Genomic DNA, 71,848 nt, shown 5'->3' with positions numbered 1-71,848 from the left:
CACCTTCTGCAACTACAAATGTTCTTGAGAATATCAACAACATATTCATTTTCCCGACTAATTACCTTGAATGCACCTTTGCCAACCGGACGTTCATGGCGGCATTTTGCCCATTCAATGTTCTTGTAAAGTTTTTTCCTTGATCTTTGGACATATTGGTAGTTGAGACCAATCATTCTCACATTGCTTTCTATTTGTATACCATCTTGTCATCATGTGTCCCTTGATCTTCCTCAACATGCTTCAAATTGGTAACTCCCTCACATCAAGTATCCATGTGCATATGATTTGTTGTTCACACATCACATGCATATATGGGGTGTATGTAAAGTAGAGAGGGACAAAATAGTTAAAACATAGATGAACAAGAGAACATAGACCTCACAAATGTTGTTGAGGAGTAGATCACATTTAGGACATTCTTCAAAAAAGGCCCTACACCATGTGTTAGGAGCGATGCCATCCAAATATGTACATGCTTCTACGTTCATCTCCTTCATCTTCTCCATGTTCTTTTTCCATGCAGCCGTGTTGTTGCTTCATCTGTCCTAACCTTCTCAACATATTTATTAGCCATGTAACTAGCAGTGAATTGCTTCACCTCCCACTCCCTACTGCATGTGTGCTCATCTTTGTATTTTTCAGCATTATGCACCTTGACCTGCTGTCCTTTGAGGCAAAAAACTCCCAAGGGCAACCTTTGACACGGGCGCCTCGGTTTCACCCATCCTTAGACCAATCACAATGGCCTCAGTATCATGGCACCCATATTAAGCCAGCCCCTGCCTTGAAGGTGGAGACAAAGGGTAGAAGGAGAACTAAGAGGTTCAGGGGTGATATGGATGACCTTGCTGGATACACTGACATGAATCAATTTGGTAGCGGTCATTTGATGGAGGCTCCGAATAATATCAATTGTGGTGTTTGCGATGAAGGGCGACATAGTACACGTACATGCAAGAAAAGGAGAACGTCGGAGGGGGGGTGGTGGTGGTGGTACAGGAAGCACAAGTGCTACAGGTGGTGGTGACGGTGGTGGTGGTCGTACAAGAAGCACAAGTGCTAGAGGAGGTGGTGTTGCTGCTGGTGGTGGTCGTACAGGAAGCACAAGTGCTAGAGGTGGTGGTGGTCGTACAGGAAGCACAAGTGGTAGAGGTGGTGGTGGTGGTGGTGGTGGTAGAGGAGGCACAAGTGTTCGAGGTGGTGGTGGTGGTCGTAGAGGAAGCACGAGTGCTAGAGGTGGTGGTGGTCGTCGTAGAGGTAGCTCAAGCGCTAGAGGTGGTGTTCGTCGTGGAGGATATGTTGATAATGGATCAGGATTTGGTTATTTGGTTAATCCAAATGGTTGATAAAAGAAGAATGGTATATGCCTTGTTTATTTTGTTATATTGAAATATTTTGTTGATTTCTTGTTTTATTTTGTTGTATTTAAATATTTTGTTTTTGTATTTTGCTAACAAGTTCTTATTCTTTTTGTAGGCATGTCTTCATCCGATTCCATGACGAGGCTGTCATGCGCCGACCAATGGGACATGCCAAAAAGTGGATGGCGGCCGAGTTGAACAAGATCAAGGAGAAGGATGTGCCCACACTATCATGTTGGTGCGGTGATGTTTGCAAGGTGAAGGTGTCCAATGACCTAAAAAGAATGGACAGAAGACCGAAGATTTTTCGTGTGTCCCAACTACGCACATGATAAACCGAGGCCAACTAACGCATATGACTTACCACCGGTATGTTAGATGTGACATCCAAATATTTTTAATTTGGTAGAACTCATATTACTAATATAAACATGTCTTTTATGTAGTCGCCTCCGCCTCTTTGCAAGTACTTCAGTTGGATAGATCATGAAGTACCCCAACGTATCCAAGAGGCCCAATATCGAGATGCCATGTGGAGGCAACACCTTTTCAATGAATCTTTGGCACGTGAGGAGGAGAGGGAGTGTCGTGAGAAGGAGAAGAAGGAGAAGAAGTGTGAGGAAGATAAGAAGCACAAAGAGAAGGAGGCTCGCCAAGAAGAGAAGGCAAGAAAGCTTGCAAGGGCTCGTGATGCACAAGCAGAAGATGAGGCACGCGATAGGAAGGGAAAATGGCCACGTACTACTCAGTAGAAAATGAGCACCGCGTCGATGAACTAGTCGTGAACTTATGTGTGTCGAGACTATGCATGTGAACTTACCGTTGTCGAGACTATGTACGTGAACTTATGTGTGTCGAGACTATGTATGTGAACCTAGTTATTGGAACTTATTGATGTTAGCAAAAAGTTGGACATATAATGGTTTAGTAGGTTTCTGCGCAAAACTATTGGTTTAGTAGGTTTCTGTGTGCACACACCCAGACGCGAGGGTCCGTGGCGTCTCATATGTCCAATTTAGTGCAAACATGTTGGTGTCTGTGCACACGCCCAGACGCCCGGGTCCCTGACGTCTGGCCCTCACCATGAGACGTGAGGGTCCCTGACGTCTCATTTGCCCAATTTAGTGTAAACCTGCTGGTGTTTGTGCACACACCCAGACGCCATGGGCTGTGGCGTCTGCCCCTGATGTCCAAACGCCAGCATCAGTGGCGTCTGGCCCCCTCCACCCCACTCATTTAGTGACCATGTTTGCAAGCAGTGCAGTGAGTGCAAGTTAAAGTTTAACTAGTTTTGCAAACTACAGAAATTTCAGAAATAGTCTCGACAACCATAAACTCACATACATAGTTTCGACAACAATAAGTTCACATATAGTTCGATACTACTGAATAATTGAATACAAATTGTAGTACAGGATAGTTCAACTTAAAATTCATCACAATTTTCCTTCAACTTCTTGACCTTGTCCTTATAGCCATTGTTCTGTTTCATCATATCTGAAAAAGACCTCGATGACGCCTAGAGGGGGGTGAATAGGCTATTTAAAAACTTCTTCGGATTTGGCTTGAACCTAATGCGGAAATAAACTAAGAGGGTACTTGTCAAGCACAAATCCTAAATGCACTAGGCACTGCAACGTGTATCAACAACATGATCTACCAAGACGGACACAATACAGTTACTAACAAGCACAAGTAAGTTACACAAACTTACTTGAGCTATATCACACGACAAGTAGGTGAACAACACAAGATACTAGATCACACTATATCAACACGATGTATCAAGGGCTGCAAGTATGAACGTGTGGATATAGAGGGTATGCTTGAATGATTAATCTTGTACAAGAAATGGCCAACACAATATAATGAGCACAAGCAATATGCAATGTATGTATGCTCAAATAACACAAGTAAACCACAAGTAAGGAGTTAGGGTTAAGGATAACCAAGGTCACTGAGACGAAGATGTATCCCGATGTTCACTTCCTTGGAGGGAAGCTAGTCACCGTTAGAGAGGTGGATGTTACCACGAAGGCACACCAACTCCACGAAGGCTCACCCTATTCTCCCTTTGAGATAACACCACGAAGGCGTTTCTCAACCACTAGTGGTAAGCCTTTGAGGTGGCTTCCAAACCCTCACAAACTTTTCGGGGGGAAAATCACACGGAGGGAGGGGGTATTTATAGTGGGGAGAGAAAAAGAGTCGTTGGGGACACTTTAAGTCACACAAGGTCCGGACGTCCGACAGTTGTCGGAAGTCCGGGCGTCCGCGAGGGGTCGGACGTCCGACAGGGGTCGGTCGTCCGAGGCCTGTAGGTACGACTGAAACTATTTTGAATTAAACAACGACCGGACGTCCGACAGGGGTCGGTCGTCCGAGGCCTGTAGATACGACTGAACCTATGTTGAATTTATCAGCCACCGGACGTCCGGAGAGGACCGGAAATCCAAGTTATACAACTCAACTTCTACTGGTGGTAGGTTTCGGATTTCCGGCGGGTGTCGGACGTCCGGAGGGAGCCGGATTTCCGAGATACAGAACTCAACTTCTACTCGTGCAGGCTTCCGGATTTCTAAAGCTGGTCGGATATCCGGGCCTCGGACGTCCAGAGGAGGCCGAATGTCCGGGCCTCGGACGTCCGGAGGAGGCCGGATGTCCGAGGCACTGGTCCTGTTTTCTGATAACAACAGAGCAGTGGAGATGTGGTATGAGCAGAACAATGGAGATGTAGTTTGAGCAAGTTCATCGCAAAACCTGTGATCCCCTCTTAATAGTGCGGGATCCCTAAAGACTCAAGAATCATAAAAGGGGTACTGATGATCCTGTGACGCCCTCGGTTTAATCGTACGCTAAACATACACGCAAATGCATACGATCAAACCCAAGGACTCACGGGAAGATATCACAACACAACTCTAGACACAAATAAAATAACATCAGCTTCATATTACAAGCCAGGTGCCTCGAGGGCTAGAATACGGAAGCTCGATAAACACACGAGTCAGCGGAAGCAACAAATATCTGAGTACAAACATAAAACATGGGGTGCCTTAGAGAAGGCTAGCACAAAAGATACAACGATCGAACGAGGCGAGGCCTCCTGCCTCGGAACCTCCTAACTACTCCTGGGCTTCAGCGGCCTCCACGAAGAAGACACCATCGGGACGGCAGGCGTCGGCAGAAAAACTCCATCTCCTGGGCTCCATCATCTGGTCGCATCAACGGATCAAGGGGACAAGGGGGGAGCAAAGCAGCGGTGAGTACTCATCCAAAGTACTCGCAAGTCTTACATCAGAACTATTCTAAGTATGCATCAGTATCAAAGAAGGGGGGGTGTTATATGTGGACTGACTGTAGCAATGCGAATAGAGAGAGAAGGCCTAGTCCTATCGAAGACTAGCATCTTCAGGGTCTTGCAGCAATAGACGAGAGTAGAACAGGGGTAAAACAACAATAGTCATATTGTTGCAGCTATATTAAAGAGAGGTCACGCCTAAAGATCCTCCCTCGACTCCCTACGAGGAAGCAATCCCGAGGCAAACTAATTCCAGTTAAGTAACCATTGTAGTTGTATAAGATCGGGGCACAACTCCAAGTCGTCCTGTAACCGTGGACACGGCTATCCGAATAGTTAATTTTCATCCCTGTAGGGATGCACCACAAGTCCCGTCACGCTCGATAACACTCTGGCCGGACATACTTTTCTGGGTCCTGCCCGACCTCGGAATATCGACACGTCGCAGCCCCACCTAAGACTAATCAGAGAGGCCAGCCCGCCGGTCTAACTCCTAAGCACAAAGGGTTCGTGGGCCCAGTTCCCCTTCGCGCTCCTGCACGTGGCGTGGGCGGCCGACGTCAGTCCTAGCATCCCTTAATCACAAGAGCGATGCATCTCGGGACCACTCGGGCGCGCGCCGCTACATTGCTGGCATCTGAAAAGCTTCGGCTGATACCGCGACGCCGAGTACCCATAATTCTTCCCGCGTAGCCGGTTAGTGCGAAAAGGTCTCCGACCAACCCAGATCAAATACCCAAATCCATTAACATTTTAATTAGGCCAACAACACAGTCTCACGGGAATCCACCCGTCTTACAAATAATCACCAAAGATCCCAGTAACATGGTCGAGTAACTGTGTGGTTGTAACAGCGGGGGGGGGGGGGGAACCCGAGGTATCAGCCTCGTTGGATTCCGAATGATGTACCCGTCAAGGTGGGCTTAGAGGAATCACCTTCGGGGGTCCCACACTTGAGGGGTTGCACGACAGAGGCGTCATCGGGAATGGTGAAAGAGGAATCACCCTCGATAACCACGACCGACTAGCTATACTACAGAAACATCATCAGGAGTACTTAGCGAGGTGTCACCCTCGGTACCCGATAGTATCTCTGTAGCGTCGTACAACGAAGGGGGTGTAAGTGATGTGTCGGGTCTGGCTCATCGATCAGGGATCGAGATTGAAAACAAGCGGGGCAACTGGACTACGGGGTCAGAGGGGATGACTGCTCCACCTATACTAAGCATATTAAAGGTACAGGACTGAAAGTAGCAGTTCATCAAAAATAGGCTATGCATCAGATATAGGAGCTAACTACAATAGTAGCAAAAATACTAATGCAAGCAGTAGGAAGAAAGACATAGGCGATATAGGAATGATCAAGGGGGTTTTGCTTGCCTTGCTGCTCTGCGGCAAAGGACTGATCGGCAGGGTCGTAGATGTACCCGGCAGCAGCGTCAGTCTCGGAGTCTACCGGTAAGAAGAGGGGGAAGAAACAATCAATAATAGCAATGATGCAACACAAAGCATGACATGGCAAGATGCGGGCTAGACATGAGCTAACGCAGCAACATCCGTCATAGACGGGTCGGAAGAATATCTGATGATATTTTCCGGGTCTCGGGCTACTACCGGTCAGACTGGAAACGATGAAAATGTTCCATGTTTGCTATGCTAGGGACGCGTGACAGACGAACGGGCTGTGTATGCGGGTTCGTCTCGTTCTGCTGATCAACTTTCATGTTGAAAATATTTTGATCTAACTTACGGATTATTTAATATTAATTTTTAAAGTTTTAATCAATTATTTAAGAATAAAAAACAGATTTAGTTATTTTAATAAAATCCTATTATGACATCAGCATGATGTCATGCTGACATCAACAGTTGACTGGTCAACTGACCAGCGGGTCCCGAACGTCATATGCACAAGTTTTAATTAAGATTAAATATTAATTAATCAGATTAATTTATTGGGGGACCCACGTGACATACTCTAATTATTCTAATTATCCAATTAATTAATTTAACTAATATATATCTATTTATTTATTTAATAAAAACATTAACATTATCTTTATTTTTATTTTAACTATCGCGTGGGGCCTCCCTGTCATAGACAGCGGGTGCGTTGGCCCCACCGGTAGGTGACCTTAGGCCAAAATACTCGATTTTATTCATAGATATAAACATGCAAATATCGTATTCCTCCAAATATCTATATACGCAAATACATACATCGCATCTCATACATACATACATACATATGTACGGAATACATCATTTGTTTTTATTTTCATTTAACCCTTAGCACTCTCATCTCTCTGTTAACACAGAGACACAGAACAACTCTCTGCTCTAACTCAACATAGAAGAACACCTTCTTCAAATCCTACTATCGGTCACTACCGTCGACGGATCAGGGTCCCGTTTGCCGGAACGGAACCGGGACGGTGAGGGGAATGCGACGGTGGGAGGAGCCCGAGGAGGGGCTCACCAACGTTGATGAGACGGTCCGGTGAAGCCGGAGTTCGCGGGAAGGTGGAGGTGACGGCAGTGATGGCGCGGTGATGACGGTGGTGCCGGTGGTGAAGGTGATGGTGAGGTCGCGCCGGCGAGGGGGAGCCGGCCGGAGGGTCGCCGAGAGGGGCCCCGGTGAGGAGGGGCCCCCGGGGATGGAGCCGTCGACGGGGAGGGGCTCAGCCGGCGGGGCGTTCCTCTCGGCTCGAGGTGAGAGGAGCCGAGTGGAGGAGGGGCAGGGGGGCCGCCGGCGGGAGGGGAGTCGGGCGAGGTGGGGCTTGGTCCCTCCGGTGGGAGGTTGTTTTTCTTTTCTCTTTTTTTTTCCCTTTTCTATTATTTCTTATTTTTAATTTCTTTTCTTTCTTTTATCATTATTATTTTTAATACTTTCTTTCTTTAATAGTTAATAGTAATTTATAAATATAATTATCTTTTGTTTTCAATCTCTGAATCCAGATAGAAATTCAATGCGGGTCATCGACGGTAATTCTCGATGATGTGGCATCATTTGCGGGTGATCACTGTAGCTTAATTACAATCACTACTATAGCAAAAGTCGAGGATGTCACAATTCTCCCCTACTAACAAGAATTCTCGTCCCGAGAATTAAGAGGTAGAGGGAAAGAGCCCGGGGTATTCATCACGAAGATGATCCTCGCGTTCCCAAGTGGCTTCATCTTCAGAGTGATTTGACCACTGCACCTTAAGGAACTTGGTGACCTTGCGACGAGTCTTACATTCAGCTTGGTCGAGAATGCGGACCGGATGCTCTTTATAAGAGAGGTCTTGTTGTAGCTCAAGCATATCGTGATCCACTGCTCGAATAGGGTCCTTGAAGCAGCGACGGAGCTGAGGAACATGGAAGACATCGTGAACCTGAGAAAGGTTCGCCGGCAGTTCCAATTGATAAGCCACTCTTCCACGCCTTTCGCGAACAGTGAAAGGACCAATATAACGAGGAGCTAACTTGCCCTTGATTCCGAAACGGTGTGCACCTCTCATTGGTGTGACACGAAGATAAGCCTTTTCGCCAGGTTGATAGACCATATCTTGATGATGACAGTCATACTGACTCTTCTGACAAGACTGAGCAGCCTTCAGATTCTCATGAATAATGCGGACTTGATCTTCGGCATGTTGAATAATATCCGGACCGAAGAGTGATCGTTCCCCAGTTTCTGACCAATTCAGAGGAGTTCGACACCTTCGCCCATACAATACTTCGAAAGGGGCCATCTTCGGACTAGCTTGATAGCTATTGTTGTAAGAGAACTCGGCATACGGGAGAGATTCCTCCCATTTCTTACCGAAAGAAATGACACAAGCTCGAAGCATGTCCTCGAGAATTTGGTTGACTCGTTCAACTTGTCCCTGGGATTGAGGATGAAATGCAGTGCTGAAGGACAGATGAGTCCCCATAGCCTTCTGAAAACTTTCCCAGAATTTTGAAGTGAACAAGCTGCCACGGTCCGAACTGATTACCAACGGAATACCGTGAAGTGAAACAACTCTTGTCATATAAAGATCTGCCAGCTGACTAGCATTAATCGTTTCTTTGACGGCCAGGAAATGTGCAACTTTGGACAGTCGATCAATGACGACAAGAATAGCATCATTACCTTTCTGAGATCTGGGAAAACCAATGACAAAGTCCATTTCAACATGGTCCCATTTCCACTCGGGAATAGAGATAGGTTGCAGAGTTCCAGCAGGCTTTTGGTGTTCTGCTTTGATACGCCGGCATATATCACATTCTGCCACATAGCGTGCAATGTCTTGTTTCATATTGGGCCACCAGAATCTTTGCCAGATGTCTTGGTACATCTTGGTACTACCCGGGTGAATAGACAATGGTGTGTCATGAGCTTCTCCCATCACCTTCCCAATCATCCTGAGATTTTCCTTCTTATTTGGGACGAACAGGCGACCCTTGAAATACAAGGCGCCACCTTCATCAACAGTGAAAAAGGAGGGTTTACCCTTAGCAATATAGCTCTTAATCCTGTCGACATCATCGTCAAAGTTTTGTATATTCTTTATGGAGCTCACAAGATCTGGTTCAACCACTAGGTTACTGAGGGATCCCTGATTAACAACACGAAGGTTCATCTTTTGATACTCTTCAGGAGGCGGAACAAGGTAACCCTGAGGAACAATGTGAAGGTTCAGCTTACGGAATTCCTCTTGCAGACGATCGTGAACCTGATGAACTTGGAGGTGGTTGCAGTATGACTTGCGACTTAAGACATCAGCCATTACGTTAGCCTTGCCAGGGGTATATGATATACTACCGTCAAAATCTGCTATACGCTCCATCCATCTTTGTTGACGCAGGTTCAGCTCCGGTTGAGTGAACAAGTACTTCAGACTTTGATGGTCGGTGTAGATTTCACATCGATTACCGACAAGGTATTGTCGCCATTCCTTCAATGCATGAATGACTGCGGCAAGCTCGAGATCATGAACTGGGTAGTTCTCTTCATGAGCACGCAGTTGACGTGAAGCATAAGCGATCACCTTGCGATCCTGCATTAGGACACAACCTATTCCTTGACGAGAAGCATCATAGTATATGACGAAGTCCCTTTTTGTATCTGGAGGAGCAAGTACTGGAGCGGACGTCAGTTTGTCCTTGAGCGCCTCGAAACTTTTCTGACATTTATCAGTCCATTCATACTTAACACCTTTGTGAAGCAGGTTGGTTAAGGGCTTTGCAATCTTGGAGAAGTTCTCGACGAATCGACGGCAATAGCTGGCGAGTCCGAGAAAACTTCTGACTTGCTTGACATTCTTCGGGGGAGTCCAGTCAAGAATAGCTTGAATTCGTTCGGGGTTGACCGCAATACCATCCTTGGAAATCACATGACCAAGGTAAGTCACTTCGTCTAGCCAGAACTCACATTTGGAATACTTCGCATAGAGTTTATGCTCCCGAAGCTTATCCAGTACAAGACGAAGATGCTCAGCATGCTCTTCTTTGTTCTTCGAAAATACCAGAATATCATCCAGATATACCACGACAAATTTGTCGAGGTAGTCCATGAATATATAATTCATCAATCGAGAGAAGGTTGCCAGCGCATTGGTTAAGCCGAAGGACATGACGGTGTACTCGTATGATCCATATCGAGTAACAAAGGCGGTCTTTGGAATATCCTCCTTGCGAACACGGATTTGGTGGTATCCCAATCTCAAGTCGAGCTTAGAGAGGACGGTGGAACCAGCAAGTTGATCATACAAATCATTTATCCGAGGGAGAGGATATTTGTTCTGAATAGTGGCCTGGTTGATGGGACGATAGTCTTGAACCAATCGATTTGTCCCATCCTTCTTCTTAACAAAGAGAGAAGGTGCTCCCCAAGCAGAGGAACTCGGACGGATGAAACCCAGACGGAGCGAGTTGTCAATTTCTTGCTTAAGTTCAAGGAGTTCATGTGGTGGCATTTTATAAGGACGCTTGGCAATAGGAGTGGTACCGGGTACCAATTCAATGACAAACTCGACAGCTCGAGCAGGGGGAATCCCCGGAAGTTCTTCTGGAAAGACATCTTGGAATTCTCGGACCACTGGAATGTTTTCAATCCCTTCAAGAGGCGACACATTTAATGCATTCAAAGCATACAGACGTGCCTCAGCATTACGGACGAGATGAGCATGGTAGCTTATTAATTCATCTGAAGGGTGTAGGAGGTGGACGGTCTTGGTGGCACAAACGACCGATGCCGTATGAGCTTTCAACCAGTCCATACCCAGTATGAGATCAATGTTGGAAGAACTCAATAACATGGGAGAGGCAAAGAATTCCAATCCTTCAATTTCAATGGGGACATTGGAGCAGACCATGGAGGGTCGGCATTGGCCCGAGGGGGTGTTTACCACTATTGGGACGTTCATCTCTTCGTACTTAATGCCATGCATGAATGCAAAACTTTCCGACATAAAGGAATGCGATGCTCCTGTATCAAACAATACAGAAGCAGGTACTGAGTTAACGAGAAGTGTACCCATCACGGTAGCAGGCTGGTCTTGAGCTTGACCCATATCAATGTTGTTGGCCTGACCACGAACATAAGCAGGCTTAGCGTTGAAGTTGCGGTTCTGGTTGTTGCCACTGCCAGTTGCGGGAAGTGTCAGCTGATTCGGATTCTGCCTGCAGTCTCTAGCACGGTGACCTGGACGGCCACACTTGAAGCACAGCCCGTCCTCAGGACGGGAAGGAGGAACTCGAGGCGGTGGAGCTGGAAGCCTCAGCTGCCTAGGTGGTGGAGGAGGCAAGCGAGGTGCAGCATAGGACGGCCTCGGAGTAGGAGCAGGAGCATGGTACATGTTGTTGGGAATCCAGATCTTCCGCTTCTGTGCAGATGAGCTCGAAGATGAGCCCATGTCACGGTTGCGCTTGCTGCTATTTTTGTATTCCTGCAGACCAGTCTCAACCTGAATAGCCTTGTTCACCAGGGTGGCGAAATCAGCATAGTCCTGAACGAGGAGTGTCAGCTTGATATCAGGGTGGAGGCCTTCATGAAACTTCTCCTGCCTGCGTGCATCAGTCGCAATGTCTTCTTCATCATAGCGAGATAATTCCAGAAATTCCCGCTGATAAGCATCCACAGTCTTGTAGCCCTGGACCAAGTTGCGGAACTCACGCTTCTTCCGGTCCATGATTCCCTAGGGAATGTATCGAGCACGGAAAGCAGCCTTGAACTCTGCCCAAGTGATGATAGTGTTGGGGAACGTAGCATAAATTCAAAAAATTTCCTACGCATGATCAGATCTTCCTATGGAGAGACCAGCAACGAGAGAGGGGTAAGAGCATCTTCGTACCTTTGAAGATCGCTAAGCGGAAGCGTTGCTAGAACGCGGTTGATGGAGTCGTACTCGCAGCGATTCCGATCTAGTGCCGAACAACGGCACCTCCGCGTTCAACACACGTGCAGCCCGGTGACGTCTCCCGCACCTTGATCCAGCAAGGAGGAGGGAGAGGTTGGGGAAGAAGACCAGCAACACGACGGCGTGGTGTTGGTGGAGAGACGAGGTCTCCCGGCAGGGCTTCGCCAAGCGCCGGCAGAGAGAAGGAGGAAGAAGTGCACGGCTGCGCCGAGGGAGAGGGAAAACTGTGTCCTCCAAAGGCCAAAAGTGCCCACTATATATAGGGGAAGGGGAAAGGGGGTGCCACCCCTAGGGTTCCCACCCTAGGGGGTGCGGCAGCCCTCCCAGATGGGGGGTGTGGCGGCCAGATGGGGAGGAGGGGGTGGCGCACCCCTCTGGTGGGCCTAAGGCCCACCTAAGTTAGGGTTCCCCCCCTCTTTTTCTTTCCCCTGCGCCATGGGCTGAGTGGGGAGGCGCACCAGCCCAACTAGGGGCTGGTTCCCACCCCCACTTAGCCCATCTTACCTCTTGGGGTCGCAGCCCCCCTTCGGTGGTCCCCCGGGACCACCTCCGGTGGTCCCGGTACGTTACCGGTGATGCCCGAAACACTTCCGGTCTCCGAAACCATCCGTCCTATATATCAATCTTTACCTCCAGACCATTCCGGAGCTCCTCGTGACGTCCTGGATCTCATCCGGGACTCCGAACAACTTTCGGTAATCTCGTATAACAATTCCCTATAACCCTAGCGTCATCGAACCTTAAGTGTGTAGACCCTACGGGTTCGGGAGACAGGCACACATGACCGAGACACCTCTCTGGCCAATAACCATCAGCGGGGTCTGGATACCCATGGTGGCTCCCACTAGCTCCACGATGATCTCATCGGATGAACCACGATGTCAAGGATTCAATCAATCTTGTATACGATTCCCTTTGTCTGTCGGTATAGAACTTGCCCGAGATTCGATCGTCGGTATACCTATACCTTGTTCAATCTCGTTACCGGTAAGTCTCTTTACTCGTTCCGTAGCACGTCATCGTGTGACTAACTCCTTAGTCACATTGAGCTCATGATGATGTTCTACCGAGTGGGCCCAGAGATACCTCTCCGTCACACGGAGTGACAAATCCCGATCTCGATTCGTGCCAACCCAACAGACACTTTCGGAGGTACCCGTAGTGCACCTTTATAATCACCCAGTTACGTTGTGACGTTTGATACACCCAAAGCACTCCTACGGTATCCGGGAGTTGCACAATCTCACGGTCGAAGGAAAAGATACTTGACATTAGAAAAGCATTAGCATACGAACAATACGATCTAGTGCTAGGCTTAGGATTGGGTCTTGTCCACCACATCATTCTCCCAATGATGTGATCCCGTTATCAATGACATCCAATGTCCATGATCAGGAAACCATGATCATCTATTGACTAACGAACTAGCCAACTAGAGGCTTGCTAGGGACACATTGTGATCTACTCATTCACACATGTATTACTGTTTCCTGTTAATACAATTATAGCATGAATGATAGACGATTATCATGAACTAGGAAATATGATAGTAACCATTTTATTATTGCCTCTAGGGCATATTTCCAACAGTCTCCCACTTGCACTAGAGTCAATAATCTAGTTACATTGTGATGTATCGAACACCCATAGCATTATGGTGTTGATCATGTTTTGCTCGTGGAAGAGGTTTAGTCAACGGGTCTGCAATATTCAGATCCGTGTGTACTTTACAAATATCTATCACTCCAGTTTGGACATGGTCCTGGATGGAGTTGTAGCGGCGCTTGATGTGCTTCGTCTTCCGGTGAAACCTGGGCTCCTTGGCTATGGCAATGGCTCCAGTGTTATCATAGAAGAGCGTCATAGGACCCGACGCGCTTGGAACCACTCCAAGGTCGGTGATGAGCTCCTTCATCCAAATTCCTTCATTAGCCGCTTCTGAAGCAGTTATGTACTCCGCTTCACATGTAGATGATGCCACGACTTCTTGCTTGCTGCTGCACCAGCTCACTGCCCCACCATTCAACACATATACGTATCCGGTTTGTGACTTAGAGTCATCCGGATATGTGTCGAAGCTAGCATCGATGTAACCCTTTACGACGAGCTCTTCGTCACCTCCATAAACGAGAAACATTTCCTTAGTCCTTTTCAGGTACTTAAGGATATTCTTGACCACTGTCCAGTGTTCTGCACCAGGATTACTTTGGTACCTCCCTACCAAGCTTATCGCAAGGTTTATATCAGGTCTGGTACACAGCATGGCATACATTAGAGAGCCCACGGCTGAAGCGTAGGGGACAGAACTCATCTTCTCTCTATCTGCTGCCGTGGTCGGCGACTGAGTCTTACTCAATCTCATACCTTGCAAAACTGGCAAGAACCCTTTCTTTGAGTTTTCCTTATTGAACTTCTTCAGTATCTTGTCAAGGTATGTACTTTGCGAAAGACCTATGAGGCGTATCGATCTATCTCTATAGATCTTGATGCCTAATATGTATGCAGCTTCTCCAAGGTCCTTCATTGAAAAACTCTTGTTCAAATAGGCCTTTATGCTCTCCAACATCTCTATATCATTCCCCATCAATAATATGTCATCCACATATAGTACGAGGAAAGCTACAGAGCTCCCACTCACTTTCTTGTACAGACAGGCTTCTCCGTAAACCTGTATGAACCCAAACGCTTTAATCACCTCATTAAAGCGAATGTTCCAACTCCGAGATGCTTGCACCAGCCCATAGATGGAGCGCTGGAGCTTGCATACTTTGTTAGCACCTTTAGGATCGACAAAACCTTCTGGTTGCATCATATACAACTCTTCCTTAAAATTCCCGTTAAGGAACGCTGTTTTGACGTCCATTTGCCAAACTTCATAATCATAAAAGGCGGCAATTGCTAACATGATTCGGACTGATTTCAGCTTCGCTACGGGAGAGAAAGTCTCTTCGTAGTCAACTCCTTGAATTTGTCGAAAACCCTTTGCGACAAGTCGAGCTTTGTAAATGGTTACATTACCGTTTGCATCAGTCTTCTTCTTGAAGATCCATTTATTTTCTATGGCTCGCCGTTCATCGGGCAAGTCCACCAAAGTCCATACTTTGTTCTCATACATGGATCCTATCTCGGATTTCATGGCCTCAAGCCATTTCTTGGAATCCGGGCCCGCCATCGCTTCTTCATAGTTCGAAGGTTCACCGTTGTCTAACAACATGATTTCCATCACTGGGTTGCCATACCACTCTGGTGCGGAGCGTACCCTTGTGGACCTTCGCGGTTCAGTAGTAACTTGATCCGAAGCTTCATGATCATCATCATTAACTTCCTCTTGAGTCGGTGTAGGCACCACAGGAACAACTTCTTGCGCTGCGCTACTTTCCTGTTCGAGAGGGGGTGTAATTACCTCATCAAGTTCTACCTTCCTCCCACTTACTTCTTTCGAGAGAAACTCTTTCTCTAGAAAGGATCCGTTCTTGGCAACAAAGGTTTTACCTTCGAATCTAAGATAGAAGGTATACCCAATAGTTTCCTTAGGGTATCCTATGAATACGCATTTCTCCGCTTTGGGTTCGAGCTTTTCTGGTTGAAGTTTCTTCACATAAGCATCGCAGCCCCAAACTTTAAGAAACGACAACTTAGGTTTCTTGCCAAACCACGGTTCATACGGTGTCGTCTCAACGGATTTAGACGGTGCCCTATTTAAAGTGAATGCTGCAGTTTCTAAATGCGTATCCCCAAAATGATAGCGGTAAGTCGGTGAGAGACATCATAGATCGTACCATATCTAATAAGGTGCGATTACGACGTTCAGACAATCCGTTGCGTTGCGGTGTGCCAGGCGGCGTTAGTTGTGAAACGATTCCACACTTTCTTAGGTGTGTGCCAAACTCGTGACTCAAATATTCTCCTCCACGATCAGATCGTAGACATTTTATTTTTTTGTCACGTTGATTCTCAACCTCACTCTGAAATTCCTTGAACTTTTCAAACGTCTCAGATTTGTGCTTCATCAAGTAGATATACCCATACCTACTCAAATCATCGGTGAGAGTGAGAACATAACGATAACCACCGCGAGCTTCAACGTTCATTGGGCCACACACATCAGTATGTATTATTTCCAATAAGTCGGAGGCTCTCTCCATTATTCCTGAGAATGGAGTCTTAGTCATCTTGCCCATGAGGCACGGTTCGCATGTGTCAAATGATTCAAAGTCAAGAGACTCTAGCAGTCCATCAGTATGGAGCTTCTTCATGCGCTTAACGCCGATATGACCAAGGCGGCAGTGCCACAAGTATGTGGGACTATCATTATCAACTTTGCATCTTTTGGTACTCACACTATGAATATGTGTAACATCACGATCGAGATTCATCAAGAATAAACCATTCACCAGCGAAGCATGACCATAAAACATATCACTCATATAAATAGAACAACCATTATTCTCTGACTTAAATGAGTAGCCGTCTCGCATTAAGCAAGACCCTGATACAATGTTCATGCTTAAAGCTGGTACTAAATAACAATTATTAAGGTTTAAAACTAATCCCGACGGTAGATGTAGAGGTAGCGTGCCGACGGCGATCACATCGACCTTTGAACCATTCCCGACGCGCATCGTCACCTCGTCCTTGGCCAGTCTCCGCTTATTCCGCAGTTCCTGCTTTGAGTTGCAAATGTGAGCAACAGCACCGGTATCAAATACCCAGGAGCTACTACGAGCGCTGGTAAGGTACACATCAATAACATGTATATCATATATACCTTTAACGTTGCCGGCCTTCTTGTCCGCTAAGTATTTGGGGCAGTTCCGCTTCCAGTGACCTTTTCCCTTGCAGTAGAAGCACTCAGTCTCAGGCTTGGGTCCGTTCTTTTTCTTCTTCCCGGCATCTGGCTTGCCGGGCGCGGCAACAGCTTTGCCGTCTTTCTTGAAGTTCTTCTTACCCCTGCCTTTCTTGAAACTAGTGGTCTTGTTGACCATCAACACTTGATGCTCCTTCTTGATTTCTACTTCTGCAGACTTGAGCATGGAATACAACTCGGGAATGGTTTTCTCCATCCCTTGCATGTTGTAGTTAAGCACAAAGCCTTTGTAGCTTGGTGGGAGAGACTGGAGGATTCTGTCAATGATAGCATCATCCGGAAGTTCGACTCCAAGTGAAGTCAGACGACCGTGTAACCCAGACATTTTGAGTATGTGCTCACTGACAGAACTGTTCTCCTCCATCTTACAGCTGAAGAACTTGTCGGAGACTTCATATCTCTCGACACGGGCATGAGCTTGAAAAACTAGCTTCAGCTCTTGGAACATCTCATATGCCCCGTGTTGCTCAAAACGTCTTTGGAGCCCCGTTTCTAAACTGTATAACATGCCACACCTGACGAGAGAGTAGTCATCACTCCGCGCTTGCCAGACGTTTAGAACGTCCTGGGCTGCTGCGGGAGCGGGAGGGTCACCTAGCGGCGCACTAAGGACATAAGCCTTTTTAGCTGCTTCAAGGATGAGCTTCAGGTTGCGAACCCAGTCCGCATAGTTGCTACCATCATCTTTCAGCTTGTTTTTCTCTAGGAATGCGTTGAAGTTGAGGTTGACGTTCGACATCTACAATATTTATAAAGACAACTTTTAGACTAAGTTCATGACAATTAGGTTCATTTAATCAAATTAAGTATGAACTCCCACTTAAATCGACATCCCTCTAGTCATCTAAGTGATACATGATCCATGTTGACTAACCCGTGTCCGATCATCACGTGAGACGGACTAGTCACCATGGTGAGCAACTTCATGCTGATCGTATTCAACCATACGACTCATGTTCGACCTTTCGGTCTCTTGTATTCGAGGTCATGTCTGTACATGCTAAGCTCGTCGAGTCAACCTAAGTGTTTCGCGTGTGTAAATCTGGCTTACACCCGTTGTATGCGAACGTTAGAATCTATCACACCCGATCATCACGTGGTGCTTCGAGACAACGAACCTTCGCAACGGTGCACACTTAGGGGAATACATTCTCGAAATTTTAGGAGGGATCATCTTATTATGCTACCGTCGTTTTAAGCAATAAGATGTAAAACATGATAAACATCACAATGCAATCATATAGTGACATGATATGGCCATTATCATCTTTGCTCATTCGATCTCCATCTTCAGGCATCGCATGATCATCATCGTCACTCGCGTGACACCATGATCTCCATCATCATGATCTCCATCATCGTGTCTCCTTGAAGTCGTCACGCCAACTACTACTATCACTACTACTATGGCTAACCGTTAGCAATGAAGTAAGAGTAGCAAGCACATGGCGTTGCATCTCATACAATAAATTAAGACAACTCCTATGGCTCCTGCCGGTTGTCATACTCATCGACATGCAAGTCGTGAAACCTATTACAATAACATGATCATCTCATACATCATACATGCAACATCACAACTTTGGCCATATCACATCACATGTCAAACCCTGCAAAAACAAGTTAGACGTCCTCTAATTGTTGTTGCAAGTTTTACGTGGCTGATTTGGGTTTCTAGCAAGAACGCCTTCTTACCTACGTGACAGCCACAACGATGATATGCCAAAGCTATTTACCCTTCATAAGGACCCTTTTCATCAAATCCAATCCGACTAGAGTAGGAGAGACAGACACCCGCCAGCCACCTTTATGCACGATGTGCATGTTTGTCGGTGGAACCAGTCTCACGTAAGCGTATGTGTAAGGTCGGTCCGGGCCGCTTCATCCCACAATACCGCCGGAAAAGAATAATACTAGTAACGGCAAGCAAATTGACAAACCATCGCCCACAACTTTTGTGTTCTACTCGTGCATAGAATCTACGCATAGAAAACCTGGCTCGGATGCCACTGTTGGGGAACGTAGCATAAATTGAAAAAATTTCCTACGCATGATCAGATCTTCCTATGGAGAGACCAGCAACGAGAGAGGGGTAAGAGCATCTTCGTACCTTTGAAGATCGCTAAGTGGAAGCGTTGCTAGAACGCGGTTGATGGAGTCGTACTCGCAGCGATTCTGATCTAGTGCCGAACAACGGCACCTCCGCGTTCAACACACGTGCAGCCCGGTGACGTCTCCCGCACCTTGATCCAGCAAGGAGGAGGGAGAGGTTGGGGAAGAATACCAGCAACACGACGGCGTGGTGTTGGTGGAGAGACGAGGTCTCCCGGCAGGGCTTCGCCAAGCGCCGACAGAGAGAAGGAGGAAGAAGTGCAGGGCTGCGCCGAGGGAGAGGGAAAACTGTGTCCTCCAAAGGCCAAAAGTGCCCACTATATATAGGGGAAGGGGAGAGGGGGTGCCACCCCTAGGGTTCCCACCCTAGGGGGTGCGGCAGCCCTCCCAGATGGGGGGTGTGGCGGCCAGATGGGGAGGAGGGGGTGGCGCACCCCTCTGGTGGGCCTAAGGCCCACCTAAGTTAGGGTTCCCCCCCTCTTTTTCTTTCCCCTGCGCCATGGGCTGAGTGGGGAGGCGCACCAGCCCAACTAGGGGCTGGTTCCCACCCCCACTTAGCCCATCTTACCTCTTGGGGTCGCAGCCCCCCTTCGGTGGTCCCGGTACGTTACCGGTGATGTCCGAAACACTTCCGGTCTCCGAAACCATCCGTCCTATATATCAATCTTTACCTCCGGACCATTCCGGAGCTCCTCGTGACGTCCTGGATCTCATCCGGGACTCCGAACAACTTTCGGTAATCTCGTATAACAATTCCCTATAACCCTAGTGTCATCGAACCTTAAGTGTGTAGACCCTACGGGTTCGGGAGACAGGCACACATGACCGAGACACCTCTCTGGCCAATAACCATCAGCGGGGTCTGGATACCCATGGTGGCTCCCACTAGCTCCACGATGATCTCATCGGATGAACCACGATGTCAAGGATTCAATCAATCCCGTATACGATTCCCTTTGTCTGTCGGTATAGAACTTGCCCGAGATTCGATCGTCGGTATACCTATACCTTGTTCAATCTCGTTACCGGTAAGTCTCTTTACTCGTTCCGTAGCACGTCATCGTGTGACTAACTCCTTAGTCACATTGAGCTCATGATGATCTTCTACCGAGTGGGCCCAGAGATACCTCTCCGTCACACGGAGTGACAAATCCCGATCTCGATTCGTGCCAACCCAACAGACACTTTCGGAGGTACCCGTAGTGCACCTTTATAGTCACCCAGTTACGTTGTGACGTTTGATACACCCAAAGCACTCCTACGGTATCCGGGAGTTTCACAATCTCACGGTCGAAGGAAAAGATACTTGACATTAGAAAAGCATTAGCATACGAACAATACGATCTAGTGCTAGGCTTAGGATTGGGTCTTGTCCACCACATCATTCTCCCAATGATGTGATCCCGTTATCAATGACATCCAATGTCCATGATCAGGAAACCATGATCATCTATTGACTAACGAACTAGCCAACTAGAGGCTTGCTAGGGACACATTGTGATCTATTCATTCACACATGTATTACTGTTTCCTGTTAATACAATTATAGCATGAATGATAGACGATTATCATGAACTAGGAAATATGATAGTAACCATTTTATTATTGCCTCTAGGGCATATTTCCAACAGATAGTCCCCTCGGGCTAAGAGCGCCTGTGGCTGTCCCACCATTGAGCAGCGGGACCCTTCAGAAAGTAGGCGGCAAAGTTGACATAGCTCGCCAGGGGCACATTGGCAGACTCCAGCTCATAAGAAATGTCACGGAGCCAGTCATCAGCATCAAGAGGTTGAGTTGAGCTGTGGTAGATCGCAGGGTTGAGACGGCAGAAGTCTTGCAGTGTCACGCCTTGCGGTTGGTTCATGTTCGGCCTTTGGAACTGATCCATGAGCCCTTGCATAAACTGGCGGTTCAGCTCAAACTGTTGGATCATCCCCGCCATATACTCAGGAGGCGGGGGTGGTGCATCGTTGGCAGGGGCACGCGGGCGGCCAGCTGGTCTAACCATCCTGTTAAATATTTAGCAGGGGTAGTTTAGCTTAAAGTAATTGCAAAGGCATCGCACGCATTCATGAAGTAATTAAGCAAAATGAAAGGGAAATGCGATAGATACTCCATAGTAGTTGAGTTCGACATACAGACCCATACATAAGTTCGATTACAGACCAACGATTACAAATTCGAAATTTGGCGATAGCCCGGACGCATTAGACGATACCCTGGACTCACTAGGCGGCGCGCAGGCACGCGGTGGAAGAGTACCACAACGAGATGTAGCGATAAGGCTACATCAACGTCGGAGAGGACGATCGAATCCTGGTAGCTGGCGGTGATAGAAGGTAGGGACAGGACCCTGTGTCCCGTTGTGACTCTGGTGAGGGTACCGCATCCAGTCGAGCAGCTGAGGTCCAAGTGCAGGGGTTCTACCCCCAACATCAGTCCACTCGAGAGCTGATGGTAGCTCTGTCCTGCTCGGCTCGCGGATGCGCATAGGTGGAACTCTCGGACAGTGTGATGGCTGCAGCTCTGTCAACGCGTCGTAAAGACGAGCGCGGGTAGCATACAGCTCCACAGTCAGAGCTTGAAAGGCACGATCCATTGCCTCAGTGTACTGCACCAGAACCCGCGCGTCGTAGCGACGCGTCATGCAGGGGGCGCAGACAGCGACGTAGGAACGGTCGCTGCGCTCCCGAACGTCAGAAGCGTAGGCAGTGAGATCAGACCCAGTCTCATCCCCAGCAGGAGCATGCGGGATGTATCTGAAAGGGCTCTCCTCCAGGTGAGGGTACGCTCCACGGAGACGGGTGATGGCGATGTAGGCCGCATCATGGACGGCCATCTCGACCGACACTCCAATACCACAGAAGACGTGGCGCTCAAGGGTCTTGCCGCCCCTCTGGTCAAAGATGCGAACCTCAGCCTGGTACTGGTACTGGCTGTACTCGCGGAAATCCTCGAACACAGTGTACTCGGGGTACCAGCGATATCCTAGCCTGGTCAAGAGATCGACCAAAATGGCCGGGAACCGAGTCGTCTCAGTGGCCTGTGTCAGGCGCACGTGCTGTCTTGCGGGATGCATCTGAAAACAAGATTGACAGATGTCAATGACAGTGTGTGTAATACATATTCAGGAGAAAAAGAGTAGATAGTCCAGCGCTCCGGGTCGATGTGATCCGAGAACCTAATGTTAGAGTTAGTAAAATCTTTGACCCGAAAGAGAAGAGAGAGTAGAGCCTAGAGTATAGGAAAGGAGTAAAAGATACTAATACCACCCAATTGAGATGTGGGCCCGTAAGCCACAACATCAGTGTTAGTAAAGTTTTTCAAACACTAGACTCAACTTCGGCCAAGGAGTTGGAAAGGGGGCTACCTACAGGCAGTTGGCTCTGATACCAACTTGTGACGCCCTCGGTTTAATCGTACGCTAAACATACACGCAAATGCGTACGATCAAACCCAAGGACTCACGGGAAGATATCACAACACAACTCTAGACACAAATACAATAACATCAGCTTCATATTACAAGCCAGGGGCCTCGAGGGCTAGAATACGGAAGCTCGATAAACACACGAGTCAGCGGAAGCAACAAATATCTGAGTATAGACATAAAACATGGGGTGCCTTAAAGAAGGCTAGCACAAAAGATACAATGATCGAACGAGGCGAGGCCTCCTGCCTCGGAACCTCCTAACTACTCCTCGGCTTCAGCGGCCTCCACGAAGAAGACACCATCGGGACGGCAGGCGTCGGCAGGAAAACTCCATCTCCTGGGCTCCATCATCTGGTCGCAGCAACGGATCAAGGGGACAAGGGGGGAGCAAAGCAGCGGTGAGTACTCATCCAAAGTACTCGCAAGTCTTACATCAGAACTATTCTAAGTATGCATCAGTATCAAAGAAGGGGGGTGTTATATGTGGACTGACTGCAGCAATGCGAGAATAGAGAGAGAAGGCCTAGTCCTATCGAAGACTAGCATCTTCAGGGTCTTGCAGCAATAGACGAGAGTAGAACAGGGGTAAAACAATAATAGTCATATTGTTGCAGCTATATTAAAGAGAGGTCACACCTAAAGATCCTCCCTCGACTCCCTACGAGGAAGCAATCCCGAGGCAAACTAATTCCAGTTAAGTAACCATTGTAGTTGTATAAGATCGGGGCACAACTCCAAGTCGTCCTGTAACCGTGGACACGGCTATCCGAATAGTTAATTTTCATCCCTGTAGGGATGCACCACATGTCCCGTCACGCTCGATAACACTCTGGCCGGACATACTTTTCTGGGTCCTGCCCGGCCACGGAATATCGACACGTCGCAGCCCCACCTAAGACTAATCAGAGAGGCCAGCCCGCCGGTCTAACTCCTAAGCACAATGGGTTCGTGGGCCCAGTTCCCCTTCGCGCTCCTGCACGTGGCGTGGGCGGCCGACGTCAGTCCTAGCATCCCTTAATCACAAGAGCGATGCATCTCGGGACCACTCGGGCGCGCGCCGCTACATTGCTGGCATCTGAAAAGCTTCGGCTGATACCGCGACGCCGAGTACCCATAATTCTTCCCGCGTAGCCGGTTAGTGCGAAAAGGTCTCCGACCAACCCAGATCAAATACCCAAATCCATTAACATTTTAATTAGGCCAACAGCACAGTCTCACGGGAATCCACCCGTCTTACAAATAATCACCAAAGATCCCAGTAACATGGTCGAGTAACTGTGTGGTTGTAACAGCGGGGGGGGGACCCGAGGTATCAGCCTCGTTGGATTCCGAACGATGTACCCGTCAAGGTGGGCTTAGAGGAATCACCTTCGGGGGTCCCACACTTGAGGGGTTGCATGACAGAGGCGTCATCGGGAATGGTGAAAGAGGAATCACCCTCGATAACCACGACCGACTAGCTATACTACAGAAACATCATCAGGAGTACTTAGCGAGGTGTCACCCTCGGTACCCGATAGTATCTCTGTAGCGTCGTACAACGAAGGGGGTGTAAGTGCTGTGTCGGGTCTGGCTCATCGATCAGGGGTCGAGATTGAAAACAAGCGGGGCAACTGGACTACGGGGTCAGAGGGGATGACTGCTCCACCTATACTAAGCATATTAAAGGTACAGGACTGAAAGTAGCAGTTCATCAAAAATAGGCTATGCATCAGATATAGGAGCTAACTACAATAGTAGCAAAATACTAATGCAAGCAGTAGGAAGAAAGACATAGGCGATATAGGAATGATCAAGGGGGTTTTGCTTGCCTTGCTGCTCTGCGGCAAAGGACTGATCGGCAGGGTCGTAGATGTACCCGGCAGCAGCGTCAGTCTCGGGGTCTACCGGTAAGAAGAGGGGGAAGAAACAATAAATAATAGCACCGATGCAACACAAAGCATGACATGGCAAGATGCAGGCTAGACATGAGCTAACGCAGCAACATCCGTCATAGACGGGTCGGAAGAATATCTGACGATATTTTCCGGGTCTCGGGCTACTACCGGTCACACTGGAAACGATGAAAATGTTCCATGTTTGCTATGCTAGGGACGCGTGACAGACGAACGGGCCGTGTATGCGGGTTCGTCTCGTTGTGCTGATCAACTTTCATGTTGAAAATATTTTGATCTGACTTACGGATTATTTAATATTAATTTTTAAAGTTTCAATCAATTATTTAAGAATTAAAAACAGATTTAATTATTTTAATAAAATCATATTATGACATCAGCATGATGTCATGCTGACATCAACAGTTGACTGGTCAACTGACCAGCGGGTCCCGAACGTCATAGGCACAAGTTTTAATTAAGATTAAATATTAATTAATCAGATTAATTTAGTGGGGGACCCACGTGACATACTCTAATTATTCTAATTATCCAATTAATTAATTTAACTAATATATATCTATTTATTTATTTAATAAAAACATTAACATTATCTTTATTTTTATTTTAACTATCGCGTGGGGCCTCCCTGTCATAGACAGCGGGTGCGTTGCCCCCACCGGTAGGTGACCTTAGGCCAAAATACTCGATTTTATTCATAGATATAAACATGCAAATATCGTATTCCTCCAAATATCTATATACGCAAATACATACATCGCATCTCATACATACATACATACATACATACGTACGGAATACATCATTTGTTTTTATTTTCATTTAACCCTTAGCACTCTCATCTCTCTGTTAACACAGAGACACAGAACAACTCTCTGCTCTAACTCAACATAGAAGAACACCTTCTTCAAATCCTACTATCGGTCACTACCGTCGACGGATCGGGGTCCCGTTTGCCGGAACGGAACCGGGACGGTGAGGGGAACGCGACGGTGGGAGGAGCCCGAGGAGGGGCTCACCAACGTTGATGAGACGGTCCGGTGAAGCCGGAGTTCGCGGGAAGGTGGAGGTGACGGCGGTGATGGCGCGGTGATGACGGTGGTGCCGGTGGTGAAGGTGACGGTGAGGTCGCGCCGGCGAGGGGGAGCCGTCCGGAGGGTCGCCGAGAGGGGCCCCGGTGAGGAGGGCCCCCCGGGGATGGAGCCGCCGACGGGGAGGGGCTCGGCCGGCGGGGCGTTCCTCTCGGCTCGAGGTGAGAGGAGCCGAGTGGAGGAGGGGCACGGGGGATGCCGGCGGGAGGGGAGTCGGGCGAGGTGGGGCTCGGTCCCTCCGGTGGGAGGTTGTTTTGCTTTTCTCCTTTTTTTGTTTTTTTGTTTTGTTTTGTTTTGTTTTCCCTTTTCTATTATTTCTTCTTTTTAATTTATTTTCTTTCTTTTATCATTATTATTTTTAATACTTTCTTTCTTTAATAGTTAATAGGAATTTATAAATATAATTATCTTTTGTTTTCAATCTCTGAATCCAGATAGAAATTCAATGCGGGTCATCGACGGTAATTCTCGATGATGTGGCATCATTTGCGGGTGATCACTGTAGCTTAATTACAATATTTACTGTAGCAAAAGTCGAGGATGTCACAGATCCATACTTGAGTGTATACTTTTATTCGATGATCATCACTCCGCACAACTAACGTCAAAGGAACTGATACCTTTGAGTTAGCCCTTTCACTTGAGTTTGATGTTGTTGTTCCTTCTTGGCTCAAGTTGAAAGCACGACATGATGAAGTCTTCAAGTAGCTCTCCCATACTCAATGTGGAAAGCCTAGCTTATGTATTCATCTTCATTTGTCCACCATGTGAACATCCACAAGAATCAAGCATGTAGTGCTCAGGAATTCTTATCTTGATCTTGTCCTTGTTAGCACATGAGGTTGTCCTTATCAACACAAGATCATTGACAATAGTTTCAATGATATATTCGTGCTGATCCGCTTGAACTTGCACACCACAATCTTGATGACGATCACCACTTGACATCATCCTTCATGGGTTGTATGAGATCTTCCTTTTGACACAAGCCCAATGGAAGCACACCTAACCCCCACATAGGAGTCTCACAAAGACCATGGGTTAGTACACAAACACGTAATGGACAATGCTTACCATACCATGGTATCACTTGATCCCTCTCGGTACATCTTATACGCTTTGTGTGTTGATCATCTTGATTTACTCTTTCGCTGAGATCTTGATCAACCTAGTGTTTCTATGACCATTCTTTGGATAATACCTTGAATAACGTCTTGGTCATCATATAAACTCCTTGAACCCAACAGATGGATTTCAAGAAGTGCCTATGGACAAATCCCATAAATATAACTTAAGGCAACCATTAGTCCATAGGAATTGTCATCAATTTCCAAAACCACATATGGAGATATATGCTCTAACAATCTCCCCCATTTTGGTAATTGAAGACAACCACTTCAAGAGAGTTTATATAAGGAAATAAGCATAACCAAGCGCACACATACAAGGTAATAATGCATGTGTGCAAGATGTAAATGCTTACGCAATAAGAGCAATATCCTCTAAACATATCCAAATTAAACTCTCTAAACTTCTCCCCCATTGGCATCGATTGCCAAAATGGACGACAAGTTTAGAAAGCCAAAATAGTAGGTGGTCCTCCAAAAAGTGTGTACTTCTCAGCAAATGAGTGCAGAAAAATACACAAATACAATGATAAGTAGTTGGAGGAAAACAGACTATATTGAGGACCCAAAGATTGCAAATAAAAGGATCGTATGCCACAAAAACATACAAAGATAGAGGCAAGCAATCAAAAGAATTCCAGATGGAACAAACAATCATATGGTCCTTCGAACCACATGAATAAAAGATATTATGATAGAGGCAACATAGTGCTTTATCAAAAACTAGAGAAGCTCCCCATGATTTGTGCACTAATATGAGATTTTGTATTTGACACAGGTGCACAAAGTAGGATCGTTGCTCCCCCAGAGTTAATAGAAACATACAACGAGTGCAAGAAGATAGATGAGACAATAAGCATATCAATTGCACAAAACTAATGGTTGAGCAACATGTAAAGGAAGCAACTTAATAATAAGCTCAACCAAAGTAATGTGTGTGAGTCATGGCAAAGCACTTGAGAAGACTTAAGATAAGGATGAGCATTACTCATCAACATAGTCTTGATGAATATGAGATACAAAGTGCAAGACATATCATTCCCACACACACATACTAGAAAATGGGTTCACAAGCTTACTAATAAACAAAATAAGAACCAACGCTTGTGACAACCCATTGTGAAGATAGAAAGTAAGAACCTTGTCAATAGGAGGGATACTAGTTGAAATGGCAAAACCCTACTCAAGACAAGCATAAGGAAAAAATAATCTTCACTGCCAAAGAGTGCATCAAGATGTAGAAATAAGATGCGCACTCAAAACAAATCCTTTCACAAAGCCATAAAAAAAACTTGAAAGAGGAAATGCAACGATGGACGTGAAAGAAAAGAGGATATCAATTAGAGATGTAACTTATCTCATGTGCAAAAGATTATAAGTAGAAGACAATCATGATGATATATATCCACAAAGCAGGATGTACACACGAAATGGTTACAAGAAGGAACAAACTAGATATCCAAAAAGGAAGTCATAAATATATCAATGAGATCTTTTGCTTGGAAGCATAGCACATGGCCTAATATTTTCTTATTGTACAATATGAACTTCCAACATACGAACATCAAAGACATCCCAGCTAGTAGTAAGACATCATCGTTCGGATGCTTTGAGAAAGCAAACAAGTACTACGAGAACAAATCAAGAGATTCATGCCATGATGCAACCTGAAAAGGAAAGACGGGTTGGGTCCTTTGCAAGAAAAGAATGCATGAAGTGGATACTTGTTACCGAGACAACATTGGATTGATGTAGTAGATAGTTGTTCTTTGATCATCCTAACTTGGATCCAATAATCACATGGTCTTAACATCTTCCTTATAGGTGAGCCGAGCATCCAATCCATTTCCAGTTGTTTCTGGAACAACAAAACAAACAAAATGGTGCCCAAACTCATTGGGACCAAAGAGTTAGAAAACCAGCAATGCATAGGACAAACTCCACATAGATATGTGCATATAGATATGAATTTGAATTTCATGCACACTTTTAGCCAATTTATGACAAGGTGGAGTTTCCCCTATATATTGGGTCAAAGAAGGAAAGCAAGCAAAAGAAGTTGTATATAGTAGCTAGATACGCATGCTTAAGACTCTTAAGAATCAACTCAACACAAAGTTGATAAGTCACCAAAAGACAAGATATCAAGTGATAATAAGATCCTAAAACAAAAGAGCTATCACTTGAAGGATATCAATTAAAAGATACCTCAAGGAATGAGATATCCATTGACACATGCCAAATAGAAGGCAACAAGAAACCAATTGAAGGAAAACAAACACGAGGTTTCTAGTTTCCAAAAGAGAGCTAGGTTCCAACAAACCAAGCCCTCGACAAATTTTCATGATGGCACAAAGCATCATAAAGAGCAAAACTTGCCTCCCATCAACACACACTTGATGGGGATCAAAAGATTTTATGATGGGTGAATAAAGAGAGTGTTCTAAAGAAAATAGGATAGCTCCCCCAAGGGACGTGAATTATATAGAATTTGCATTTAAATACAAAACGCACACGATGGGATCATCACTTCTCTATATCTATAAAAGCACTAGACAGGTTAGAATAGATCCATAAGAGGCAAGGAAGACAAACGAAACACAAAATCCAATGTAAAGATGATTAGCAATTCCAATCACATGATGGGAATACCAATTGTCAAGGACAAGAAGTATTTTAGAAATGATACTCATTGATAGATCACAAATATATCCAGGATCATCTTTACCCATAAAACGCAAGCAAATGACACTTGTAGAGATAACATGCCACATAGGAACAGGATAATTTACAATATCAACACTAAGTGACAACACCTCAAATGTACACATTTTCTAGGTTTGTAATATGCACATAGCATATTACTCCCCCATAATGTGATAAACCAACAATATTAACAAGTGGCAAATTTAAACCAACAAGAGATAATTAATGGACCATATAGAATTTGAATTTCTCATGAGTAAGACATACCACATAGAAACTAGATAATCTTGAAATATCAAAACTAAGTGGTATTCCCCATGTATACACATTTATAGGATTGAGAGGTGTGCAAAGCACATCACTCCCCCACAATGGGATAATCCATTAATCTCTCACAAGAGACAACAAAAATACAAACAAGACACAAAAGGCTCAATACAAGACTCACATGTACATGATATGCAAACCAACATACCCCTACTCGATTACTCAAGATGAGCAAGTTGGAAGCACAACATATACAAACGCATGCAAGGTACAAAACCACAACATGCAAAGGGGCAAGCACCTAACAATGTAAATAGTTTAAGTATAAGTTACCGTAAGGAGGCACATTGGATATAAGATAGAAACTCGATAATCCAAATGACTTGGCTTGAGATAATATGAATGATGAAAACCCCTTAATTCTTCATTATGTATCCAAGTCTCTAATGTCCTCCATAGTCACCTATTGATCAAGTTTGAGCTTGTTGGTCCCCAACTACATTGGGTCCTAAGAGGTTAATCACAATAGGCTTGGCAACCCAAATGGTTATTTTCTTTACACCATTTTGAGTACCAACAAACTTGGCAAACACATTGCCAACCTTATCCTTCCCAAGGGAATAGGTATCATCAATAGTGATTGGGTTGGATAAGTTACCTCTCGTGCAATACGAAGCAACGTGACCCTTCTCACGACATAAGTAGTAAAATCTACCCTTTGTTTTCTTCCCAGTTGATTTCTCACCTTGGGGAGTGTTGGTTTGGGTCTTATTGGGAAGAGGCCTTCCTTCAACTTGTAGTTGAATATGTGATTGAGTTTGTGGCCGCTTCCCTTGTTGCTTGTGACTTTGAGACTTCGTCTTCAAAGGGCAAGATCTAACATGATGCCCTTTAACTTTGCACTTGAAGCAAATGATTTTGGCCGAATTCTTGACTTGTTCTAGGCCCCTCTTGTTCTTGTTCGAGTTTACTCCAAACTCATTTTTGTCGTTCGGAGATGTTTGCTCACACAGGACGTTGTTGAGTGTGGGCATCCCTTCATGACACTGTTCCAAGTCTTTCTTCAAAGAAGTGACTTGGGCCTTGAGCTCTTTGATTTCCTCTGCACGGTTAGTATCAATGCAAGTACTGGAGGAAGTGTAAGCTTCAATGTTAGAGCAACAAGGCAAGGAAAGTAATTCATCACACGAGGTAGCAACATTATGAGTAGACGAATTACGAGGACTAGCACATGGAAATATAGTACTTTGACTAGAAGTAGTGCCATTGTCCACATGAGGCTCGCTTGATGTTACCTTGGTGATGATAGCCTCATGAGCTAACTTTTGCACATTATGGGATGTTAGAAGATCAGCATGAGAGCTTGTGAGCATTACATGGTTTTCTTCCAACTTCCCATAATTGCTAGTTAGTAAATCAAGTTGAGCACGTAGCTCAACATTCTCCTTCAATGTTGATACTTCAAATGAGGTAGAGTTAGATGTACAAGTATCATCAACAATATGAGAGGAGTAAGTAGCAAATAGAGACTTCTCATGAGTAGATTGAAGCTCCTCATAGATCTTAGAGGTTTTGATGAGCTCTCCCTTGACATTATTGCATTCAAGGAGAAGGACCTCAAAATCCTTTTTAAGTTTATCATGAGCAACTTCAATCTCTCCTTTTAAAGATCTTAAGTCTCTACATGCTTGATGACTCTTCTCAAGTTCATGTTCAAGTTGTTCACTTTTAGCTTGTTCATGATTAAGTGAATCATTACAATTTTCAAATTAAGCAAGAACATCTTGGAATCTTTGAAGAGCGTTATTTTTAGCTTTATGAAGAATTTTACTGATCACATAGATATTTTCAGTCAAGTCATCATCATCATCCTCATCGCAAATATCATCGTTATTGCACAGGGAAGATGATACCTCATTATTACCTCTTGCCATGAGGCACATGTGAACTGGAGGAGTTGATGATGATTCTTTTGGTAAATCAGATTCTTCATTAGTCAAAAGTACTTCATATTTTTTGATATCCCCTAAATGATTAGTCATAGAGCAAAGAGGGAGAAACAAGATAGTTTGATCAAGAGGACACGAGGAAGCAGGCATATCACCACAGACATTTGTCGAGGAATCTTTAGGTGAAATGCATGACCTATCATCACAATAATTTACACTATGTGTGGTGCTAGATATGCTCGTGTCCATAGAGGCTATGACATTTTCATCAACATATATTTCTTCACTCACCATGTCATTACCTTGTGAGATTGAAGATGCTGAGGTGTGCAAGCAATCGGATATGGAAGTAGTGGTGGACTCTTTAAGATCGAAAAGAGTGAAGAGCTCATGCACCAACTCCTTCATCATGATACCGTCTTCATCAAGATTGTACCCACAATATATATCTTCAAGTTTAGTCCAAACTTCATGAGCTGACTTGCAAGTCGAGATAGACTTAAACACTTCAGGACTTATGGTTCGATGAATGGCAATAAAGGCCTCACAATCAAGATACATTTCATTAGTAGATGAAGATGCATCATCCTTTTTGTCAGCAATCCCTACAAGAAAAATTCGTAAAGTATTTGGGCCCATGGCCCAAAAGTGATGAAGCATACGAATTCTCCATAGGGTATAATTTGTGCCATCAAAGTCAAAGATGCCATTATGCACTAATCCAATAGTCGACATCGATACTCTTTAGGTCGTGAAACCTAATTAAAGAGAGACCTAGCTCTGATACCAATTGAAAAGACCTCGATGACGCCTAGAGGGGGGTGAATAGGCTATTTAAAAACTTCTTCAGATTTGGCTTGAACCTAATGCGGAAATAAACTAAGAGGGTACTTGTCAAGCACAAATCCTAAATGCACTAGGCACTGCAACGTGTATCAACAACATGATCTACCAAGACGGACACAATACAGTTACTAACAAGCACAAGTAAGTTACACAAACTTACTTGAGCTATATCACACGACAAGTAGGTGAACAACACAAGATACTAGATCACACTATATCAACACGATGTATCAAGGGCTGCAAGTATGAACGTGTGGATATAGAGGGTATGCTTGAATGATTAATCTTGTACAAGAAATGGCCAACACAATATAATGAGCACAAGCAATATGCAATGTATGTATGCTCAAATAACACAAGTAAACCACAAGTAAGGAGTTAGGGTTAAGGATAACCAAGGTCACTGAGACGAAGATGTATCCCGATGTTCACTTCCTTGGAGGGAAGCTAGTCACCGTTAGAGAGGTGGATGTTACCACGAAGGCACACAAACGCCATGAAGGCTCACCCTATTCTCCCTTTGATATAACACCACGAAGGCGTTTCTCAACCACTAGTGGTAAGCCTTTGAGGTCGCTTCCAAACCCTCACAAACTTTTCGGGGGGAAATCACACGGATTGATTCCTCTCCGGAGAACTCCTACCGCCTAGGAGTCTCCAACCTCCAAGAGTAACAAGATCACGGGGAATGCTCAAAACTTGCTCAAATCACAAATAGCTTGGGTTGAGAGAAGGAGAGGGAGACGATCTATGTTTTGATTGGAACAACTCTCAAAGGGGCTCACAAATGCTCTTGGGATCTAAGATTTGGAGTGAGCAAATGTGTGTGAGGTGGAAATGTGTTCTTATGAGGATAAGGCTGTGTTGGGCAACCCTCTCACGAAGTGGGAGGGGGGTATTTATAGTGGGGAGAGAAAAAGAGCCGTTGGGGACACTTTAAGTCACACAGGGTCCGGACGTCCAACAGTTGTCGGAAGTCCGGGCGTCCGCGAGGGGTCGGACGTCCGACAGGGGTCGGTCGTCCGAGGCCTGTAGGTACGACTGAAACTATTTTGAATTAAACAACGACCGGACGTCCGACAGGGGTCGGTCGTCCGAGGCCTGTAGATACGACTGAACCTATGTTGAATTTATCAGCCACCGGACGTCCGGAGAGGACCGGAAATCCGAGTTATACAGCTCAGCTTCTACTGGTGGTAGGTTCCGGATTTCCGGCGGGTGTCGGACGTCCGGAGGGAGCCGAATTTCCGAGATACAGAACTCAACTTCTACTGGTGTAGGCTTCCGGATTTCCGAAGCTGGTCGGATATCCGGGCCTCGGACGTCCGGAGGAGGCCGGATGTCCGGGCCTCGGACGTCCGGAGGAGGCCGGATGTCCGGGCCTCGGACGTCCGGAGGAGGCCGGATGTCCGAGGCACTGGTCCTGTTTTCTGATAACAGCAGAGCAGTGGAGATGTGGTATGAGCAGAACAATGGAGATGTAGTTTGAGCAAGTTCATCGCAAAACCTGTGATCCCCTCTTAATAGTGCGGGATCCCTAAAGACTCAAGAATCATAAAAGGGGTACTGATGATCCATACTTGAGTGTATACTTTTATTCGCTGATCATCACTCCGCACAACTAACGTCAAAGGAACTGATACCTTTGAGTTAGCCCTTTCACTTGAGCTTGATGTTGTTGTTCCTTCTTGGCTCAAGTTGAAAGCACGACATGATGAAGTCTTCAAGTAGCTCTCCCATACTCAATGTGGAAAGCCTAGCTTATGTATTCATCTTCATTTGTCCACCATGTGAACATCCACAAGAATCAAGCATGTAGTGCTCAGGAATTCTTATCTTGATCTTGTCCTTGTTAGCACATGAGGTTGTCCTTATCAACACAAGATCATTGACAATAGTTTCAATGATATATTCGTGCTGATCCGCTTAAACTTGCACACCACAATCTTGATGACGATCACCACTTGACGTCATCCTTCATGGGTTGTATGAGATCTTCCTTTTGACACAAGCCCAATGGAAGCACACCTAACCCCCACATAGGAGTCTCACAAAGACCATGGGTTAGTACACAAACACGTAATGGACAATGCTTACCATACCATGGGATCACTTGATCCCTCTCGGTACATCTTATACGCTTTGTGTGTTGATCATCTTGATTTACTCTTTGTCTGAGATCTTGATCAACCTAGTGTTTCTATGACCATTCTTTGGATAATACCTTGAATAACGTCTTGGTCATCATATAAACTCCTTGAACCCAACAGATGGATTTCAAGAAGTGCCTATGGACAAATCCCATAAATATAACTTAAGGCAACCATTAGTCCATAGGAATTGTCATCAATTTCCAAAACCACATATGGAGATATATGCTCTAACAATATCAACAATGATGCACTCGAGCTTTTTCTTCTCTTCCTTCATTTGGTCTCTCTCTAGCACAAGCTGGTCCCTCTCCTTCTCTGCCTTTGCCCTAAGTACCTGATGTAGATTGGTGGAAGAATGGTCTGTCAACTTCTTTTTCTCAATCTCCTCTTTCAAATCACTGATAGGCAACCTAGCAATGCCAAGCTGATTAATAGCCTCCTCTTTGTCAGCCACCAATTTTGCAAAATCATGTTTAAAAAATTGAAGCTCTTCCTCCATCTTCCTCTTTTCTTCACCCAGCTTCAGATTTTCTCTGATTCTGCCATCGTTTTCTTTGTCATGCATGCTCCACAATTGACCTATACAAAACTGCATAACTACGGGCCACTCAGGGTCTATCCACTCCAGATAGCAGCACTTTTCTTCTGCCTAAAATTCAAAACATTTTCAGTGATTAACATACATGAAATTGAGTGGAGCAGAAAACTAAATGAGATTAACAAATTACAATGCAAGATACCTTCTCCTTTGCACAAGCAAGAAAACGTCGACTAGTGTGAGTAGATTGAAATGCAACTTGCCCGAGGCAAGGTTCTAGATGCATACAACGAGAAGATAGTTCATGAGCAATGCCACTCAATTCATAACATGTGATAGTCATAGGAAGCTAAAAACAGAAGACACCGGACTGTTATGAAATCCCGAAATGAAGAACCGTAAACCTAACCTTAAATGCTGAAAACCCGAAATTAACATACCTGGTTGGTCACACTATCGTCATCCCAAGAAGAGCTTGATCCGTCGCTCCAAGAAACCATGACAAATTAAACTACCGGAGAACCTAAAATATATTTAAACTAATTAATTGATAGACCTAAAAAATATACAAATCTACCGGAGCATACCCATCGACAATGTTAGTAGAAAAAATTGGTTGCCTAAAATCAATCCATTATGCCCACATCATATGATACACTAAATTATTAAATAAAATATACAACACATCATAAGAGGCCAAAATAATATACCAACATATTGAACAAACCTATCTAATCAAACAACCACAAAGAAATCCCTAAAACTAACAAGTAACCTATTTATCTAACATAACCTAATATTCAAAAATACTCTCAAAATAAGATGTTGAAACAAAAAAATGAAGGGATCGGAAGAGATTACCTCAAAAAAGCTTGGGGGGCTCGGATCTAAGGATTTTGATGGAGGAGGGAGTAGATGAAGGGGGTGGGGTGTGAGGGGGGAGAGGGTGCCGAGAGAGATGGGGTTCTTTTTTAGGAGGTGGGAGAGAAAGATGGATAGGTAAGTGACTCGAGGCAGACGCGAGGGTGCCTGGTGTTTGGGTGAGGACCAGAGCCCCTGGCGTTTGGCCCCTTTGTCACGTGAGCCGGTCAACGGAGGCGGGGGGGGGGGGGGGGGGGGGTTGGGCGGGCCCGAACCAGACGCCGGGGAGCGTGGCGTCTCCTATACAACCCAGACGTCGGGGTGGATGGCGTCACACAAAAAGATTAGTTTGAACGTATTTTTAAATTAGGGTCAGATGTGCGTTTTCTTTTCGCTTTAGGTTAGAAAAAAAAGATTGGCCGTGCTGTGCGGCCGTAGACCGACCGGAAGGGGGCAGTCTCTCCCCCCTCCTGCGGTCCTGCCACGTGCTCCGTCACTGCACGCCCCACGCCGCCCCCGATGCCCGATCCACCATCTCCATCGACCGCACACGAGAGCACCCCGCGCCGCAGCACGCAACAACACGAGCCCACCAAGAAAAAAAAAGAAAGAAAGATCGACAGCCCGATTCCAACCGAGCCCTCCTCCTCCGCAGCTGCCCCCGCCCAGTAAAAAACTCCCCACCGTCGCCGAGCCGTTCGAACCGCCCGCCCCGGGCGGGATCCGATGCTCTCCGGCGACCAGGACCTCCCCGACGGCATCGGGATGGCGCGCCTGGCCTGGTCGCGCCTCCCCACCGCCGACGGCGCCGCGCCCGAGGCCCCCGCGGCCGCCCAGGACGAGCTCTTCGTCGGCGCCGTCGAGAGCCTCGACTACGAGGTCATCGAGAACTACGCCTACCGGGAGGAGCAGGTACGCCACGCCACGCCGCGCATTTCGCCGCCCCCCTTCCCTCGTAGTACCCACGCACGCGCGTGCGTGGTTCCCGTGCGCGGTTGGTTAGAAACGAGCTCTCGTGGTGCTTGCTTGCAGGCGCAGCGGAGCAAGTTCTGGGTGCCCTACTACATCATGCTCAAGTGGTTCTTCGCCCTGCTCATCGGCGTCGGTGAGCGCCTCCTCCATGACCCCTTTCTCCTGAAATTTCTCGTCACTTATAAGACACCACCGAAAGCTTAATCTGGCGATTTCAGATGCGCGCAACTAGGTTATGCATTCGTTTAGGACTGAGAGGTACTACTGCAATTATTAAATCCTGTAATTGTTAAATCATGTAGTAAACCAGAAAACATTTTTGTCATCCAATGAAGCTAAGCAGCGTGGAATGATGACATTATAATATTTTAAACCAATGGCTATAGTAATTTCTCTACGCAATCCATATACGAGTAGAAAGCAAGCACTATGGTTTACAAGTTACAACCCAACTCCTGAAATCCCCCGGTAGTCTGTTTGAACGTAACCAATGAAAGCCGGCAATGCTCCTACCAAAAGATCAGCCACATACAAGGAATACGTGTTTTCGAGCTTCTCACATAGTCTACTGACTACTCCCTATATTGGATGGTTAGTTGGTATTAATGGCTAAAAGGTGACCAAGTGAGCAGTGCAAGCTGTAGCATTGATCACAAGATGCTAAAGCAATATTTATGATTAATGTTTAAAACAAGCTGGCAGCTACTGAACTGACTAGGTGCTACTGTGTGACGTTTACACAACTGCTACCTATAACTGTTGTTTCCGAGTTTTATACTACCGGATTGTGTAGTCGGTTAACTACCGTAAATTGTGAAAATTTTACCTCCACCAGTTAAAAATCCCCCTCCTAGTTGAATTCAACCCAAATATTGTTTTCCTTGTTCCTGGCCTTGTGTATCTGCAAACACTGCTATGCTGGAATTCCTATTCCAGTTTGCACCAAATTGGCTATTCCTTACACATATGATTTAGTTGTTATGAAAAGAAGGAAGTCCTAACATGGTAGACCAAATATCTGTCAGTGGAAACTGTTTTTGTACTTTTATATTTTGCCCTCTGCCCCTCTTTGTTCCCATGGTCCAGTTCTTCGTACTGAGTGGATATTTTGTTCTGGTACATGACGCAATCTTCCTGTTTTCAGGCACTGGATTGGCTGCTATATTCATAAATTTGGCCGTTGAGAACTTCTCTGGATGGAAATTTACTTTGACTTTTGCTATTATACAACACTCATATCTTGTGGGGTTCTTGGTGTACATACTTCTCAATCTTGCCCTCGTCTTCTCTTCTGTATACATAGTCACACAATTTGCACCAGCAGCTGCTGGATCTGGTATCCCGGAGATCAAAGGTTACTTAAATGGTAAGGTTTAACCACTTGAATTCCTGATATTGCTATTCTGATAAGTTTGGGACATAATCTGGAATATGTATGCAGGAGTTGATACACATGGAATCCTCCTTTTTAGGACATTAGTTGGGAAGGTGAGTTTACATTTCTCCCGTCAGCTATTATGATATGTCCTGCCATGCTCAAATGCTGCTGCTTTGAGTACTAGATTTTTGGGAGCATCGGATCAGTTGGAGGTGGATTGGCTCTAGGAAAAGAAGGTCCTCTTGTTCACACTGGAGCCTGCATTGCTTCTCTTCTTGGGCAAGTAGGTTATGTTGGCGATATAAGTTTTGTTCCGTTCAACATTTATCTCAGTTAAAAATTAAAATGTAGATATATGATTTTTTCGTATCATGTTTATAATTGTCTTTTGATCAGCATAGACATAATGCAAAATATTCACTAGTGGTATAGACTCATAGGCCTGTGGATCAACCAGCAAAGCCTTCACAAAGATGGTTGTTATTACATGTAACATAGTACTTGGTATGATTTTTTAGTCTAATAGTGTGATATAATAATGAACCACCTCATCAAATCATAAAGTATGGTACCATTGATGTTGTTGCTATAGGGGAATTAGAAGTGGAGATACACCATCTCATGAATATTTTAGATATCAAAAGTAGTGATATTTTGTAACTTGAGCGCATTGGGTACTGTGGATCCATTTATACTTGTAACCCTGTTATATAGATCAACAATTGATTGTCCCAAAACCCAGTAAATAAGGACTTGCCAGCAGCTTCTGTTTTTCTTGCTTTACTTCTTTCCACTCTGTAAGTAATTAAATTTGCCAGCTACTTAATCTGCATGTACATAGGGTGGATCAGCGAAGTACCACTTGAATTCTAGATGGGTACAGATTTTTGAAAGTGATCGAGATCGGCGAGATCTTGTAAGTTATTTCGTTTCACATGAATGACAATTATTTGTTGCTTTCTTACATTCCCATCTCTTGATTAGTTTACTCTCTTGCTTTCTTTTATCTTATTAACGTTCCAGCCGCACCATTTTATTGGATCGAACAATCTATAGTGTGACTAGTCACTAGTGTCACTGCCTTCTGCCTGCCAGTTAACAGAAAAAATGGGCATAACCTGGTTGCATGACATATTTGGGTGTAGTATATAATATAATGTTGTTCTGTGTGTTGTGGCATTTGATATATGTTAATATTGTTAATTAACTAAGGTTATTCCATTGAGATTGAAATGGTACGAATTTCATAAACTAAAACTGTCTTTCTAGTCTATAAAACTTGACAGCTCTAGCTTAAGCCCGACACTTAAATGACCAGCATCCTCTTCTCCATTTAAAATGCCACCTGCACGTTCTAAGCTAAGGGCACTCGTAGTGCTTGGAGGCTGACTTGCCTCCAAGCTGGGACTCATGGCCAGCCTCTAAGCTTAGCTCAAAACTCCGTAGTGTATAAAAAATACTCCGAGCCTCTAAGGTGGACTCACTTAAAATAAAAAACCTGATTCCCTTCTCGACATGGCCAACACACTCTCCGACTCTCCGCCCATGACAATTATCACTGCAGAAAATGCTCGGAAAATGCTGGAGGCGGACTCTATGCTTGGCGTTGCTAACGATTCTGGCTTACAGGCTCACACCTGCAGTGTATGGCACCGGCCTGTAAGGGATTAGAGACTACCTTAGAGGCAGCAAACCATCACACTGTGAATGCTCTATGAGGGCCTTGTTTGGACATTAGGTTGTAAGGGGTGCTCAACAGGAGCGCAGGGTCCAGGACTTTGTCATCTTTCTGCCACGAGGGTGGGGCAGTGAAGCGCCGGTCAGCAATAGAGATTAGGGTGGTTGACAATTCTTGTTTGCTTTGTTGGTTGAGTACAAGGCATTATATAGCCTGCGTGCCCGGTAGTTCAACTTTGGGGCTAAACCAAAACCAATGCAGCAGACAAACTAGCTTGAGAATCAGGGGCATTTCTTCAAATCATAACTTGCTATCCCTATCCAACATATGTCCTCCTTGGCCTGGTGCAAACGTGCCCCTTCTTCTGTGCCCAAATGTCATGTCTCATATGGCAGTACTAGCCTAAAACTTCTTTCTTGAGGAAAGTCTATAACCTCTTTTGCTATCATATTTGCTAGTGCTGTCTCTATTAGCTACTGGAACCAGTGGATGGGCTTGAGGGTAAGCGTAACCCCTTTTTTCTTGATACAATCTGTAACCTGTTATTGTAGTCATAATGTCATATTGGCTAGTACTGGCCATGTACCTGATGCATCTCAGTTACTGGAACCAGTTGACGGGCTTGCTGGTACCCTAACCTCTGTTGACCTTCAAAGCTGACCGGATTTGCTGAATATCTGAGTGGACAAATTTACTTTTATAAGTGAGCTGTGATTTTTTTTTTCTGGCTTCTATCTGATATATGCACAGTTCTTTGTTTACCTGACAAAGGTTCACCAGGTAAATTATGTTCAGAGAGTGTTAAAAGTAAAATCAGATTGTGTGTGTCTCAACATTCAGTTGTGTCCCTAACATCATGGTGAATACATTCTTTTGTATGTTATGTTACTCCATGTCGTTAAGCTTGTATTTAAAATGGAATTGGTGAGTTTCCATATTAAAGATCTCAAAGCTATATTAATGTTTCAAAAGGTGACATGTGGATGTGCAGCTGGAGTTGCTGCCGCCTTCAGAGCTCCGGTTGGTGGGGTACTATTTGCTCTGGAGGAAGTTACATCCTGGTAAGAACGTTCTTTCGTCATACTACTAATAAAATTAGTCATGCTGTCCCATGTAATTTGTTCCAGCTTACTTTTAGTCTTACCCTATTGTTTTCTTTGTATTTAGTAGACAAGTATTTTTGTTTGAGAATGTTCATATACTTTCCAGTAAGCAGTACTAACAGGAGTTTCTGATTCAATAGCTTTGACATACACTTTTTTGACAGCTTATACATGTCCTTTTCTGGCTTAGTTCTTTCTTTCTTTTGCTGCTATCAAGAAAATCTGTAGTACAAATGTGATTCACTCCATGATCGACTATTAAATTGCCAAATGAGTACAAAAGTAGAAATGCATCAGCAGCTTTTTTCTGTTCATTATGAGACTGTTTGTTTATAACAATGCACTCAAAGTACCTTATGAGGAAACTGCTTCAATTGTTTGCACGACCAATATAAATACTCAAAATGTTGTCATAGATGAAGAAAGGCTGCACTTCTGCTTCACTGCAACACTATGACTTGGTTACAGGGCATTGTTTAGTTTTAAATTGAACCTGAGAACATCCTTTCTTGAAATACTACATGTTAATTAGGGATTGATTCCCTGATGGATGCTATAGTCTATCACAAGGGACATTATCAGGTTTTCCAGGCTGCACTCAAGAAATGCACCTGAGTGCTCTTTTTTTCACTTGTGTTGCTGTATTAGTTTTTCCAAGATTTTGGTCTTGTGCTTCCAGTAGTACAGACATGAATTAACTTATTCTGAAGATCAAGAGTGTTAAATTGCGAAAGCCAGGACTTGGAACTCAAGACCTTAGGCCCTGATACCATGTTAAGCTTCATGCACTAGCGAATGCAACCAAAAGTATGAACTTATAGAAAGGGCTAGACAATCCACATATACACTTCAACAAAGAGTATGGTTGCCACCTAAATATCATTGTATATATTATGAAATGTCATATTTTAGGGCTGTGAGATCACCGCCATCTCATTTATATTATACGTTTTATAATGCTATTATAAGTGTACTTTTGGGTCAAGAAAGATAATTCATTGAAAATTCACCGTGGGTGTTACTTTCAACCAATTCATTATGTACCGTTGGTAATACATTTCTCTAGTATGTTTGGGTTATGAATTGGGAATCTCTCATGACAGTTCTTTTTATGGACATACGCACGCTGGGCAGCCAAATGATATGAAATATGTTGTTCAACTGCGTGTCTTGATCTGATTGATTATGTTATCATTATATTGCTGAAGGTGGAGAAGCCATCTTATGTGGAGAGTATTCTTTACATCTGCTGTCGTGGCTGTTGTGGTGCGATCAGCAATGAATTGGTGTAACAGTGGAAAATGTGGTCATTTTGGGGCTGGGGGTTTCATAATCTGGGACATATCTGGGTAAGATTACCTTTTCCCAGTTAGAAGGGAATACTTAATCTGAAAAATGACCTTTTGTGCATTGTGATCTTGATTGTTTACTTTTTCTTAAAGAGGTCAAGAAGATTACTCTTACCAGGAACTTCTGCCGGTGGCAATTATTGGTGTTATTGGAGGACTTCTTGGTAAGTAAAATTATTCAAAGTTGTGTCAGTATATCTAGAAATGCCATAGTCAGGCGTTGTACCTGACAAGAACTCATTTATAGCAGTAAAGCATATCCAGTAATATCTAGAAATGCCATAGTCGACATCGTTTACCTGATGAACTTCTTCAGATAACTGGCTAGAGAAGGAAAGCTGCAGCTAGCGAACCTGGATTACTGTCCTCACCCAATTTTAGGCTAACTGGGGGGGGGGGGGGGTATTCCCTCAAGTCTAGTTCATTTTCTCTCTACTGATTTTGTACGTGACAACGGTTTCACTACTGTACTATGCCAAGGTTTGTCTCAGTTGGCTAAACAGCTGTGGGTGTCTTGTAGAGAATTCCCTGTAGTGAGAGTTGGATCATTAACATGAAAAATCATATACTAATTGACAATTGTGAAAAAGCCTGCCCACAAACTCACTGTAGGCCCAAAACAAATAAGCATTCCTAGCACATTTGTGCCATATTTGATAATTTTCAGTTACTTAATTGGGTTTTTCTTCAGGAGCGCTTTTTAATCAACTCACCCTGTATATAACCAAATGGCGGCGAACATATCTTCATAAGAAAGGGAAACGAGTCCAGGTATGCTGGAGATATGATATGCATTAGTGGTTACAAAGGTAGAGCTCCTCTTGTAGATATATCATATATACCTAACTCCGGGGTTAATATTTGCAGATTTTTGAAGCTTGCCTCATATCTTTGATAACATCCACTGTTTCCTTTGTGTTGCCACTACTGAGGAAATGCAGCCCATGTCCTGAATTAGAAACCAGTTCTGGTATCCAGTGCCCTCATCCGCCTGGAACAGATGGGAATTTTGTTAATGTGAGTCTACTTCAGGATTTTACAACTCGAATTACAAGTTCTCTTCAGCTACTGTGATATCGGTTGTGTTTTTCTCTTAATATGTTGTTTGCATATTGCAGTTTTACTGCTCAAAAGATAATGAATACAATGATTTGGCAACCATTTTCTTCAATTCTCAGGTCAGAATATATTTGGAAAGCTTCCCCTTCAATGTTTCGTACTCCATGTCATAATATTCAACAACATATTCTTGCAGGATGATGCAATACGCAACCTGTTCAGTGCAAAAACATTCCATGAGTACAGCGCACAAAGCCTTATCACTTTCCTGGTACCATTTTCTGTCTGTTTGATTTATGGAATATTATACCTCGCATTATGTAACTAACTCCATTAGGGTTTCACCCTAAGCAGTTGAATTTGTGCATTTTTAGTAATGTAAGTTAGGAAAAATATGAAAGAAGTGCCTATCAAGTTCAAATAATCATGATCTAAAAAGGGGTTTGAATAATCTGCAATCTCGTCGAAGTTCGATTATGTTTTCTTGTCTTGGGAGCACATGCTATCGGTATAACAAAATAATGATGGTTATCAGCTGCTCTATGCATATTCTGATGCTGTAGCAAATTCTAATTCTTGTCATTCCATTTACCATCACTTGGATGAGTGTTGAGATATTAAGAACCTTTGTTTGTCATATACTTACCTTTACCCCTTTTCTTGCTTTGCTCAGGTCATGTTTTACTCCTTAGCTGTTGTAACATTTGGAACTGCTGTTCCAGCTGGACAGTTTGTTCCAGGAATAATGATCGGATCTACGTATGGTCGGCTTGTTGGGATGTCTGTTGTTAAGTTTTATAAGAAACTAAATGTTGACGAGGGCACGTGAGTTCTCACCATCTCTTCAATTCAACATATGTTGCACGTATTTAACTTTGGTTTGTAAGCCAAAAAACACATATTTATGGGCTTTTGGATTTGGCTTTTGGCTTATGCTGTCATGTAACAACATCCAGTCATAAGCCAAAGACCAAAGCCAAAAGCCCATAAATAGGTGCTATTTTAGCTTATAAGCCAAATTGCAAAACCAAAGTTAAGCCTGACCAAACACCCTTGCGTTAATGGCCCCTTAAATTTTATTCTTCCTTTCTTCTCTGGATATTTTACCATTTTAATAATCTGATGGTGAGGCATAATTTCCTACTTATTTTTAATATTATTATAGGTATGCTCTACTTGGTGCCGCTTCGTTTCTTGGTGGTTCAATGAGAATGACCGTATCTTTATGTGTTATTATGGTCGAGATTACAAATAACTTGCAACTCTTGCCATTAATCATGCTTGTTCTTCTAATCTCTAAGGTAAAAACTCTGCAAACATCTACTCGAAGTCTCAAACTCTGTGAACTTCACTCCTCGTTGAACATGCAGAGTGTTGCTTCTGATTTCCGTTCATGTAGGCTGTTGGTGATTTCTTTAATGAGGGGCTATATGAAGAGCAGGCCCGATTAAAGGGCATCCCTTTACTTGACTCTAGGCCTAAACAAGTGATGAGAAACATGAATGCAAAGGATGCCTGCAAGAATCAAAAGGTTCCGATGATTTTTATTCCATTCAAGATGGAAGAAAGAACTATATCTTGTGTCAGTATAGTTCCAAATCCTAACACATCCAATATTTTGGTGTCTGGTGTTAGGTTGTGTGCCTTTCTCGTGTTTCAAGAGTTGTTGATATTGTTTCTGTTCTGCAAAGCAACAAGCACAATGGCTTCCCTGTAAGTAGATGCCAGTTCTATAACACAGCTGCTTCTGTGGGAGGTTTAAATAACAGGTTTTCTTTTGCTGTTCAGATTGTTGAACGTGGGCAGAATGGCGAGTCGCTTGTCATAGGTCTCATACTTCGTAGGTAAGATGCAGTACCATGTGCTCTTGCTTTCTTGGTTTACCTTGCACACTGAACACTGACCCATTTGCCCTCTTCTTTCAGTCACTTGTTGGTGCTTTTGCAATCTAAAGTAGATTTCCAGAATACTCCTTTCCCTTGTGGGCCAGGCATACTGAACAGGTTTGTCTAAGGCTCAGCTTGCGGGTGCTGAACTGTGCGTATTTTATAATCTGCTATGCAAAATTAGGCACAAAAGTAGGCAAAGTCGGTTCAAACAAACACTATAAAAATCTAAAACAGGGAAAACGGATGAGGCAAATGTGATTACAAGAATCCACCACGATGCCAAGGACAGCCTTAGGCCTTGTACAATTTAAGGTGCTTATAGGAGGTGCTTAGAATTTTTTTTTTCTCAAGCACCGGTGCTTATTTGTAAAGGGTAGACGCTTAATTAGGTACCCTTCCTATAGAGATAAGCACTCGTGGTTGAAAAAAAAACGGGTTATTTTACTAAGCACCTTCGCTAAGCACCTTGCGTTGTACAAGGCCTTAAGTAGGAACCAATAGTCTATTGACTGGTAATAATGGACTGTTTTTGCTGTTACACAGGCACAATTTTAGTGACTTTGTTAAGCCAGCTTCAAGTAAGGGGAAGTCGATTGATGATATTCATTTGACGGATGAGGAACTTGGTTTGTATTTAGATCTTGCCCCATTTCTAAATCCGTCTCCTTACATAGTGCCAGAGGACATGTCTTTGGCAAAGGTAAAGCTTGCTTTCATTTGCACTATACACTCATTTCAGTGAGTTGGATATGAGATGATCTTTGTGACGATTCCCAGGTGTACAATCTCTTCCGCCAACTAGGATTGAGGCATATCTTCGTCGTTCCTCGGCCTTCTCGTGTCGTAGGACTGATAACAAGAAAAGATCTCTTACTCGAGGTGATAAGCCACACAATCAGTGCTGTCATATATTCTACAGAAGTTAAGGAAGAGTATTTGGCTGGACATCCTAATCAGCTCTATTGTTTTGATTACAGGAGGACGGCAATACTGCGACAACAGAGCTCCAGTCGACCAGTGTAAGGTCTATATTATCTACTTCTTGCAAGCTGAGCTTTTCGTTGCTGCGCTGTTACGCGCGCTGAACTGAAGTTAGCAACTCTCTCTATATCTCACTGGAAACAGCGCGTAGATTCTAATGCGATGCTCGAGCACATAAGTGTTCAGACGATGTCTCACTGATCACATTCACTAAACCGCCTGCGTTTTGGCGGTGGCATTCTATGCTGCGCTGAATCCACCGGTGCTTGTCTAGAGAAGCATTACATCATTGACCAGGCTGGTGACATTTGCATGTGATGCAACGGCCGTTTTGGGTTGACTTGAGACTGTTTTGTCTTTGCAGAGCCTACCTGAACGGTAAAACGGCAGGGGGGAGCGTGCACCTGGAGCGTCCTCTTCTTGACAGTCTGATGATCGAGCAGTAAATACATAGAAGAACAAGATGTCTCAAAAGACAATTTTGATAACAAGCAGTTAACCTTCCACTGAATGGTACACAAACCAATCAACACCCAATGGACTACATATGCAGGATTCTTCAAGGTCGATGCAACGGGGAGGATGGCCCCATGCGGTGGTGACAAATTAGGCGATTGTAAACAAAAATGTTTATAGACTCACTGATGTTCATACCAGTCATGTAAACCACGAGAAATTGAATTTATTCTGAATTAATTCCTTCGCTGTGGTTGACATGACATGACGAGGAAGATATAGCAGGTCGGTCCGTTCAGGTTTCGGTGGCACCGGTCTCAGCTCCAAACTCGTTGGATCTTGTCATCTCTTTTAGTTTCGGTTCAGTTATCGCTTATAGTACATGTGTTGGCTTTCTCCCTCTCTACAAAAAGTACACACGTATATGGCAAGAGTTGCTGGCAAGTTTTGAAGATGAATATGAAGGCAATCCAAGTCCTTGATCAACTGTTGTATGCGGGCCCTATACGATCCTTTAAATTTGAAGCCAGTCGGAAACTCATAACCATGCTTTGTTAATAGGTCCAACCAACAAGATCTGCTGGCTTCTCGGAGATACCCATAAGGAAAGAAGACATTTCCATCGATTATGAGGCGTGTACTTGCCGGCCTGTAACCGCAAGGCAGCCCAGCCCAGCCCAGCGAGGCCCAAAGTCCTCGTCCCTCTCGGACGTGACTGACTCTCTCGGCTCGTTCCTTTCTTTCTTGGGACCGAAGCCGGACTCGCCTTCGCCTCCAGTCCAGTCCCCCAAATTACAACCCCTCTCGCTCGCCCGTCCGTCCCCAAATCTCTCCCCCCTCACGAACCCCAGCCGAACCAGCAGCGGCGTCGCCGGCGATGGAGTGCGTCATCGGAGTGGTCGGCCGCGACTTCGCGGTGGTGGCGGCGGACACGTCGGCCGTGCAGAGCATCCTCGTCCACAAGACGGACGAGGACAAGATCATGCTCCTCGACTCCCACAAGCTCATGGGCGCCTCCGGCGAGCCCGGCGACCGGTAACCACCTCGCCCGCCCCCCTCCCTCCACGCCCGCGCCGTCGATCCGCCCCGGCCCCGCTTTTTTCCGTTCGATCTGACCCGATCTGGCCTTTTTTTTTAATCCTGGGGGCGCGGGGCGGCAACAGCGTGCAGTTCACCGAGTTCATCCAGAAGAACCTCCACCTCTACCAGTTCCGCAACAACATGCCGCTCAGCACCGCCGCCACCGCCAACTTCACCCGCGGCGAGCTCGCCACCGCCCTCCGCAAGGTGCAGATGCGTACAGCCCTGATTTCCCTTCTGTACTCTCTAGCGGTTCTGCTGTGGATTGCCCGTGACTAGCGTACCTGGGATGGAGGGGCTAGGGTTTGCTATCCCCCGCCTTTATCATAGGCGACACCTCTTCTGATTTACACCCTTTCCGTTTTCTTAGGGTTTGTTCAGGTTACTTCGCTGGTTTAGACCTCTTGTTCGACGGGCAGGGTATGTGGTTGGGGATTTTCGCTCACTTAAATGGGGTCTTATGCCTTACTGTTGTGTAGCCTTGTAGGTTTTCTTATTCGTATTTAAAGTTTGTTGATGAATGCATTGTGTAGCCTTATAGGTTTTCTTATTCGTATTTACAGTTTTTTTATTCGTATTTACAGTTTGTTGATGAATGTATTGTGTAGCCTTGTAGGTGTTCTTATTCGTATTTACAGTTTGTTGATGAATGCTGTCTGTTATTTGTTTGTCAAACATTTTTGGATAAGTTAGATGCCTGTTATACACTCCATTAGTTGGGATACCTCAACTAAATTTTGCATATGGGCTTCAATTGCCTTGACAAAAAAAATCTGTCTAAAATAAAGCGTCGACGGTAGTCCAAGTTGACTGCATGTTTCCATCATTGGGATCATAGAGCAACTTACATAATAGTACTGTAATACAAAAGAACTGTTCTAGAGTACACTTAGCAAATGTGCAGTGGATAGAACTATCACCATGATAGTGCTCCTTCTAAGCTGTCTTTGATTTTCCTATGGGTCATCTGTTCATATTATGGATGATTTTTTTTTCTGTTGTTGCTATCTATGTATATAGTGACATGTAGTTAATTTGGAATTTTGCAATGCCATAAAAATAAAAATCTCTTTATTGTATGTTGCAGATACCAGCTTAATGATGTTTCACTGCATTTTCAGATTAAATTAAATATGTTTGTGATATACCCAGATGAAACTTGACATGATTTCTTATGGACCTTGAGTGTTGTCATCTTTTGCTTGTATTGTACGTAGTATATGATAATTCATTGACTAAAATTGTTGTTTCCATTTGTGAGAACTCATGCAAACTCACTAACATTTTAGAGAGATGTTGCAATATTTTAAATTGCACTAATTGTATAATTCTGAAGTTAGCACATTCACTGTGAGGAAGCAAGTACAGGGCTCAGTCTGTTTTACATTTTGTTGTTGTTTGGCTCCTAGTTGGAAGTTTATTAGAGAGAAATCTTGGCTGCAACTTACAGATTAAAAACTTCTGATATTTAGCGCAGACTTGAGATACACCACCTAACTATTCCATTTGTAACATATAATTGCGTTTACTTTGTGGTCAGCACCTCTGTGACATCTTTTCCCTTTACCTTAGTTTCTGACTGAAATTACTAATGTTCATCAGCAGCATCATAACTGATTTTCGTAGCGCCGTATTCATCTTATTCTCCTGACAATTTCTGATGTTATGTCTTTGTTTCATTTTGCAGAATCCCTACTCTGTAAACATTATACTTGCAGGGTTTGATAAAGATGCCGGTGCATCGATGTACTACATTGACTACATCGCGACACTCCACAAGATCGACAAGGGAGCATTTGGGTACGGGTCGTACTTCTGTTTGTCGCTGATGGACAAGTTGTACCACCCTGACATGACTGTCGAGGAAGCGGTAGACCTTGTTGACAAGTGCATCAAGGAGATCAGACTCCGGCTGGTCGTCGCGCCTCAGAATTTCGCCATCAAGATTGTGGACAAGGATGGCGCCAGGGACTATGCTAGGCGTGAGATCGGAGGTGACAGTCCTGCAGCCGCAACCACAGCCGCAACAGTAGCAACAACTGCCTGAGGTGATCGGCCCTGTCGGTGGTCATTTGTCTGGCTGGAGGCTGAACCCTTCCTGTTAATTGTTTCTGAGTACTGTCACTATGTAATCGCAATACGTTTCGGTTTGAGAACTGTGTTGCAAATTCTCCCAGGCGTGGACTAGTCTGTTTATGACCCCCTTTTCATGGTTATATGTTTTACTGTTTCTTGCTCTCAAATGCTGTGGTTTGGTTATTTCGGACTTTCTGCTTATGTCTGCTGCTGCTTATTACTGTCCCTTGTGATGTTGTTGATGTTGAGAATTTGCATATAATGCATGCTGCGGTGTCCATCTGTTAAATCTAAAATGGTGCTGGTCAAAGTGACACGAATGCGTGCGATCTGAAATACATAATTGTCGATGTACCTGAGTAAAAAAACGTTTGGCATTGTTTGCTTGCAGATGGTAATGTGAGGATACATATGCACTTTCTTGTCTGGGATTGTTACTCTTGTGCTTAGCCTGGTAACCTGGAACCGAACGGACACTTTCATCTGCATGTTTGTCATTATATTCGTTTCTTCACCAGTGTTTCTTGACATGATTCATAGCGTTAAATAAAATGCCACGCGATAAACAGTGGGTGCTACCAATGTGTTCATGCAGAGGAAACTTGTTTACAAATCGTCAGAAGAGGAACCGAGTAATACTACCATACTATGTCAGATTCTGCAATGCTGCACGGTTGCACTGAGCAAACTTCCATGTAGCTGCTAAGAGTGAGTGACTTCACTTACAAGCATATATTTTTACAAACGCAAAATCTGAGCTATAGTTAATAAGCTGGACTGTCAAAAATGAATCCTTTATAGGGGCAGGGCAGTATACATCTTAGTCCTTCTATAGGGGCCTCAAAAGTGGGTAATCTTCCAGGAGTTCCCGCTCCGACAATGTGTCGTTCTCATTTTGTGGTGTCCATAAGACCTCGACCGCCTACAAAGAAGGTCAATAAAATGTTAAACAAGCAATATCAACCAAAAGGCGCATAACAGCCTACATTTCAAACAATCTAACACGATGTTGCTCATTGAGTGTACATAGTGCGGTAATGGCAGATTCTTTGATACTAGTGTAGTGGAGAACAGGAGAACTAATTGTGGGCTAAGTGGATCTAACCAGCTCTATTTCAAAGCATTATTAGCTTTGGTTAGTTAATGGCTTAATATAACCAGGTTGCTGCTGGTTTACAGGGTTTGACTCCAGTACAGTTGACAACATATTAAGAAAAGGAAAGAAACAAGCAGATAGTACCATTATTTTGCTTGACGGTACGCCACCAAGCATTTGTAGAGCTGTCTTCAAGTCACCACTGCTATTTATAGTAGGTAGCTTGTACACTCCCTCAGCAGCAACCAATATGGTAATCTACGAATAAGAAATAGAAAAGTTTAGATATGAACTTATGATTACCACTAGGAACACAGCTAATCAGGAATGCTTTGTCAGTAAAGAGAGGGAATATAGTTTATAACAAAATTTGCAACAAGGGTGGGAATATTTCCACAGTAGTGCAGTATGTTTATTTTACTAGGTATAGAAATAACTAGAATAAGTGAATATCTACATATTATGAAGGTCTCAAATATCAGATATATTACATCAAAAGACTGCTACCATTTTAATTTGAATGTTTAAAAAGCATACCACAATGTACTCGTTGCTAAAACCACTTGATCTTTGAGTGCCTGCCTTTTGCCTCTTGATACTGTTCACATTCACTAGCGTCTCTTCATCAAACTTGCCTCGTTCTTCAATTGACAGTTGATTGAAACGTTTTTCCCCATCATCTATGCTTCGTTTGACATCCACCTTGAGAATAAGTGAATACCAAAGAGATTAAGAAATATAAAGCTGAATAAGAAATTTACCAAAATCCAAATCTGTAAGATTTCGCTAGTAAGACAGGCAGAGCTTATTTCCTTGGTTGGCAAAAAAAGAGAGACCAATTACATGATATAGTGTTGATGTATGGGATGCTAAGCAACCTACATACCCAAGTATGAAAGTATAGTGTACCATTCAAAAATTGTGAATGTACATTTTTGGTGATGAAGCATTGCGAATATGACTGTGAGCCTGTGACTCTACCAGTGAATTTAAAAATAAATACATATGCTGAATAAACTGAACATAAATTAAGGAACCAAGTGTGCTTACTGTTGAATAAGCTGAGATACAGCAATCTGGATGCCGAAGCAATGCCAATGTTGTCTCTGGAAGACATCATATCAACAACAAAATTTAGACTGAATGCAGAAGAAAAAGGGTCAAAATCTTCTGAAAATAACAAATCTCAACAATATGCTTGGTTCTGAAGCATAGTGTGATGCAATTTATCATCACTATGTTTATGGTATATATCAGGAGATATGTGCAATAAATAAACCTGTGAAACAGAATTATACATCAAGAGACTGGGCCAAAACTACCCCCCTGTTTCCGTGACAGATAGATATTGGGTCTATTATAGTATGAAAACGATCTTTCCACACAAACCAAGGGGGACATATCCCAACAACCAGACTAATCAGATTAGAAAAAGGAGAGAAACCATCTTATCACAAGGCTAACACAATATAAAATCAGATATAATAAAGCAGTATGTTGACTTCACATGCCAATAATAAAATTATCACACAACAATTATACTGTTGCTTAATATTAATACCCTATACCACCATAACTTGAAGTAGTATAATTAAGCAACACACATTATCTGATTTTACCTGTTAGTACATAGCTCAACCCAGCTGGGGTAGACGTATCCGCTTTCTCGGCTATTTGGTCAAGCTCCTTTTGAAATGATCGGGCCATGCCTAGCAAGCCAACCTAGGAACATATTTAAACATATACATTAGGTTAAAATGAACTCCTCCCACGCATTATCGGCATGATTACTGATAAAAAAGTATAATAGTAGCAAGCATTTCTGATTGCCTAATGTCAGCATGATTACCAATACACAAGTTAATGCTGCCACCACCAGTCCTGATTTGGCAATTACAGTACGTGTAAACAACATGTATCACGGTTTAGAAAGCAACACTGCATAGTTAAGCTTGAGAAGATAAAGATACCATCACTCCATCAGAGGCAAGTGCGCAATAAAGCAAACCAGGTACTGGTAATGATATGTTTGTTATACTTATACCAAAGCTCTTTCGAATTAAGTTCTCCATGGTATACCTAATGCAATCTTGTTTATGTGGTTGGAAGGATGATTTGTGGTCTAGGCCCTCATTTTGTCCAAACAATTTAGGAGTTTAAATTATATGACATGAATAATGTTGACATTATCTAATTTGCATGATTATATCATCAGTTGCATCACAGTACAGCTGCCAACATACATCGAGATCATTGAATAAAGAAGAACATAACAGGACATGCTCCAACATTTTCTAACCTAAAGATATATGCACTAAAGCTAACTCTTTATAATACAGCCTTAACCATTGATGGATCTAGAATCCAAGAAGTTAGCACTGTGGAGCAATCAGAACAATTTAGAACCAACTAGCCACAAATATCAATTGTAGGCATTGTTGTATACAGAACATATAGAAAAGTGCGTCGAATTGATCTAAAATCCAAGAAGTTAGCACTGTGGAACAGTCAGAAAAAATTACAACCAAATAGCCACAAAAATCAATTCTAGGCAAGGCTTTCAGCGTACCAGTTAACCAAGAGCATGTTCAAGCAATGTACTGGTAGGAGCAGGCTCACTACGTAAAGGAGCAAGCCAAAGGAAAGGAATAGCTGCTTGTTATGGAAACCCATGGTCATGCTAATTGAGCAAGCCGCACACAAGATAAAGACACAGGAGTCTAATGAGTCAAATCCCCATTTTTATGCAGAATATATAGAAATGGTAAGCCAATCAAGATGTGGTTTACATTTTGCAATAACCAATCTACCATCAATCCATTTGAATAAGTCAGAACAATTTATAACCAAATAGCCACAAGCCCACAAATATCAATTCTAGGCACACGACGACTTCTAGGTACCAGTTAACCAAGAGCATGCTAAATCACGATGGCGTGCTCAAGCAATGTTTTATGCAGACATCTAGAAATGGTGCGCCAAATCAACAAGTGGTTTACATTTTGCAGTAACCAAGCTATCGACAATTCATTTGCATGTTGTTCGTGCAAACATATGAAGAGTGGCATGCTCATCTATGCTAATGTGAATTACTCAGGCAAGAAATCGGTCGAAACAGCAGCAGAAGAAGATAGGGCAGGATTAGGAACCTGCAGCTTGAGGACGGTGGTCTTCTGCGTGTCGGTGAGCACGCTCCCGCCCCCGGAGGAGTCGGTGAGGAAGCCACCGAGGTAGAGGAACGCGGCGAAGCCCACCAGGGTGAGGAGGAACCCTGACCCGCCGAATCCGATGCCGACGGCGGGGCCGACGGACACGAAGGGCGAAGGCGAGTAGAAGGGCGCGGAGGAGTACCCTCCTCCGCCCATCCTGGGCGCCGGCGCGGTGTACCCGTAGGACGGGGACGGGGAGGAGCGGGAGGAGCGGGAGGAGAAGGCGGACCCGCCGACGCGGCCGCCGGACGCGGCCAGCGCCGCGTGGTGGGGCGCCGCGGCCGCGAGCAGCGCGCCGGCCAGGAGGAGCGCCAGCGCGGGCTTCCTGAGCGCCGCGAGCGTGTCGAGGAGGGACCGCCTGAGCGCGTCGAGCAGCGGGGCGGGGCTGGGCGGCGGCTCGGCGGCCACGGGGCCGGGGGATGGCGGCGGGTGGGCGCGGAGGCGCGGGAAGCGGGCGCGGGATGGGAGGGGCGCGGGGCGGAGGTGGTGCAGGCCGCGGAGCGAGCGCGGGTGGTGCGGGGGGATGAGGAAGCGGGCGGGCTCGAGGAGGGAGGAGGCGGCGGCCATGGCGGCCATGGAGGCCGGTGCCGTGCGGCGGGGGTGCGACGGCCGTGCGAGGTGTGGAGGAGCGAGAGCGGGGCGCAAAGGTGTGATTTTTATTTTCTTTCCGGGAAGCGTGTGGCGGTGGCGGGTCGGGTTGTAGAGGATGACCGGCGCCGGAGCTTGTGTGTGGGTCCGTCCTCTTCCGCGGCATGAACACAGGAGCGCGGTGATGGATCAATCTGTTTTGTTACCTGCACCTTTTATTTTTCTCTTTGCATGTTTGATTCGGTTGAGTCACACTGAGTTAATACAAGCCAAAAATCAACCATTTATTCTTTCGGGTCTCCTTGTCGAATGCTTCTACACCGTGGCCGGAGCTACCAACATCATCGGCCACCACATCTTTCTCCTCCGGCACAAGCTCATCGCAACCCCGTTGTAGCATCCACTTGTACAGGATGCAACATGCAAGAACAAGCTTTTGATCCAGGATGTTAAATCACTCCACAGCTCCAGCTTTTAAGGCTAGAGTGTTTGAGGTTAAACAATTCATACGCAGTCGTAGGATAGTTCCTGTCAGAGAATGCGCTGAGATGATGATGAACGCGAGTCCTACATGCATATCGGTAACTCCTAGCTCCTAAGTAGAACGTTTCATCATCGATATTGATGCCATCGGGTCAAGACATGTCGTCAGATAGAATGTTAGGGTCACAGATCGATCCTTCCCAGCCAGCTAACACATACGTGAACGTTAGATCAAAGTCAACCGCAACAAGAACATCCTGGATTGTGTAGTGCTTCGTATCGTTGTATGTTGTTGATTGTGACCTCGACACTCTAGCGATCACATGAATACCATCTACTACGTCAATGCAATCTTGAAAATGGCATGACAAAAATGATGTTATGGTTGTATCAAAACAATACAAGCATGACTTGTAATAAGGTAGAGAAGCATAGCATCGATAACACACCAAAATTGATTTTAGTAATGATTATGCCAGAGTCTCCTTTGCTTTCTAGACGTTTGTTTCCTTTGACCATGTCCAATCTTTTACCTCCTTAACTGCATCTTCAGCCCTTCTTCCATCTTATAATCCCATAAAGGATATAGTTTCATTCTTTTTACGGCACTATGCACTGAAAAAATATTGTATGCAACTGTAACAAAATAATTCAAGAAGACAAACGATTTTCCGTTATTTTTCCACATTTAATATGATTTGGTCCAGATATTTTTCAAGGCTCAATGTTTTGAAAAGAAGAAAATTAGCATACCTTCATTAGAAAATACAATTTTGTTTACATGACATATTCGATATGATTGTGATTTGGAAAACAATCTAGTACATTTTTTTAAAGTTAGCTAACCATATTTATTTTGACTCCATAGGGCACAAAAAAATGTTTGGATCAAGGGGCACGGAAGGTAGCTTGTGGAGCATTGCTGTCGAGGTTCAACTCGTGTAGGCTTGAGAAATGTGAGTGAACCGAGATCATCTTGGAATGTACATCCATGGCTAAAATTTTAGAAGCTGTGGCAACATCAATAAAAAGATAGGAACTGTCTAATCAAGGTTTCCCGATAAAATGTATGGCCGAACATGTTTTGCCATAAAATTAAGCGACTTTAAATCCCGTTCTGCGCACGGGACTTTGGCCGCAATGGCACCCTGCCAAGTGATGACCCAAAAGTATAGGGGAACAATCATAGTTCTTTCGATAAGTAAGAGTGTCAAACCCAACGAGTAGGAGAAGGAAATGATAAGTAATTTCAGCAAGAAATTCTCTGCAAGTGTTGTAAGTATTAGTGATAGATAGTTTTGTAGCAAGATAATTAGTAACAAGTGAAAAGTAACAATAGTAACAAAGGTGCAGCAAGGTAGCCTAATCCTTTTTATAGCAAAGGACGGGCCTGAAAATTCTCTTATATAAAGCAAGCGCTCCCGATGACACATGGAAATTTCTGTCTGGTCATGTTCATCATATTAAGTTGATTTGCATTCGCTACTTTGATGATTTGATATGTGGGTGGATCAGTGCTAAGGTGTTGTTCTTACTTGAACCAACAACCTACTTAATATTTACCCCTCTTGCCAGCATCTGCAACTATGAAAGAAAAATTAAGAACAATCTAACCATATCATGAAACATATGGATCCAAATCAGCACCTTATGAAGCAACACATAAACTGGGGTTTAAGCTTCTGTCACTCTCGCAACTCATCATCTATTTGTCACTCCACAATGACTTTCCTTAGGCCCATAACATGGTGAAGTGTCATGTAGTCGATGTTCACATGACACCACTAAGAGAAGTAACAACATACATATCATCAAAATATTGAATGAATACCAACTTTGCATGATTACTTATAACAAGACTTCTCTCATGCCCTCAGGAACAATAATTACTACTCACACAACATCAATATGTTCAAGATCAGAGGTGTAATAATAATAATAATTAAGGATATGAACATAATGTCTTCCACCAAGTAATCCAACAAACATCAACTACAAAATGTAATCAACACTACTAGCAACCCACATGTACCAATCAGAGGTTTTGAGACAAAGATTAAATACACGTGAAGAACTAGGGTTGGAGATGAGATGGTGCTGGTGAAGATGTTGATGAAGATTGGTCCTTCCAAGAAGGAGGAAGCATTGGTGATGACGATGGCTTTGATTTCCCCCTCCCGGAGGGGAATTCCCCCGACGGAAGCTCTCTGCCGGAGAGCAAAAGGGCCTCTGCCCAGGTTTCCGCCTCGAAACGGCGGCTCTTCATCCCAAAAGATAACTTAAGATTTTTCTAGGGTAAAACACACCATATAGGAGAAGATGGTTGCCAGAGGGTCAGCTGGGGCCTCACAAGCTATCACGACGCGACCAGGGGGCGCCTTGATGGCTTGTGTCCAGCTGGTGGCCCCTCTCTGATATATTTTTGACCCAAAAATTCTTAAATCTTCCAGAAAAATTCTCCGTAAAGTTTCAGGTCATTTGGAGCAAATTGTTTTTTCTACCTTTTTCTTGGTTTCCCGGTCCAGAATTCCAGTTTCCAGATATTTCCTTCTCAGTGATGTACCTTGCATATTCAAAGAGAAAAGTCATAACAATTGTATGATAATAATGGATAATGGACATGATCAACACAAATATCAGTAGTAGTTTATGACGCAAAATGAACGTATCACCAACGGACATTGCTTTCTTGCCAGGTTGAAGGAGCTCGATGTCACGCCCAAGATGCGACCCTATCCTCAATTTGGCACGAAGGCCTCGTCAGGGATAGAAGCGCATCTCGTCGTGTCGCAAGAATGGATATCGTTACAATTACATGTACTGAAAAGAAGAGATATTTACATTGAATTGACTTACACTCTCCACAAGCTACATCAGAGTCACATCAGTACATTACATAATCATCAAGAGTAAGAGCAGGGTCCGACTACAGACGAAAACAAACGACAAAGAAGAACGACGTCCAACCTTGCTATCCCAGGCTGCCGGCCTGGAACCCATCCTAGATCGATGAAGAAGAAGAAGAAGAAGCAACTCCAAATGAACAATCAACGCGCTCGCGTCAAGTAACCTTTACCTGTACCTGCAACTGGTGTTGTAGTAATCTGTGAGCCACAGGAGACTCATCAATCTCATTTCCAAAGGTATCAAGACTAGCAAAGCTGATTAGGTGAGGTAAGGTTAAGTGATGAGGTTGCAGCAACGGCTACGCATATATTTGGTGGCTAACTTACGAGTACAAGAATTAAGAGGGGGAAGATCTACGCAATACGGACGTGAACTACTGTTGATCAAATGAATGATCCTGAACACCTACCTACGCCAGACATAACCCCACCGTGTCCTCCATCGGAGAAGGAACTCACGAAAGAGACAGTCACGGTTACGCACACAGTTGGCATATTTTAATTAAGCTAACTTCATGTTATCTAGAACCAGTGTTAAACAAAGTTTCCACGTTGCCACATAACCGCAGGCACGACTTTCCGAAAAGATTTAACCCTGCAGGGGTGCTCCAACTAGTCCATCACAAATTACCACAAGCCGCATAGAAATCCTCAATCACGAAGCTCGCGATCTCGTCGGATTCCCTAGTGGAAAACCTCAACTCTGAGATTACCCAAAGCATTACCGGAATCCCGATGCACAAGATATCTCGTCAAAGGTAAAACTAATCCAGCAAGGCCACCCGGTGTGTCGACGAACCCGATAGGAGCCGCGTATCTCGTTCTCAGGACACACCGTCTATGCATAGTGGACGGTAGCCAAACCTCGAGTTGCCCCGAGGTGGCACCGCCGACTGCTAGGTGGGTGGACCAACACTCATGCGGAGCACTGACCCGGGGGTTGATTAAAATTATCCTCGGGGTCTGGAAAGTCCCTATGCAATTTTATTAGGTTATTAGGCAAATGTAGTACCAAAGTTGGGCCTTGCCAGACCAGCTTTAATCTAAAACGAATTATCAAGGGGGTCCCCATAACAAACCCGATCGTGTTAGGAGCGCTCAATTATGGAACATAACACCGGTAGCCGAAACTAAGGGGGCAAAGGTGGAACAAAACACCAGGCTAGAAAGGCCGAGCATTCCACCTTTTACCAAGTATATAGGTGCATTAAATTAAATAGCATTTAATATGGTGATATAACAAGGAACCCATGTTTTCACATGGAAGCAACTGCACCTGCAACTAGCAACGCAAACACAAGGTTAAGCAAGCAGTAACATAGCCAATCAGTGGTTTGCTAGGTCGAACAGGTTGAAGGTTTCATGGCATTGTTGAGAGGCTGATATTTAACATGTGGTAGGCAACGAGACATAAATGATAGAAGCGATACAACTAGCATGGCAATGATAGTAATGGTATCTGGGGAAATGGTCATCTCGCCTGAGATCTCGCTTGGAAGAAGAATGCCTCCGTGAAGCAGACGAACCGACATAGTCGAACGGGTCCTCACATCCGACACGCTTGCGGAGCTCTATCGAGACGGGGGGAACCGAAAACAAGCATCAACACACGGAATTCACCACACGGTGCACAACACAAATGATGCATGAGCGGCTGAATACATGCAAGACACGGCATGACAATCCACACAATCAAACACTACACATTAAGTGAAGTTCAATATGCAACGAGTTGCATATTGACGAAACTCCACGTTTAATTATTTAGTGCTATCCCGATTAGGTACACGGCAATATTAAATGTTTTTAAACATGGCAAGAGGTGAAGCGTAATTAATCTACCTATCTAGGCATTTTAAATGAGGTCGGAAATGACATATATCATCTCCGAGACGATCTCACATGTTAATTTACAATTCTGTCCAGATCTGAACTAACACATTTAATTAGTTGTTAAACAACAAAACAAATAGGTTCACGTGATTCTACGCGTCGTTACGAGCAATTTACACATAGAGAACATCTCCAACGGAGCTACGGATCAAAAGTTACGGACACCGCAAGATATGATGGCATGAATGCAATATGTGTGCAACCACGGTCACGAGCACTTCAAAACATACGACCAGCAAGAGAAAATGAAACTACACGGGATTCTAAGCAAGTTTCATGTAGGACACGATCAAATCGGAGCTACGGTTCAACAACTACGAGCAAAACAAAAAATCACTACAAACTGCCAAAATCAGCCACATAGCATTTTCTACGCCCCACAACTACGGGCTACACAACTCCGATAAACTCAAGCAAGGCATGACACGAAAGAGGGCAAGAAGCACTACTACAAACAACTAACAACAACTAGCATGGCATCATGGATCACTAAGGAAAGAAGACACAAAATGGCATCTCACACACTATTTCAGACTTAGTGAAAATTACACCTCATGAAAGTGCAGTTTTCGATCTGAAGCCATATTGACAGCAGCAAAACCTATAGCTAAAAGACTCCAAATGTCATGAAAGTTCCCAGCATTCTAGAGAATCACAAGGGCTACAACTAACTCCATTGGACCAACCTCAAAAGAGCTATAGATCACAAGATAGAAGCAAGACAAGACAGCAACAAAATATAACAGATTCCAGACTTAGAAATATTTTAGCACCTCCAAAACAACACTATATATAGCAACTTGAGGGCAAGCAAACCACACCTAAACATGCATTTCTATTGCAACTAAAAATACCAGGGGCTAGACAAAACATCAAAGAACAACTCCCTAGTTGACAACTTAATCAAACGAAGCACGAGATAAATCCTACGAAATAGACAAGAGGGCAACATAGCAAAATATCGCGCGAACTAACTTGCTCTAATGCTAAAACTAATTGCACAGAAAAATCCCATGAATTTTTCTACCCCGAAAACATATAAAATATGTGGGGTTGCACAACAAAATAATGCCACACGAAAATGCGAGATAATAACCTAAGCACAGAAAAATAAACTAGCGGCAATCCCTACACGTAAAAATACAAATGACCGCTCTAAAATACATGGCAATGGGGTTCCTAAAATGTGAACATTTCTACCACGGCATTCGGACAACCCGGACACGCACGAGAAAATAACACGGCACCAAGACAATATAAACAGCACATATATCTAGGCATTCGGCACGTAAAACTACATCAAACAAGTATGCAAGTTGAAAAAACGGATTCTACGCGAAAATCTACGCCAAAACCATATGCTACATGTCACGATCCGATTTACGGATTAAAAGATACGGGGATTCTAATATACGTCTATTTACTGGAATTTAAATAATTCCGAAAACCATCTATATTATCTTACGGGCCGATTCTACCTAATTGGGCCTACAGTGCCATGGGCGCCACTTAATTAAAACTGCACTCGGGCGAGAAATAGTGATAGAGGCGGGGCTTACCACCTTGGGCCGACCCGGAGGTGCTGTGGAGACGAGGCGGTGGTGGGCCGACTCGGGGGGGGGGGGGGGGCGCTCGCCAGGCGCGACCCATGGGCTACGCCGCCAGAGGGTCAACGGGGGACGCGGGATCCCGATCTGGATCGGGACTGGACGACAGCGGTTAACGCGCGAGGGGGGGGGGGAGGCTCGGCACCGCAGGAATCCAGGCGGGGGGAAGTAGCGAGCGGGACGTTGCGGCGGTTGGCGCGATCCACAGGGCGTGGGGAGGACGGCTGCCTCGGTCAACGCGGCCCGACCGGATCTGCCGGATCGAGCGGGAACGCGCCTCGATCGGGGAGGCGGCAGGGACCCGTCCGGGAGAGCTGGCGGCGGGGAACGGCGCTGGCGGGGAACACGGCGCGCGGCGCGATGGGATCTGGCGCGGTTACTGAGCGAAGCTGGCGGCGGGGACAGCCCGCGGAACGAGGAAGGCAGCTGCGGCTCTCTGCCTTGGTCAGGGGCGCTGTCGGGACGAGGGGGAGGTTCGAGACGAGGCCGTGGTGGCGGCTGCGGCTGCCCGCGTGGGGATCGAGGAGGGTTAAGGCTGTGCCCAAATAGGCAGGTTAGGTTTAGGGGCATCCAAACCCTCCGATTTAGATTGGATGGTCGAGATAAATAGGTTCGGGAGTGCAATGGACAAACCGATGACGATTTAAGGTAAAACGGGGTCGATCCGGATCCGACGGTCACGACCGCCCGGTTCGGGTTTCGGGAGGTTTTCGGGCTAGGTTGCGCGTAGGGTCGACGCACTGTGCAGAGGGGCTAGGCGAAGATGAGAGGGAAAACGGGTGATCCGACAACGTATTTAAAAACATCAGCAAACATCCGACGGTAGACCGAATACGGTGCCGCTACGGTCGACCGTTCGGGTACCAGACGGACTCCGATCGCGACGAAATTTGACAGGCGGCCTAGCTATATTAAAATAAGACCGCACGTCAAATCTCAACCCGGTAAGAGAAAGTTTTACACACACTTTTGAAAACAAGAATTAAACGATGCCGAGGACGCATGCGAGTGTGGTCGGACTCAGAACGGACAACGACGTGAACCGACAACTAACAACGGATGCAAGTTTTGAAAACTGACGGCAACGGAGATGCCGCTGCAATGCAGATGATGCGCATGATGCGATGATGATGCGACAAAAGAAGATAGACACACGATGAAAACGAAAAGAAGGGGGAATCTTCTGGAACGTCGGCATCGGGCTGTCACACTCGACCTCCGGGACAACTACGTCATAGGCGAGCTTCCCAACACCGTCTTCTCCGGCTGAAGCACTCGCGTCTCGATAACAACAAGTTCACCTTTGCGGCCACTAGATTCTTGGGCGTCACAATGTCGTTGCAGGTCATGGTTTCACCTTTAGCAAGATCACAATGACTTTTTTTTAGTTATTTCAATAATACACATGACTTCAAATATTTGCAATACTGCACAGCATCGCGGTGGCCCTCGGTGCCAACCGTTTCTTGGGATAGGGTAATAGCTCGTCCTGTTGCGTCAACGACTGTGGCGTGGCGTCTGACACGTTGCCTTCCTACCCCGGTTGCAGGAGCTCGACCTCCAGGACAACTCCATCACCGGCGAGCTGCCTAACGCCGTCTTCCTCCGGCTGATGAGGTTGTGGCCCGACAACAAGTGAGGCTATGTGAACACCAAGGGGGCATTGCCCCCCCCCCCCCCCCTTCAATTTAGGAAAAACGTGAAGGGAATTTTCTGGGAGGTCTTAGATGTGAAAAATATGTTTTGCCCCGGGAAATACTTCTCATGAGTCCAAGATAGGGACGTTAGGAATATGAGAGAATTCCTTATTTGGCCCTTTCTTAAATTCTTCTTCCCTATTTGGCCCTAAATATTATTTTTTTCCCTATTTGACATCTAAACTTCATTTCCTTCCTAATATGGCCCTATAGTGCAATCTGAACACTAACGGTGTTAAATGTGGTTGTAAAATGACTCTTTTGCCCTTGATGAATTGTGGGAACAAAAGTTACTCTCTAGTGTGTGTGACATATTTAAGCCAATAAAAACGTACCAGTAGCTCCATTTTGGATGCTTTCAACGGTTATTATGGAGCTACTGGTACGTTTTTATTGGCTTAAATATGTCACACACACTAGAGAGTAACTTTTGTTCCCACAATTCATCAAGGGCAAAAGAGTCATTTTACAACCACATTTAACACCGTTAGTGTTCAGATTGCACTACAGGGCCATATTAGGAAGGAAATGAAGTTTAGATGTCAAATAGGGAAAAAAATAATATTTAGGGCCAAATAGGGAAGAAGAATTTAAGAAAGGGCCAAATAAGGAATTCTCTCTAGGAATATCTCTTTCTGGCCCATTGATTCTTATAATTGTTGTTGCCAGTTTGTGCTCCTATCAGTCAAGATCATCGCTTTTGCAAACGGGAACAGTTTCAAAAGAGATCCTAAAGCAGTTTCAGAATTTTGTGGAACTTCAAATTTTGGTTTTTGAAAATTTGAAAAATCTGAGCTCCATAGATCCCAGGATCCAAAAGCAATTTACCGTTATGCTGCTCTCTATGAAAATCAGAATGTAATTGTTGATGAGATTCAGCAGATGTTCAATGCCTGCCTGACATACCAAACGCTCACGGGGACAGGGAACAGTTTACACAGAAACAGGGCACGATGAATATACACATGGAAGAAGAGAGGACAGCTCCAAAATCAACAACGTGTTCCGAGATTGGCAATATGAGATTGGTCTGCAAATGTTGATCAATGCCTGAAATATTAAACGGTGTTCAAGGGAACAGGAACAGAGTTTACACACGACAGGATGAGCATCCATGGAACAACAGAGGCACAACAGAGTTGTAAAAACAACAGAGGGACATAACGGATCCTGGCCACGCGTGCTAGACCACGACGAACAATGCGACTAGAGTTTCCGCAGTAGAAACGAAGACGCCGGCGATGCTCGGCACGGAGATGGAGCTCCTCGAGAGCATCAGCCCCGAGTTTCTTCAGCCCACACAACAACATTGCCGCTCAGCTTGGGCACCGTGCCTTCGAGTTCGTTGTCGGCGATGTCCAAAACGCGAAGAGACTGCAGCCGGGCCACCGACTCGGGGACCTCTCCGCGAAGATGGTTGCCGGGGATGACTATCGCTTCAAGGAATGGCAGCGATCCCAATGCCGAGCTCAAACTTCCGTTGAGGTTGAGCCGCGACAAATTGATCCCCGTGACCCTGCGTCGGCGGTCGCAATGCAACGCCAATCCAGCGGGCGCACGCATCATTCCTGACCCAGCGCGCCGGCGATGGCCAGAAGAGAGGCCACCAGCGGATCGCACGGTCCCCGATCGAGGCGGCAGAAGCTTCCTCCGGCGGCCGCCTCTGCAACGTCGGTGAGCGCGTACTCGCCAAACTCCGGCAGGGGCCCTTGTAGCACGTTTCCAGCAAGACTGACAATATTGATCCTGGGGAGGTGGGGCAGAGATGCTGGGACGACGCCGATGATCATGTTGTGGTCCAAGGAGAGCAGAATCAGCCAGGCAAAGTCGGCGAAGTCGGGCAGCTCGCCGGTGAACCCATTGTGGCTGACCTTGAGATGTTGTATAGATGATGCCAAGCCGGCGATGAAGCTTATTGGCCGGCTGAGGAGGTTGTTGCTGAGGTCCAATGTGGTGATCACGGTGCCTTTCATGGCCGGCATCGCTCCAACCAACCGATTGCCGGCCAAGTGAACCACGCCCAGTGACGGGAACGGGAACCGAGTGAGGTCCAATGTGGTGATCAAATTGTTTTTTCTACCTTTTTCTCGGTTTCCCGGTCCAGAATTCCAGTTTTCAGATATTTCCTTCTCATTGATGTACCTTGCATATTCAAAGAGAGAAGTCATAACAATTGTATGATAATAATGGATAATGGACATGATCAACACAAATCCCAATAGTAGTTTATGATGCAAAATGAACGTATCACCAACGGACATTGCTTTCTTGCCAGGTTGAAGGAGCTCGACCTCTGGGACAACTACGTCATCGACGAGCTTCCCAACACCGTCTTCGTCCAGCTGAAGCACTCGCGTCTCAATAACAACAAGTTCACCTTTGCGGCCACTAGATTCTTGGGCGTCACAATGTCGTTGCAGGTCATGGTTTCACCTTTAGCAAGATCACAATGACTTTTTTAGTTATTTCAATAATACACATGACTTCAAATATTTGCAATACTGCACAACATCGTGGTGGCCCTCGGTGCCAACCGTTTCTTGGGATAGGGTAATAACTCGTCCTGTTGCATCAACAGCTGTGGCGTGGCGTCTGACATGTTGCCTTCCTACTCCGGTTGCAGGAGCTCGACCTCTAGGACAACTCCATCACCGGCGAGCTGCCTAACGTCGTCTTCCTCCGGCTGATGAGGTTGTGGCCCGACAACAAATGAGGCTATGTGAACACCAAGGGGGCATTGCCCCCCTCCTTCAATTTAGGGAAAACGTGAAGGGAATTTTCTGGGAGGTCTTAGATGTGAAAAATATGTTTTGCCCCGGGAAATACTTCTCATTTTACGTATATACTGAATCACGTACGTAAAATCATGAATTACGTACGTAAAATCATAGTGTAAAATGTATAAAAAAGATATTTTTTTCTGACCTTTTGAGCTATAATTATTTTCTTATGTCAAATTTTACGTAGTGAATCAATATAAATGTAACTATTTATATATCAAATGTAATTCATATATAAAATAATCATAAGATTACATGGGTGAAGAACAACTTATTCTGCATCCTGATGTAGTTACTCCATGTCTTATATATTACCATGTGGTAGTATATATACTGATTTATCACTTTAAGTATGTTCACATACTATATATAAGATACTAAAAAATATGTTACATGAAAAAATTATAATTATTCCATAATTTTTATAATATTATAAAATACGTATATATTTGTACGTAAAAATTAGTATGCTAAAAATATGATACGTACTACCTAAAAAATAGTATATATATAGTATCTAACTATTCTTAGATATACATACTATGCTTATATACTCTCCGGTATGATAGATATTACCTACAACATATTAAATAAAATTAAGAATAACTACACCCGATCGTACAAAACATTGAAATGTTAGAAAAATTCAAACAATATTTTCGCGTGTACATCCCGACATTCTATGTTCGTACACACAAAATTGAAGAAATCATATTTTTTGTGGCATGTATAGAAAATATAAAAAATGTCTCGTGAATAATTATAATGAAAGTTTTTTTTTTCTCTTTTACACAAGCCACAAAAAAAGTACTTCATTGAAACTTTGCGCACGTGGGACTTTTTTCTCAATTTGTTTAATATTTTAAATGTGTATTTAGACAATAAATGCATATAGACCTATGAGCCAACGTAAATTTCTCAATTAAAACAAATCCTTACACAATCCCGAAGAAGATACCCATGTAGAAGTATATATAAGTATTATGCCAACAAAAGGAGAGCGATTAATACACAAACACACACATGAGCCCCGGACGAACCAGCCCTGAATCCCTGGTACTTATCATCGCAGTCATGCGTGTCGCAGTACTAGACGTCGTGAGTCATTTTGTGCGTCTAACGCAACAAGCGTTCGTTCATTATGTCTAAGCCACAGGGGCGGCAGGACGAAAATGCTAGACTTACGTAAACCTTTACGTGGGTGTAGCAAAACCGGCGGCAGGAGGAGGGACGACGACGACGACATAGGGAGTGGCGCATAGCATGAGCGGGTTCTTCCTGCGCACTCCGAGCCCCATGGCCTCCGCCATGTCCACCTCTTGGACGCCGTCGGGCAGCGTCCAATCGAAGTGGTACATGAGCTGCAGCAGCGTGAGCTCCATGCCGGCGAGCCCGTAGTTGTACCCCGGGCACATCCTCCTCCCGGCCCCGAACGGCGTGAACTCGAAGTGGAGGCCGTGGAAGTCGGCGGCGCCGTCCTCCTCGAACCGCTCCGGCACGAACTCCTCGGGGTCCTTCCAGTACCGCGGGTCCCTGGAGATGGCCCACGCGTTCACCACCATCCTCGACTTGGCCGGCACCACGTACCCTCCGATCTCCGTCGTCTCGATGCTCTCCCTCGGCACCAGAAGCGGCGCCGCCGGGTGCAGCCGGATCGCCTCCTTCATGGTGAGCTTGAGGTACCTCACGCTGTTGCTGCGGAGGTCCGTCTCGCTGATGCTCTCCTTGCCGTGGAAGGCTCGCCGGACCTCCTCCTGCAGCTTCTTCATCACCCGCGGGGTGCGCATGATCTCCGACATGGCCCATTCCGTCGACGAGCCGGAGGTGCCCGTGCCGCCGGCGAACATGTCCTTACAAATTAACAACTAGATTAATTTTTCCAACTACAAGTATGGAAGTACTCCAGTGAGCATGCATGCAGGCACTTTTAATCTGCGACGACGTCATCAAAGTAAAGTAACATGTGTACGTAGGAGTACTTACGAGCACGACTGCTTTGATGGTGTTGTCTGTGACCAGGAAGCCCCAGGGGTTGTCGCCCTTCTGCAGGGAGAGCATGACGTCGACGACGTTCTCATCGACGACGTCCTTGCCGGCGGCGATCCTGTCGTCGCGCACCCTCCGCCTGCCCTCGATGATGTCGACGAGTATGTCGTCGAAGGTCCTGTGGATCTCGCGGAGCTTCCTCTTCATCCCGGTGGCCTCGCCGAGCAGCTCCCGGAGGCGCGGGAAGAGGTCGGGCACGTTGAACCCGCTGGACAGCCCGACGACGCGCTTGATGGCGTGCTGGAACACCGGCATGTCGGGGCGCACCTCCCCGAACGCCGACCTGGAGATGGTCCGGCTGCTGATGTCGTACACCATCCTGGTGACGTCGACGGGCTGGCCGGCGGCGGCGGCGGCGCGGACGAGGTCCACCTGCCGCCGCACCTCCTCCTCGCGTATGAACTGGAACTGGAGCACCCGCTTGGGGCTGAGGATCTCGTGGATGCAGAGCTTGCGGATCTTGCGCCAGTAGTCGCTGGTGGGGGCGAAGATGATGTCGGTCCAGCCGTAGCCGCAGATGCCGCCGACGAGCAGCCTCGGCCGGTTGGCGAAGTTGGGGTCCTGCACCTTGAGCACCTCCCGCGCCAGCTCCCGCGACGTCACCACCACCAGCGGCATAGGGCCGATCTTGAGCATCATGATCGGCCCGTGCGCGCCGGCCAGGTCCCGCAGCCGCCGGTGCACCAGCGTGTTCACGAAGTGGTGCACGCTCCCGATGATCGGCAGCGTGCGCGGCCCCGGCGGCCGGCGCCCCGGCGCCGGCTTGAAGAAGTAGATCATTGACACGGCCAGGAGGGCCAGGAGGATGGCGTTGTACGTGGCGTCCTCCATGGCTGAAGAAGTGACCTTAGCTAGCGAGCTTGATGGCTTGCACTGAAGAAGTCTGTGACCGGCTGGTTTTATAGCGGATGTGAGCAAGTGTGTCCACGGGAACGTACATGCTTCCCTTCTTTGGTTTCGACGACTCCATTGCAGCCGCCAACGGAAATTTAACCCTAGCATAGCACAAAGCCGGTGCATTGCATGCATGTGCATGGTGTGCTGCCTTGCAAGCAACAAGATAAGCCATCGAATGGAGGTGGATCACACGTGGATCGGACGTCGTCGACGGGAACTAGGCGCGCCATTAGCCACAGGCCACGGGAGTTTCTCAGACTTGACGAGACGTGGTTTAATTTCTCAAACTAGCGTTCATCGATCGGCATCACCTTCATCGCTATCGGGAGTTACTACGTCCAAAATCTACCGTGTAAAATTACAGTTGGGGATTGGACGGTATCTCCTGCCCACGTCAGCTCAAGCTAAGGTGACGTGGTTGCACATGCATCTACCTGCAAAAAGATAGCAATATGTTTCCCACACTGTGATTCCAGGAGTCCAGCTAGACATGGTATCAAAGAAAATCTTATCTGTCTATGTTGACGTGTGCATTGTTGTGTTGTGTTGCTTAGATCTTGACAAAGGATAATTTAATCCGGGCTTCAGAGGCTGCTGGCAAGTTCTACTCTATTCGAATATTTTGTGATGACGAAGAATCCGTAGATAGACTATTTTATGTAGTATATATGTAAGTGCTCTCTAGCTAGCCAAGTGCATTTAATATGAACACTCCCTAGTGTAGTTGGTCCGTTCATGTACAATGCATTGTCTTTTATTGAATGGCAAGCTAGAGTAGGTGCGTACAAATTTGATGAAGGATATAAACCAAAAATCAATGACATTAAAGACTCTTATTTGCCTCCCTCCGTCACGGTTTAGAAGGCACGCATGGAAAATCACAGGGACCAAGGTAGTCACCGGTTGGTTGTGAGATGTATCAGATGTACTCCTAATGCGCCTAATTAACTGTGAGAAAAACAGACTTTTGATGTTCCCACAGCCAGGAAGTTAATAACCAGCGCATGCAAGGGCCCGCTGGCCGCTGGGATTGATTTCCTTCCCTCCCATCTTCACGCAAGTCCTTCTCCTTCCCTCCTTTCTTCCCGCTCGCTGCCATGGAAGGAGAGAAAATTTCGCCTCCAAAACAGCTCCCGCTATTGATCCCGCCTCCAGAACGGAAATTTTACAGCCAAAACGAAATCAGCCGCGCCAAATCTGCTCGTTTTATAGACGGAACGGGAATAGATGCAGCCAGTCTTCTCTCCTCAAAACAGCTCGCCTGTTCCAATGGCGCCGCCGCAGCCAGGTTCTCAGGTGCACAGATGAAAAGCTTTATATAGATGAAGGAAGGAGAATAAGAGCCCACGTCCTCACACACGATTCCCATCCTCACCATGCAGCTTTCACACACACACGTTCACACCATGCCTGCATGCGCCCTTTCAATTAGTACTAGTAGTACGCGAGTGTAGTTCATGCATGCATATGAGTGGAGTACTAGTACTAATTAATAGCATTAATTGTTTCCGCGCCTTAATCTTTGTCTATTTTGGAAACGCACGCAACTCTAACTGTGCCTTCTAAACCGTGACGGAGGTAGTATGTTGGTTTTGCATGTCATTAATTTCTAAAGAGCAGCAAACAAATTCTATTTAATGCATCATCCAATGAAAATAGCATCATGCAAAATGAAAATTAATGACCAGGGGAAATGAGGAGCTCCTTCATGCATGGCGGCTTATATATTTGGAATACTACTCCCTCCGTTCCAAAATATAAGACCTTTTAGGTATTTCACAAAAAGACTACATACGGAGCAAAATGAGTGAATCTATACTCTAAAATATGTCTATGTACATCCGTATGTAGTTTATAGTACAATCTCTAAAATGTCTTATATTTAGGAACGGAGGGAGTACATTTTAAAAATAAACATAAGAGTAGTGGGACACAACATAAGCGTTGGCGCAAGGCCACTTATATGGCTATGTTTGGTTTGTGTGTTCAAAATCAAACCTGAGAAAAGTGTAATGAATGAGTATATGTGCGCATGTTGAGCATCTGTGCACGTACAATGTTATAACAAGAAACAATATAGCTATCATAAAGTAAAGTGCGTAAGTAAAGGGCTCACGTGAGAGATAACCAAGGCAGGCGGAGATGATGATGTATCCCGAAGTTCACGCACTAGCGGATGCTAATCTCCGTTTGGAGAGGCACAATGCTCCCAAAAATACACTAAGGCCACTGTAATCTCCTCACGCGCTCACACAATGCAAGATATCGTGATTCCACTAAGGTACCATTGAGGACGGTCACCGAACTCGTACACTTTGATAACCCTTGGGGCAGTCACTTGAATCCATACAAATTGCCCGAGGCAATCTTCACAACCTAATTGGAGACCTTGACGCTTGCTCGCAGCTTTACACCATAATAATTGAGCTCCGAGACACCACCAATTATCTAGGGCGCCAAAGCACCCAAGAGGAACAAGCTCTAAGGTGCTCGAACACCCAAGAGTAATAAGCTTCTCAAACTTCACTTCCACGCCGTGGAGGACAAAAACCTATGCACAAAATACAATGGCAAGGACACTGACGTCAGCTGTGCTTCCCTAGCAATGGCTCCAGAAAAGGGCTGATCCTGCAATCTCTGGCGTTAGCTACACGAATGCTTATAACAACTAACATTCTCCTGCAACGGCACCAGAAAAATGCTGATAGCACTCCCCGGCAATGAAA

General features: G+C 45.1%; 4 protein-coding genes across 5 annotated transcripts; 2 read left to right on the top strand and 2 right to left on the bottom strand.

The window, feature by feature from the left end:
• The first annotated feature begins 36,502 nt into the window (after positions 1-36,502).
• Positions 36,503-47,068, top strand: LOC123447264 (chloride channel protein CLC-d). Of its 2 annotated transcripts, none has more exons than XM_045123855.1 (23): positions 36,503-36,811; positions 36,932-37,004; positions 38,016-38,237; positions 38,313-38,359; positions 38,434-38,532; positions 39,091-39,165; positions 40,900-40,988; positions 42,239-42,379; positions 42,473-42,543; positions 43,071-43,150; positions 43,247-43,396; positions 43,498-43,557; positions 43,635-43,709; positions 44,112-44,263; positions 44,604-44,739; positions 44,838-44,969; positions 45,074-45,151; positions 45,227-45,282; positions 45,364-45,441; positions 45,871-46,027; positions 46,105-46,206; positions 46,305-46,346; positions 46,673-46,800. In XM_045123855.1, exons 1-23 carry the CDS (start codon positions 36,626-36,628, stop codon positions 46,688-46,690), a joined length of 2,319 nt encoding a protein of 772 aa, XP_044979790.1. In that variant the 5' UTR covers positions 36,503-36,625; the 3' UTR covers positions 46,691-46,800. The 2 variants fall into 2 exon arrangements, with proteins under 2 accessions (XP_044979790.1, XP_044979789.1); XM_045123854.1 differs by having other exon boundaries at positions 36,505-36,811; positions 46,305-46,351; positions 46,673-47,068.
• A 447-nt stretch (positions 47,069-47,515) lies between these two features.
• LOC123447267 (proteasome subunit beta type-2) lies at positions 47,516-50,087 on the top strand. The gene is made up of 3 exons (XM_045123857.1): positions 47,516-47,799; positions 47,928-48,051; positions 49,532-50,087. Exons 1-3 carry the CDS (start codon positions 47,642-47,644, stop codon positions 49,889-49,891), a joined length of 642 nt encoding a protein of 213 aa, XP_044979792.1. The 5' UTR covers positions 47,516-47,641; the 3' UTR covers positions 49,892-50,087.
• A 402-nt stretch (positions 50,088-50,489) lies between these two features.
• LOC123447265 lies at positions 50,490-54,889 on the bottom strand. Its single transcript, XM_045123856.1, has 6 exons — positions 54,166-54,889; positions 52,636-52,738; positions 52,067-52,122; positions 51,554-51,718; positions 51,161-51,274; positions 50,490-50,842 (listed from the first exon to the last, which is right to left on the bottom strand). Exons 1-6 carry the CDS (start codon positions 54,799-54,801, stop codon positions 50,750-50,752), a joined length of 1,167 nt encoding a protein of 388 aa, XP_044979791.1. The 5' UTR covers positions 54,802-54,889; the 3' UTR covers positions 50,490-50,749.
• A 12,298-nt stretch (positions 54,890-67,187) lies between these two features.
• Positions 67,188-69,056, bottom strand: LOC123446262 (5-epiaristolochene 1,3-dihydroxylase-like). The gene is made up of 2 exons (XM_045122935.1): positions 68,163-69,056; positions 67,188-68,029 (listed from the first exon to the last, which is right to left on the bottom strand). The coding sequence occupies exons 1-2, from the start codon at positions 69,054-69,056 to the stop codon at positions 67,373-67,375; spliced, it is 1,551 nt and encodes a 516-aa protein (XP_044978870.1). The 3' UTR covers positions 67,188-67,372.
• Positions 69,057-71,848: the final 2,792 nt, after the last annotated feature.

This window comes from Hordeum vulgare, chromosome 4H (assembly GCF_904849725.1).
Source record: "Hordeum vulgare subsp. vulgare chromosome 4H, MorexV3_pseudomolecules_assembly, whole genome shotgun sequence".
Classification (NCBI taxonomy): domain Eukaryota; kingdom Viridiplantae; phylum Streptophyta; class Magnoliopsida; order Poales; family Poaceae; genus Hordeum; species Hordeum vulgare.
This window is presented reverse-complemented; position numbering and strand designations above follow the sequence as displayed.

Excerpts from the sequence above, each read along its gene's own strand:
- LOC123447264 (XM_045123854.1), top strand. The coding sequence starts at position 36,626 with ATGCTCTCCGGCGACCAGGACCTCCCCGACGGCATCGGGATGGCGCGC. Across the intron at positions 37,005-38,015 it reads CGCCCTGCTCATCGGCGTCG|GCACTGGATTGGCTGCTATA; the intron begins GTGAGCGCCTCC and ends TCCTGTTTTCAG. Across the intron at positions 44,970-45,073 it reads ATGCCTGCAAGAATCAAAAG|GTTGTGTGCCTTTCTCGTGT; the intron begins GTTCCGATGATT and ends GTCTGGTGTTAG.
- LOC123447267 (XM_045123857.1), top strand. The coding sequence starts at position 47,642 with ATGGAGTGCGTCATCGGAGTGGTCGGCCGCGACTTCGCGGTGGTGGCG. Across the intron at positions 47,800-47,927 it reads TCCGGCGAGCCCGGCGACCG|CGTGCAGTTCACCGAGTTCA; the intron begins GTAACCACCTCG and ends GGGCGGCAACAG. Across the intron at positions 48,052-49,531 it reads TCGCCACCGCCCTCCGCAAG|AATCCCTACTCTGTAAACAT; the intron begins GTGCAGATGCGT and ends TTCATTTTGCAG.
- LOC123447265 (XM_045123856.1), bottom strand. The coding sequence starts at position 54,801 with ATGGCCGCCATGGCCGCCGCCTCCTCCCTCCTCGAGCCCGCCCGCTTC. Across the intron at positions 52,739-54,165 it reads CCACCGTCCTCAAGCTGCAG|GTTGGCTTGCTAGGCATGGC; the intron begins GTTCCTAATCCT and ends ATATGTTCCTAG. Across the intron at positions 51,275-51,553 it reads TTAGCAACGAGTACATTGTG|ATTACCATATTGGTTGCTGC; the intron begins GTATGCTTTTTA and ends TCTTATTCGTAG.
- LOC123446262 (XM_045122935.1), bottom strand. The coding sequence starts at position 69,056 with ATGGAGGACGCCACGTACAACGCCATCCTCCTGGCCCTCCTGGCCGTG. Across the intron at positions 68,030-68,162 it reads CCATCAAAGCAGTCGTGCTC|GACATGTTCGCCGGCGGCAC; the intron begins GTAAGTACTCCT and ends TTAATTTGTAAG.